General features: G+C 32.5%; 4 protein-coding genes and 1 long non-coding RNA gene across 5 annotated transcripts; 2 read left to right on the forward strand and 3 right to left on the reverse strand.

The window, feature by feature from the left end:
- Positions 1–1,005: 1,005 nt before the first annotated feature.
- Positions 1,006–1,907, reverse strand: LOC148603430 (uncharacterized). The gene is made up of 2 exons (XR_015916804.1): positions 1,611–1,907; positions 1,006–1,219 (listed from the first exon to the last, which is right to left on the reverse strand). It is a non-coding gene; the product is annotated as an uncharacterized LOC148603430 (long non-coding RNA).
- A 721-nt stretch (positions 1,908–2,628) lies between these two features.
- Positions 2,629–22,848, forward strand: LOC148603431 (late secretory pathway protein AVL9 homolog). Its single transcript, XM_088552096.1, has 15 exons — positions 2,629–2,829; positions 4,525–4,645; positions 5,611–5,696; positions 8,240–8,311; positions 8,584–8,740; positions 10,450–10,529; positions 11,639–11,708; positions 12,773–14,043; positions 14,975–15,109; positions 15,611–15,749; positions 16,159–16,239; positions 16,556–16,670; positions 18,331–18,384; positions 18,787–18,875; positions 19,766–22,848. Exons 1-15 carry the CDS (start codon positions 2,749–2,751, stop codon positions 19,861–19,863), a joined length of 2,649 nt encoding a protein of 882 aa, XP_088408222.1. The 5' UTR covers positions 2,629–2,748; the 3' UTR covers positions 19,864–22,848.
- Positions 22,849–23,693: 845 nt separating this feature from the next.
- LOC148603432 (uncharacterized) lies at positions 23,694–29,983 on the forward strand. Its single transcript, XM_088552098.1, has 6 exons — positions 23,694–23,847; positions 25,230–25,311; positions 26,077–26,618; positions 26,849–27,068; positions 28,339–28,670; positions 29,256–29,983. Exons 1-6 carry the CDS (start codon positions 23,728–23,730, stop codon positions 29,280–29,282), a joined length of 1,323 nt encoding a protein of 440 aa, XP_088408224.1. The 5' UTR covers positions 23,694–23,727; the 3' UTR covers positions 29,283–29,983.
- Positions 29,984–31,516: 1,533 nt separating this feature from the next.
- Positions 31,517–41,326, reverse strand: LOC148603433 (sorcin-like). The gene is made up of 10 exons (XM_088552099.1): positions 40,945–41,326; positions 40,417–40,491; positions 39,669–39,744; positions 39,257–39,281; positions 38,950–38,971; positions 37,261–37,411; positions 35,901–36,029; positions 35,234–35,304; positions 33,962–34,004; positions 31,517–32,930 (listed from the first exon to the last, which is right to left on the reverse strand). Exons 1-9 carry the CDS (start codon positions 41,095–41,097, stop codon positions 33,978–33,980), a joined length of 729 nt encoding a protein of 242 aa, XP_088408225.1. The 5' UTR covers positions 41,098–41,326; the 3' UTR covers positions 31,517–32,930; positions 33,962–33,977.
- A 21,912-nt stretch (positions 41,327–63,238) lies between these two features.
- On the reverse strand, positions 63,239–64,607 carry LOC148603434 (uncharacterized). The gene is made up of 3 exons (XM_088553370.1): positions 64,490–64,607; positions 63,745–63,923; positions 63,239–63,477 (listed from the first exon to the last, which is right to left on the reverse strand). The coding sequence occupies exons 2-3, from the start codon at positions 63,919–63,921 to the stop codon at positions 63,256–63,258; spliced, it is 399 nt and encodes a 132-aa protein (XP_088409496.1). The 5' UTR covers positions 63,922–63,923; positions 64,490–64,607; the 3' UTR covers positions 63,239–63,255.
- Positions 64,608–72,089: the final 7,482 nt, after the last annotated feature.

Genomic DNA, 72,089 nt, shown 5'->3' on the forward strand with positions numbered 1-72,089 from the left:
AGTCAAATGTAAAACTGCACAACCAATTACTATCTACCAAATAATGCAAGACTAGAAATGTAAGCATGTCCTGCTCTGGGGGTGGAATGGGGTACATCTGGTGTGTTACATGCTAGGGTTGTCAGGCTATAATACGGAAAACCTGACCGCAAACCATAGTGGTGCACCGTGTTGGGAAGGATGCCACGTTCCTCGCACGTTAAAGAACCCTACTGTGGTATTCTCCCGGAGTAGGAACCATAGGGCTCCGCCACAGGAGGCTAAATTGCCCGACCCTACCCATCTCTCCCTATTTCCAGTGGCAATCAAAATTTGTCGACCCCATTGTCCTTGTGTCCTTCCATCATCATTTCATGTTCATTTTATCAGCAATTTCATGTTCATTGTCTAAATATAGCTGAAATATTGCTGCTCGGACGTTAAACCCCAACAAACAAACAAACAAACAATATAAACTGTTGCTGAAGTCTTTCCTAGTTTTCTTCGAATGTATAGCAGCATTATATATATATACTTGCTGTCTTCAGTTGGACTAGTACTTGGTAATTAATTGCATACAAATGACAAAACAAAAGCTTTGATTTATTTATTTATTAAGTATATTTATCAATATGTATTATACAACATAAATCAGGCAAATGCATCAGATAAGCATGATAAAACAGATTATAATCAAAATAAAGTTTTAATGAATAAAAACATAAGAAAAAAATAACAACAATAACAATTGCCTTGTCACGTTAGCCAACATAAAATTCATAAAAAATGAAAACGGATATGCTGTTTACCAGCTGACACCACGTGGAGGTGTGACTAGGACCTTGGGAATAGAACCGTTTGTCAACCATTGTTTTTCTTGTTTTTTTAATGCAGCTATTTACATACATATATATATGAACATAGTCAACACTTAGCACTAGAACAACAAAACACTGCAGTTAAATGTCACATTTATAAGCACTACATAATCATAATATTAATGTTAGTCTTTCAGAGAATCATTGATCAGCTGGTGCAGCAGGGGGAGCATTGTCGGATGGTCCATATAATCTGACGACACACTTCAGGAAGTGGGTGGTCGTAATCTGGCGGTCCATATACTGGTCCCAGCAGGTTCTTCTCCTCCAACTTGGTGTACTTGGGGTTGTTGTCCCTCTCTAGGTCGTCGGCAGCAACGGCGATGTATACCAGCTGGGCTGTTTAAGCCTGTTGTGTCACCCTGAAATATGGTAGAAATGATTATATTACGTGCATAAGAATGAACATTTTAATTTATACTTTTTTATATATATATATATACACACAAATGCTTTAGTTTTGTCAACAATCATGAACAATTATACCACATTAACTTTATTTTTACAATGTATCATGAAGCATCAAATATATATTTTATATGCACTGTCAACTGTTGCTGTTCTTGGATCAACAAAACGTTTTGTGATTATTTTTGTATTATGATGACTCAACTTCAAGAACTTTTTCTCTAACCAAGTTTTAGTTAGGGACAAAATAAGATGAAATTATATGTTGGGCCATACAATAGCTCTGCTTTATATACTCATGTTTTAATTATTACTGTAATTGAAGAATACTACAATAAGACATACCTTCCACATCATTATTCGTTCTAACTGAACGTCTGTAGATGGACCAGTCTTCTGGGTGAAAGTTGGCATGCTGGAACCACTGTCTGTCGATGTAGTTCACCAAGGCTTGGAGCTCTGGAGTGTTGGCACGGTTTTTCAACGCTGTGAATGTCTCTCTGATGTGGGCGGCGGGGAGAAACGGTAACGCCATCAGCTGTCTCATGTAGTTGTATATGGCCTGTCTACGTCTGAAAGTTGTTACCAAACCCTGCTCATGGATGTTGCGCCAAACAGCTTGCGTCCAATGGAACACACACCCCTTGATGATGGCACCAGGAAATACACGGCGTATACCCAACCAAGCAGCTGAATATTAATAAGATATGCAATTAAGAAAACAAACTAAAAATTGGCTTAAAAGACAAGAACTGCAATAAAAAACAAATGAGATAACAAATCCACGTTCTTTTGTATACTCTTGAACCAACTGATTTTTACATAAATATATGTAGTATATATGACTAACAGAATTTGTTGCATTGGAATTAGATTATAGTTGTATACATGTATCCAAGTCTTTTCTTTGCAAGTCTTGAAGATCCGGTTCTGCATTAAGGGATCTGCAAGAAAATTAAAACAAAGTAAAATCTAAAATGAATAAAGATTTCACAAGAAAAAAGAGATACATGGACAATTTAAAAATTTTAACTAATACTAAAACATGAAACATGATGAAATATTTACAAATTTTTATATAAACGCACGTGTCCTATGGTTCTTCTGTCTCATCTGCTACTCTGTGGCATACTCCCAGACCCCACATGGGTCCGAGAGCGTTTCCCCATTCTAACGTCCATAATATCTGATATTATACTGTGTGTATTATAAATGGGTTGATTTGTTTTGTTTTTATTTACGCGTCCCTATAAAACTGATAAAAAATTATGACCGTTATTGTTTATGCCAAGGTAGAATATAATTTGTGGTCTCTAGTGAAAATTTATTAACGAGAATTTTATCGAATCAAAATTTGTTTAACAAAATTGGGTCGGCTAAAAATGTAGCCGGAAGTGACAAGAAATTTCGTCCCATTTCTAGACCGTTTCAGACTCAAAATGATTTGTGTTGCTGATCTCTGACGTAAATCGATATCTTGAGAATGAATGAGTCAAAGCACAGTCACGACTCACCTGTTTTGCATGTTCTTGTAATCGGGTTTCATCACAAAAAGGGTTGTCAGGTGAAATTTTTATGTAGCTCGTATACAATTTTGCAAATTACATTTGACGATTTGTTTGAAAGCAACACTGAGGCTGTCTGAAATGCTCAGAAGAAACAAGAGCATTGGGCCATGGTCTCGTTCACTTACATGTAATACCACATCTTGATTAAATAATGTCACTCTATTGCTACATCATTCTGACCCCAACCAATATATCAGTATCCTAATAAAAAAGATTAATGTTGCAGGGTTAGAGGAAATTTGGACAGGATGTGGAAAAAAATCACAATGCATGAGCATTACTCATTACATAGTCTGAGATTGCTCTTATGTCCAGCAGCTGATTTGCCAGACAAGCTGGGGCTGTTGAACTTAGAGCGTGCCTTATATAAAAAGCACAGGAATTTGAGCACCAATATTGATGTGAGCTTTAAGACCGAAATTCACTACTACTGGCTCTTGAAAAGTTTAAACTGTGTTTTTCTGCAGTAATTGATGGTATGAAAAAGAAAATTAAAAATAAAACAAATATCTTGAACTGCATAAAGTTTAAGATCATGGAGTCAGATAGTCTGAATTTCCTCTGACCCAGGAACCTTGTTCATTTTCATTTGGATATTGATATGTCAGGTTAGGTCAGAATGATGTCCTGTTCAAGAAGTTGGAGATTCAGCTGTACTGCAGATTACTGCCCTTCAACCACTTCTAACGAGTTTCAAGTTGAAATTTTGCATGTCATACCTACCTATAGTATAGTTTGATTATGGAATCATTTTCCTTTTGAAAGTCAGAGCAATCTCAGATTACTCATAACATATCCACTGAGCTATTTCTGATTTTCTTTACTAGTTTGCATAATGGGGTAGGGTTAAGCACTGAATATGACAGAGATGTAAAGTTTGTGATAGCGAATATATTCTCTGTGCAGAAGATTGCTCGTTAAACAAGTCCCTGTGACATACCATGATTGAGATTTAAATTCTGAGAATGATTCATTTTTAATGATCTTCATAATCTTGGGGCCATTTTTTAATATTCATTGTTAAAATTATGATTCAAATGAGATATTTTCATCAGGAATATGGTAAAAAGTACATGGGGAGTAGTAATTTCTGTTTTTCATCAAAAATCTGGTAAAGACCAGAGCAATTTTTACCCTACCATCTCCGATAGCTCATGGTCTGTTCAAAAACATGTCTTTTGAACCCATGTAACACAAAATCTGTCTGTCGTACAAATGTAACACAATACATGTCTGTTGAACACATGTAACACAAATTCTGTCCAATCCCAGGACTTAAGTTCATCAGGGTGTTGACCATTTTCATGCAGAATTTTTTTTACTAATGAATGGTATGTGCATGTAGTGTATACATTGTATTAGATCCATTATTTCCATGTTACATTTTCCTATTGTTGGACTTGTCGATTTGGAGCATGTTAATAATGAAAGTATCTGTATTGTGTCAGATTTCACGAATTCTTCTTCAGGGTTGTCTGGTTTGTCATTTATGACAATTCATAGAGCAAGAATCAAGATTCAACATGAGCATACACATTGTATCATGAAAGATTCCTGTTTAGTATTGAATACAAGATTGGTTGCGGTGTAACAATGCCATTAACTGATGATCTGGTTCCAATGTTCTTTCCAGGGCAACATGGCAGCCCTTCAAGGCTTGCAGTACAAAATGTATTGTTTTTTTTTTCCAGGTGGAGTATTCCTACCCACCTTTGATTGATGGGAACCCAGTAGACAGTAACCAAATTCCTGAGGAATGGAAACATTTGCCTTCACTTGGTATACCTGATGGCGCCCATAACTTTACTAAAGGTCAAGTTCAGACACTGTATTCTTAATTGTATAGTTTTTCCTGTAATAATATATTCTAAAATTAGTAATTGGTACTGAGATTGTCTTGATTGATTGTTCCTTTTTTGAAACAATGAAACTGCAGTCTTTATGAAGGTTTGTCGGACCATCGGATATCACCGGTAAAAATGTGACAGGGCCGGTAAAAAAATCCGGAATGCCAGACTTTAATCTGGAAACTTTCCGATATTAGTCATTCTTAATTCAGGTCAAAATGGATGGTAAAACTTGGTTCGGTCCTGAAAATGGTATGTTATCACAGGACCGAAGGTCTTGAAAAAAAATGAACCTTTGGAAAGGCTGTGAAAGTTGTACACATATTTGCTTAAACCATTAATTTACTCAAAGAATGTTTCAATGTTACATTTAAATAATTGTCCTTTTCAACCTTTTGTTGGCATTGTGCTTTGTTACCGTTAAACATATATGTTGTATAATTAAACATCATTTATATAATTGTAAGAGACGTTGTTTGCAGTATTAACTAAAGAGGCGTGGCCATAAATGAACAACTCTGTAAACAAACTGAGGAAACACCAACTTACATAGATGGATAAAATGAACTGAAAAATGAAACTGAAGAAGGCCTGTGGCTGAAATATTTGTTTCAAAAAGTTAAAATAAGACAACTAGATAAATTCAAATGCTTATTTGAAAGATGTCCAAAGAAAAGGTAATTTTTTCCATGTGGCATCAGCTGTTATGTATTATTAATGTCCATTATAGTAATCATCTGTCTATCATTTACTCATTGTGAGTGTGCACTAGAATCTTAATCTTTGCTGCATATGTTGGTCAAAGCTCACCAGGTCAAATACATGCACATACAAGGTAAAGGGATGCAACTCTTTGCATTGTCCTTGTATTTTAAGTTGCATTAGCTATGCCTACTGTTGATTGAATTCTGTTCTTATTTATAATTGTAGACACAATATTTTTCCATTTACCATCAAGAGTAGAAAAGAATGAAACAGTGTATGGAGTAGCCTGTTACAGACAGATAGATGCTAAGGTATAAATTGAGTGTTCTGACAGTGAACTCATATAAGATATCCTTTTCTATTAGTACAAGTCTGTCATGGAAAATACTGTTGACATTTCAATTTTACTTAGAATTCTGTCAAGTGTACCAAGTATTTGTGGTTTAGAAAAATGATTGGCCTTTTCATAGTGTTATAAATCCATTTCACATTTACTTTTTAACTTATTTGTCCACAGCAAAATTTAGTATACCACATTAATTGATGTACGTACTTCTGTTCTTCTGTCACTGAACAACAAACAGTTTATTTTGGTTTTATCTTTCAGGACCAAATACATTATGTCACTGGTCCATGTCTGGAAATTCCCTACTATTTCTAAACTCTACATGAAAATATAGTTCAAATGTAATTCATTTCGTATCCTTCAGTACCTCTTTTATAACCAGTAAATTATGCCATATTTGTTACAAAAATTACAAAATTATGCCATATTTTGTACAAAAATTAGAAAATTATGCCATATTTTGTACAAAAATGACAAAATTATGCCATATTTTGTATAAAAATAACAAAATTATGCCATATTTGTTACAAAAATTACAAAATTATGCCATATTTTGTACAAAAATTACCAAATTATGCCATATTTTTACCAAAAGTGAAAAATTATGCCATATTCAGCTCAGTAATGGTCTAGTCTATTATTAGAGACATAAATAGATGTGTATTATATATCTCCGCTATTATTTATGCAAAATAAAATTAAGATATAGTCATCAAATCAACAGAAAATTTGTGAGACTTTTTTTTGGTCTTGTAGATGTTTAGTATTAAAATTAATTAAGGGAATTTAGTTCTTGCAGTAATGTATTAAAAAAAAACATTAAATGTGTTAAGCATTTTACCTGTGACACAGTTATCGGTCAATATCTTCATCCTCTAATTAATGTTAAATTGTTTCATGATCATAAAAATGAGAAGTGATTTTAATCAAGTAAACTTGGCAGTGAAATTCAAATTGATAAAAGTGTCTAATTTTGGAAAATCTTATGTTCATCAAAGAAATTTTTTTTATTAAGCTGAAATCAGTTTTATTTAAATTTAATTACAGTGTAGGGTAAATGCTCAGTTAAAATAGTTGTAAAATGTAAATGATAATAAACTTTTGGACAGATTTAAAAATTTGGGAAAAAGGTGAAATGGAAAAATTAAATTTTGTAAATGTGTGTGAAGTTGGATAATGTTTAGCTAATGATTACAGTTTATACTTCAAAAATCTGTAGTAAAGATGGACATTCAATTACTACATATTAGGAGAAAATAGTTCTAAGTAATATGAAAAATGCTATGTATGATCACAGTTTTAATTTACGTCATGTATTCTTTGATATTTTGTTCATGCTAAAATTTTCACAAGAATCAAAAACCTCCAGTGCTTAACAGCACTTTGAGTATAAGTGACAGTGTAAATACTCTATTGTCATAGAATGCTTCATGTCCAAATTCATCATATACTATAGGGTAACATTCAAATTAGCTGTTTTACAATGTATTAAGTGAATCATACTACAGTTATATACACATATTTATTTATGGCTCTGTAGTATTAAACATTCTACTAACTTTTTTTTGTTTTTTTTTTTGAAAACCTCGCATACTACTGGACTGATATGAATTTTTGGGAAATATAACTGTAAACCGAAATAAAACTTAAAATAATTGTGAAATGGATTACAATGGTGGTAAAAAACAATATTCTAATTATTGTGATTAATCGATTATCAAATTAATAATTGATTTGTAGCAACACAGGCCTTAAGGAAGTAGGCATTGGGTAAGGGACATAACTCTTTAAATCCATGATATGTTTGTATCATATTCATTTTCACCAAAACCTGTCAAGCTTTCCTTTGAAACAGAATGAAATCAGTCCAAGTTACTTTGATGCTTACATAAGATTGATGTAAAAAGGTGAATACAAACGTTTGAATGATTTGTAAGTGTTGTTTCCCTTACCGTAGGTCTACCACCTTAACATCACTATTTTTTTGTTATTTTTCCTTCCTGAAAATAGCTTTATTAGTACACCATGAGAATTTGTGTGCAGCATCTTTATTAGTACACCATGAGAATGTGTGTGTAGTATCTTTATTAGTACACCATGGGAATGTGTGTGTAGCATCTTTATTAGTACACCATGGGAATGTGTGCATAGCATCTTTATTAGTACACCATGGGAATATGTGCTTAGCATCTTTATAAGTACACCATGGGAATGTGTGTGTAGCATCTTTATTAGTACACCATGAGAGTGTGTGTGTAGCATCTTTATTAGTACACCATGAGAATGTGTCTGTAGCGTCTTTATTAGTACACCATGAGAATGTGTGTGTAGTATCTTTATTAACAGTTTGATCTTATTCAGTTAAATGTTCTCAGATATATAATTTTTGTTATAATATTTTTTTTTCAATTTATATAAAGTTTGCTATGTTATGAGTTACGTATGGTATTCTATATAATTATGATTTTGGTCAACATTGTTTTGAGGCGTGTTATTTTATTTTATAAGGATTTGGTCAACAAGTCATCAGATGTCACCAGAAGCACAGTGCAGAAAAGTGTCTGTGTTCTGAGTAGATTGGTATGTATACAGGCTACATGCAATAAAACTACACCAACTTTTCATTAAGTTCAGAAGCAGTCTTTATAATTATCAGACAGGTGGTGATTTATGCATGCCAGACACCCACCATATTGGATTGTTTACCCCATTGAAAACTAATTCATGTAAGATTCACAAAAAATATGATGTGAAGACAATCAATGAACACTTGATTGATTTTGTTAAAGCATCTACTTGTAACTGTATACATTAGATTTGTCAGATCAATGGTTTTACATTCTACATTACAGCCTCTGTTTGGACTGATACAAACCAAGCTGGAACTGATCACTCATGCTTACTTTGATGAGAAAGATTTCAGTCAAGTTAAACTATTAGAGGACACATACAAAAACTTGACAATCTCCTTAACAGATGGTATGAAGGAAGCATCCAGTATGCTGTTAGGTAATAACTCATTTTATAACCTAATTTGTTTGTAAAATTCTTCTTTTTTTATGCTGTGACCACTATATATCTTCTGCTTTACAGGGGTTTTGGGTATATAATGATCTGTCCTTCTCTTGGTCCTTTCTCATTTCTAATCTGCTGTTTTTCTCAAATTGCAGAATGGAATTTAATGATACGTTCACACACTGCCATTGTGCACCTCCCATTGTGTTTTTCCATTTGAATGATTTTTGGGGTTTTCTGTTGCAAAACATGGACTTTGTCATTGGTTGACCAGTGGGGGACCATCTTCTAATTGCTGAATGGAATTCAATGAAACTTTTACACTTTCTTTATCACATAATGCCATTGTGCACCTTTTCCATGTGAATGAGCTTTTGGGGTCTAGGGAGGGGAGTAGGAGTATTGTAATTCTACTTTTTTTGTTGACCGCCACAACTTTGAATGAGACACAGAAATACTGCTGTCCAGTTGTCCATTACACCTACAGACATCTCGAAAACTGCCGGTTCGATGGTCCTGACTAGTACTATTTGGGAAGGTCAAATAAAAATTCTACGATTGTGTCAAGCCAAATGTCTGGTTAATTACTTATTCCTAAGGTCCAACAATATACTGTTTAATTCCGCTTTTTAACAATAATGGTTTTAGAAGTTTTTAAAGTCAGAAATTACTCATTCAGTACAACAGAGGTGACAAGAACCACTTCTAAGGTATCTTCTGCTTCTTTCCAATGACTATACGTAACAACCATCATGATTTGTCACAGATATTTTCTTTAATCAATCATCAACTTCGATAGTTTAAACAGGTGTGACCTTCTTTAAGGTTAGTAAATATGTTGTTTCTCCAGTATGGCATGCGATCCAAGTTAACACAAACAAATTTGACCAGCTGATTTTTTTTTGTCTGACAATAATTTCCCATTTTTGGGTCAAATGTCTGGTATTGTGACAACTACTTTCAAGATATCTGACACAAGAATACTGCTCAACTGATTTGTTCAAATTTTATAGGATTGTTAGTCGCCATATGAAGTTTTGTGATGCAGTTTTAATTGGACAAATTTTACAGGAGTTGTAGGACTTTTGTGCTTCAATTTTTTGGGGGCGGAGGGGGACATATGGCTATGAGTTGCTTGTTGTAATTATGACATGTATATTATGTTGTGGAGGTTTTGTTAATACATTAACATGTATTACTTGTTTTCTTTTATAGTGGGGCTATACTGAATTTACCTTTTCCTTGAATTTGTCTGTTCACACTTTTGTAACAGAATTTCTGTCTTCTTCTCTTTTTGATGCATAGCTTCAGCATGGTGACTTTTATCTTGTTACCCCTTCAAACCTTGCTCATCAGTGGAATTCTATGTGTATTATGTACAATAAATGTACAAACTTTAGTGAAATCAAGGGCAAGCATGATTCATTCAATATTTAAGTCTTGGAAGACACTTAGTGAAAAAACAAACAGCATATTGTATCATTACACAAATACGCATTATAATTCTATAAAATTTTGCAAGATAACCCATGTGTGTTGTAGGGTTGTCTTAGTCTTCTTTTCTATAAAAGAACACACAGTTGTCATTTGTCAGTGTTCCAAAAGAGTGTTTAGTAAACATATTTTAAGCTTCAACAAAACAATTTAGACATGTGTCTCATTTTAAATGTTTAATGCTTCAATTCTTTGTTCTTTACATTTAGGAATGTCTGTTAGAGATGTAGTCCAGGAGTTTAAACATAAAATTGTGCTGCTATTTAAACTGATCTTATTAGAAAGAAGGGTAGGTGTTATAACTAATTTTGATGATTGAAATTGTCATCCGATTTTTGAGATTATAATATTGTTAGCAAATTCTTGCTCTCATAATTTCAGTAATTTACATTTTGTAAATGATTTGCAATGCCAGCTTCATACGAGATCAAAATATATCTCTTAAATATCATACATACTTGTTCTACGTGTGTTTTTTTATTCAGACACAGGGACTCTGAGACGTTGTATAATATTGATTTGTTGTGACATGCATCATTAATTTGATCCTCTATCCTACATAATAACACCTAGATGAACTGTCCCGTACTACCGTACTATCGTGTACTAAGTTAAAGCTCTAGATTAATCCTATGAGGAGGAATGACCCGGCCAGCGAAAGCTATATTTTTATATAGCCTAGCTGGCCGAGTGGTCTTGGGTGTTTGACTTAGTGCAGGCGGTGTTGCCATAGATGTCACAGCGGTTCGAGTTCGAGTCCCACAGAGGGAAATGACCAAAAATTTGCTTTGCAAATTTGATAATTCTAACATTGTTGGGAATATGTATGGGTACCCTGATAATGTTTATGACCTATATTATCATTGCCAGTTGTTTAATCTGGTTCCTAATCTGGTCCCCTGGTCAGTATCATGAGCGACCCAAAGATCGCTAAAAACTTGAGAGAAACTTGTGGAACGAAAACAGTATCTGCACTTCCTGGTAACCAATTGTTTTGATTGAGAAGCATATGGGTCATCACGGTTACATAAGAGTAATCATATCAAGGGAACCAAGATTCTACAAGAAGTCACCGGATTTTAGAGCATATAGCATTTGTGTTTTTTTTATATTGAAAGCAAGCCTAAACCAGTGGCATAGAATGTTTGACAATTTGCTACTTTGAAGACTTCAGTCTTAGATTTATCTGTATATGTCAACCTTTTAATCAGATTTACCAATAATTTTGATCTAATTGTCATACTGAAAATTGCATGTAAAAAATGCAATATCCAGTGAATGGGGTTTTCTGTTATGAGGACCGGTAGTTCTACTGTAACTGAGCCAAATATTGATTAAAAGTTGTAAAAACCTCAGTAGTAACTGTATTTGATTGTAAGACTTGTTAATATTTTTCAGGTGCTATTTTGTGGTACACCAGTGGCAGACCTGTGTAATGCCCTCCTGTCTGTGCTGTCACTTTTTCCAGGTAATTCTTATTCCTTGCCCAAAAAACTGCCATGGGGATATTTAACATTACCATTTGTATGTTATTTCATTACATTCCTTTGGACTCTTTAAGTTGCATTCTTTAAATTAATTGGATTACATACCAAATAGTGGGTAATTTTCTGAAGGTGCTAATTAAGCCTACTTTAGCAGTCTCTCAGAGAATGCCAAAATGAATTGTGTGAAATACTATGTCAGAGCTAAGATACTTTCAGTAGTATTATGCATCTGCCAAATTTATTGAAGCCAAAATATATGTATACCTTTTTGCCTCTTAATAGTCAATTTTTACACCTGCCTGTTCATACAGTACTTAGTCCTTACAAAAAACTGACACCCTATTGATATTAAGGAGGTTATATGATGGTGCATTTGTTGCATTGCACCATATCAGTTCCTTTTAGTAGAAATAGGTTATACATGTAGTCTGGCTTCATTTTGTTCTAATATTGTATAAGCAGATTATATTAATAGTTATCAATGTAAAATTTGAACAAGATTCAAAGGTCTCCAAAAGGTCTTCAACAAATGTAAACATGCCTTTTAGGATATTTGCTGCTCTGTTTAAAAATAACGAAGATGTCATAGGGTTGCAGAAACCTTTTAATATCTTTCATGCTAGAACAATATCAATGGAAAAAATATGGGCCAGTGTGCTTGTTTTTTTTTTAATATAAGCATCTGAAACTTTTGGGGAAAAGAATTTCTCTGGATTTTCTAAAGATTTTATCTTGGTGGGTTTTATCTATTTAAAACCCCAAAGAAATAACAAGTATTTCATTGAAACCTATCAAATAACATTTTAAGGTATTTATAATGAAATTATGCAAAGAAAGGTTGGGGTCACTGGGCAAAAAAATATTGATGCTATGAAATGGATAAAACCAGAGGACTCTGAAAATCTGACAAAAATGACTGATCATGAGCAGCAAACATACTTTATAAGTAAGCTCTGAAAGGCACAGGCAACAAAAGTAATCAAATCCATCATAGGAAGGATTTCATATTTTCTAATGGGAGGTATAGTTAACATTTTTATTGTAGGTATGATTGAATTTGGCTTACAAGAAGCAGCGACATGTAATGGACAAAGACTTTTGTCACCAACATTACATGCTGCCAGATACAATAGTAATGACAGTGACGAATACTTAGAAATCCATTACCATGATGACAAACCTGTCTTATCTACAAACATAACTGAGGGTCAACCTCGAAATAAACCTCCTGTAAATAGAAACCTTAGTACAGAACCAGAGTCTCCATCTATGGACAGAGATTGTGAGGCAGATAAGGACTCAGAAACTTCAACCTTGGGTAGTGATTTTGTCAAGGTCGAAAATGAGTTCAAGGAAAACTGTGATACTAAAGCTGAGCAGTCAGCTAGGCAATTTTGTGATAAAATGAATTCTGATAATTGTGATAAACAAAAATCTGAGGATCTTGATATAGGCATTAAAGAAATTAGTGGAACAAGTCCTTTAAATTTTTGTCATGGGATTTCTATTGGTAATCATAATTTTGGTGAAACAAAACTAACTAGTCATAAAACGGGTTCTCAAGAGAAATCCAGTCCGGAAACACAACCTAAAACCCCAACTTCTGCTGATTCAACGCTTTCAGATCCATTTTCAGACATGAAATCTTTTACCCAAATTGAGGCTGTACAAACTGGGGAGACAATTCCAAATAACAGTTCTGTGATAAACATTGAAGATCTTGCAGAAAAATGTGAAGATTTTGATGAAAATGAAAAGTCATCAACATTAGAACTGTCTTTAAATTTAGAGGATTTGAAAAGGAGTGTAAGTATAGAGGACATTGATTCACCTGAGAGCATTCAAAATATTGACAAGGAGGATTGTTTTTCTTGGGAGCAAGACTCACTTTTACTAACTATTGACCCACAACTTGACTCAAGTGGGGACCACACAGACAGCATGAGGGTAATCAGGTCTACTAAACCTACCAATGACAATGTTCAAGTTGAAAAAGAGGATAGTGTTCAAAATGAGGCTCAAGCTCTATCAGATGAAAAAACAGGTGAAATCCAAGATCATGGCTCGTCACAAACTAGTGGAGAGAGCAGTCCTACAAAAAATGACGAAAAAGATAGCCCAGGGAAAAGGACTGCAGCTTTGAAAAATAGACTGAGTTCTGCTTTTGGGGGTCTTAATGTGAAAGAAATAATCAGGAATAGACGAAATAACTATAACAACAATAAGATGATACCAATGCAGGATTTAAAAGATGTTCCCGTGGAACCCAAATTATACCAGGATAACTGTGGATTCCCATTAATGACATTTACCAAGGTTTGTATTACTTAGTTGTATATTGGTGATAACATCTATTGAATATTTTTTTTATGTTTATTTAACTGGTTTAACCCCACTGCAAATTTCATTGTTCTGTCCACAGTGGGGCAATGTTGGTCATTAATGTGTCTTTGTGTGGTTTTGTAACTTTTCAGTTTAATTTTGAGGAATTTTCATTACATTTACTATTGTCTGTTATATTGGATTTTTTTACTTTTGTTCTTGATGCCTTTCAGAGCTTGCTTAAAGATGTGTTTTACACTTGATGAAGCCTTTTTGTAATCTTTGTAAGGTACTATTTACTATTTTGGGAATAGGTTATACAACATTGCATGTGTTTCATTTCATGAGATCCATTCTTTTTTTTCATTGCATTCATTTGATGTAACCCACCCAAAACCTGTAAAAATGAATTTAATTAATTCAAGAAGATGTACATGTAAAACCCAGAATTACTTGTATATGAAAAGACAAATATCAGTTGATTGATTGATCGTTGAATAACGTCTTTTTGCTGATATTGCTGTATTTTGGGATGAGAATATTTGATCAACTGAACATACTCTGCTTTGTACTAGTCTGAGAAGCTGAGCCTTATCATTATTGTGTTAGCTCACAGATACAACAACCAATAGGTAGGCATGTCACCTCAGTCAGACATATTTATCTAACTTTGAGCAAGCCAGTTGTCATTCTTTCTCCTATGTGCCAGGTGCTTGATGGAGAAGTAGTGACTACCAGTTATAAAGTCATGTGTGTGTTCAGTAAGGGATTGAAGTCCCCCATAAAAAGGCTTAAAACAATTAATAAATACAAACATTTAGAGGCCAAAAATCATTTAAAAATGAGATCTTACCATTGTATTTTGTTTTTATTTTTCTAACTGGTTGATGTCTTTTAATATCATTTATTTTGTTTTTCTTTGCAGGGATATATATGTCATCCATACCTGTCACTACAATACTATGATCTACTGAATGATGTGAATGTAAGGGGCTTTGTGATTGGTGCTACTAACATCCTCTTTAGACAGAAGCGCCACCTTACAGATGTTGTGATAGAGGTTTAAAAAATAATAACATGAAATATCATGATTTTTAGAAATTTATTCTTATGTTGCTTGTTTTAAAAGATAATTCATGTAGTTTTCTAAATGAAATTAAGATGCCTATGTTTTCAAATCTTTATAAATGCTAAATGTATAGTATTGTATAAACAGGTAAAAGAACCAATATTTAGTTTAAGGTATGAATAGATTAAAATAATACTGATACACATACAATGTACATACCATTGTTACTTTTATGAGGTACTGTACTTTGGTTTCTATAAGTACAAATATTCCTATTGTGAAGATGGTGAAACTTTTTTACCATCTGGACTTTTTATTTACAATATATTTTGCAATCCATCAAAAAAGGCTATTAAGGTTTTAGAATGCACCATTGCACAAAATTTTACACCAACTTAAAAAATGAAGACTTTGCCAATCATGCCATTTTTATGGAGTCTGATTTCATATGAATGTAAAGTAAGTCATCTCTTTTTTGTGTATTTGCACTAGGTGCCTGACGGTAAGATAGAATTCCATGACCGAGAGTTACAAAAGTTACTGAATCTAACAACAGCTGATCTTAGATTTGCAGATATACTGGTAAAAGCTGTTGTTGGGGATGAGGAGGAGTCACCATTTGAAACTACAGGTACACACATATATGTGTGGATAGAAAACCTGGAAAAGTCAGGTCAAAATTATTACTGGTACTAAAGTAAGCAAGATTGCACATGATAATGTTAATGATATCTTGTGTTTTATTGATATTTTCATTTTTATGGCCAATGCCAAACTTTTTGTCGGCATTTTCTATCTTTATTAATAACATTGCAGTAGCCGTCAGTGATTGCAATTAACATTTTGAGAATGGGTCATGTCCTTTTTGATTTCCATCTGAATCCTGGCCCTTGACTTCACTTTCTAATTCAATCTGAGTTTTAATTGTCCATTCTGAAACATTCTTTGTGATTTTTTTTATTGTAATGTGATTTATACTCCTGGAATATGATAAACTGGGCCTCTTCAATCTCAATCACTAAGTCAGTAATTTGTTGTAGGTTGGGAAGGAGGAGATGAGTGGTTAAGAGCCCAATTTAGACTATATCTACAGTCTTTACTGGTTACCTGTAAAGGAGAAGGTAAAATAGTTCACTAACAAATGGGAGGAATTTTAAGAAAACAGCTATATGAAATCATTATTCCTTGGCACTCTTTAACACTCATATTTTGGTTTTTCATTCTTTCGAATTCATATCTTATAATTATAACAGTCTTAATCATTAAGATAATAATGAAAACATTTTTTGGCATCATTTACAGGTAAGTCATGTCAGAATTTCTTAATTGCTATTTATTTTATCACAATTACATGTATAACCCTGCTAAATTTTTTTCAAAAGTGGAACATTACTGTAATTACTGAATTAAAAAGATTTTTTTGGTGATTAATTTTAGATGTGAAATTACATGAAGATTTTGGACTGCCATTTATCCAGGCCTTTAAGACTACACATTGTTACAGAGTGTGGTCTGGAGATCTACATGATGGTATGGCTGAAATTCCTGTTGGGTAAGTGTTTGAACTAGAAAGACCATAGTGTTCAAAGGAAATAAATGTAGAAATCAGAAACTATACCAAATTACACAGATTAGACTAACAACCTGTAAAACTTTAGTGACAGTTTCTGTAAGAGTCAGGCAGCAGGTAAAATATGGTATGTAAAACCCTCTATTTTTAAAGTGTAATTTAACTATTTGCACCATCAGAATCAAGGAAAAGGTCAAGATTTTTAAAATCAGTTGAAAATTGACTTATAATTTCATTGAAATGCACTGATAATGAACACTTTAAGGGCAGATAGCTCTGTAAAAAAAACTTATTTTATTAACATTCTATTGAAAAATTTCTGAACAAATCCAGTGGTACAGATATCAGATAGTGTTTTTTTTTTCAAATAAATAAATCATCCTTGAGTAAAATTATATTGTCAGATCAATGAGGTTTTGACGTGCATGTTTCTGATTTTTCCCACTTTGCCTGATTCTTACAAATACTTACACTTCATAATAAATTTAATTGATAAGTTAAGTCACACTCAGATGTAGTCAAGATATTCCCATGATAACTTCAGTATTAGAATATCAAAATAAACTATAATTCTGTTTTTCAGTCAGCAAATTATTGCAGTTTTAGGCATTTTAATTAATATTTCGTTTTTAGACTACTTGATTGTTGATGTGTGATATCATTTTCATTTAAAAAATCTGAGGATCTAATGACATCATAATCACTCCCAATGTTTTGACAGATATTTTTATAGTAATTTGTCATGTACAAGAAGTAGAAAAATGATGTGTTAACAAGATCAAAGGAAGAAAGTACAGATTACCAATTAAAAACAATATCAATTAACTGATAGCTCACAGTAGTGCTCTAATAAATAGTGAACAAAACTTATACAGTGAAAAGTAATTGTAATGACCAGGCATACAATTAATTTATGCTTATAGCAACTTTTTTTAAAAAATCAAAGCAAAAGTAATTAAAAACTCATTTCTCTGAGCATCACATGCATTGCTAACAACATACGTCCAGCCAACCAGAATAGTTATCAGATGGGTCTACAGAAATGGGTCATGGTAGTGAACTTTAAGTGAAAGTAGCCTTTAAATTAATTAAAAATTAAAATTTGCAGTTCATAAACAAAGACAAAATTAAAAAAAAATATAAACAGTGTCTTGATCCATTACGCTTATTTTTTTTTTTTAAATGGACAACAGGTTTACCTATCTTATCTCACCCCTATTAGCTGTGCCTAACTCATATTAATTTTAGCTAATTTTCGAATACTTTCCTGATGATCAATAAAAATATGTATTGATTGTGGATCAAAACGTCTCATTAAAGGGTGATATTTTTTGTAACAATTACACTTCTTGTGAGTTAAATATTGTTCATTGTCAGAATGTAAATCATGATAGATTAAGGAGGTAGATCTAGGGTAAGGGACATAACTCTTGAAATCACTGATATGTTTGTATCATATTCAATTTCACCAAAGACTTTCAAGCTTTCCTTTGAAACAGAATGAAATTAGTCCAAGTTACTTTGATGCTTACATTAGTTGTGTCCATAGATCTACCTCCTTAAGGTAAAAACTAGATAAAGCTAATTTTCTATCATCTACTCAGAACAATATCTGTAATTGTTATTTTGTTACATGTTTTAGACACCCCTGTCATGGTAACTTGGGAGTAAATGATATTAGAGTCAGACTTGCACAGTAAGTTAAAGTATCAATCTCATTTATGTTTAAGTAGAGAAACATTTCAGAAATCAGCAGATAACATAAATTGTTTGATCTAAATTTTGGGTCTATGTATTCTTGTATTCATTCATCCATCTGTTCATCTGTTGTGGTGTTTATAACATGGTTCACACCAGTACAGGCCACACTATCGGTCTTGACAGGGCAACATTGAAGGGATGACTAATTTGTCATTTGTGCTTCCAACAAAACTTAATATGTGAAAAAATATATTGAAACTCTTTAATTTTTTTCTATTCTTATCCAATTGTTTTTAAATCAAATTATTAACCACATTTTAACATCCAGGATTTGTGTGTTAAAATACCACCATCTTGTGGGCCTTTGCCGAACATTATTCTATGAATCTATTCTTAGTTCCATGCAGAGTACGGAGAGAGGGAAAAAGATCAATGCAGCAGTTACCCAAACTGGAAAATATGTGGTACAGACTGGAAAAGTTGTGGGTTTGTATTTAATGATTGGATAAAAATTTGATCACCATAAAGGGAGATAATTCAGAGGCTAAAGAACTACTATCTTTATTAATTACCCTGTACGATGAAATGAAGTAAGTTATTTCACAGAATAAGTCTGGTAGAGTAAGATTGGTAAAGATAACAGGTTTTTCTGTCATTCATAATTTGGAGTTAACCAGTGTCCAGACAATAGCTAGAGTGAAAGTGAAAGGATTTCTTTGAAATTATATCAGATGGTGCTGTATCACACAGGAAATCTGTGATCGACTTTAGGGATTGTTATTTAAGCCAGGTAAGAAAAAGGGGCCACAAAGGGAACAGAAACAAGTATTTTTTTCTTATTTCTGGATAATAACTTCAGTGAAAGGGAACAGATCATTTTGAAATTGTACTAAAATGTGCCACATCTCCAAAAGAAAGTTTGGATTAATTTTGAAAGTTTCAACTTGAATCAATTAGGAATAAGTAAATGTTAGTAAATTTTGTTTAGAAAATAACAATATTGACATTTTTATTTATGTAATCTATTACAAAAACTTCTTCCTGTCATAGACAATTGAGAGAAGTGAGCACAAACAAAAAGTTTTTGTCTGTTTCTCCCACTGGATTAGGCCCTGCTTATTCACCTTGTACTTTGCCTAGTTTTATTTGATAAATGAAAAGTATGTGTATAACCTCATGTTCCTGTCAATGGGGAAATTAGGACTGGTAAATTTACTACTGTTGAGGAGATTGTTACAGTAATGAAAAAATGTAAATTTTCATAAAAAAATTACATATCATGCTTTGATAATGTGGGTTGTCTTCACTGCATCAAGTATTTTAAACATTTTCTTTTTATTAGATTTGTTTACGACTTATTTTTTTTTAAATTTCAGGTGGTGCAATAACTCAGGCTAGATCAGCAGTCAGTTCATGGTTCAGCAATTTCACACACGATTGGAAGAAAGAGGAAAAAGAAAAACCAGAATCATAACTTTCTTGAGTTATCTCCCTTTACATTCTGTTGTTAGTGAGCTTATTACTGCTGTGTTGTGATCATGCTTTTTATCAGTTCGTCTTTTGTTAAGAAATTGTTTATATGTATCAATTAGTATTGAGATTTGTTTTTCAGACTAACAGTGAGTTCAAGTTCCAGTTTTAAAAAAAAAGATTTCAGTTGCAAACGTTTATGGTCAAAATCTTTATTTTTCATTCAAAAAAGATTAGGGTCAACTGAAATCTGTAATTCTAAGATCCATGTGTCAACAAAAATTCACAACCTGCAATATGTGTGTCCAATATTTTAAGTTCTATCACAGTATGTTAATCTGTAACTAAGTTTCTTCTACATTTATATGTTGACATTATTGGAGTTAAACCTTATACTACCATTCTCTTTAATCTTCAAATTTAAATTTGTGTAGATTGCTAAGATATTGGAAACATTTTTGTGTATCAGTCTTTTGAAAATGTTATACCCCTTCTCAATGAATGGGTGTACACTGGTATGTTGGAATGTCCTTGTTCATATGTCCATCATTCAGTTTTTCCAAATTTTCTTGTAATTATCTTGACTCCCAGTGAATGAGTTGACTTCAAATTTGGTATGAAGTTTTAATTTTTAAACTTTGCAGAATAAACAATATGCACAAGGAAAATTTATGTTATATTTCAATGAACACAATTTTTATTATTGCCAATTCTTAAAGAAAAGTTATGTCATCACAATAGAAAATAGCATTTTGATGTTATAACTTACAAATCAATTTTACACTCATGACTTTGTGAAATATACTAAGTCAATATGACCTTATCATCCATATTGTGACATTTTTTTTGGTGGAAAGGAATTTGGAAGACCATTGTTGTAAATGATTTTCAATTAGATACAAGTAGTTTTTTTTTTTTTTAGAAATGCATGTTAAGTTTATATTTAATTAATTGTATTTTTGTGTTGTGAATTTAACTCTATTCATATACAAATTTACTTCATTTACTGGTTTCAGTAAATGTGGAAAACCAGAATATTTATTCAAGATTCATTGGAATGCCTTTCTCTTCACACTGAAGAAAAACTACTATTTTTATAGTGAAACAGAAATGGCTGAGTTGGTTGAATTGATTCAAGATTTTGTGGGTTTGGTATACATGTACTTGTACTTGTCTTTGTATCTGCATGACCATATATAAAATGACATGTATTTTGTGGGTCAGAATATATCTATTTATAATGCTTTAAGTAATTATGTAGAAATATTTCTATATTTTGTTCTCTGGCAATCACACTTTAAGGCCACTTTAAATTGATTTCTAGATTTTTGTAATCTTCGTAGTAAAAAAATGGGTTAAAGTAACTTAGCAAGCAGGCAATATTTTCCATCTCTTTTTCTTAAAATTGGAAAAAAAAATGAATGAAATTGCAAGATCAGAAGAGCAAATACAGTAATACCTTCCCTAAGCTGAACCACGTGGATTTTAAAAAAGTGTCTGGTTTAGACAGGTTTTATTTAAGACAGGTTACACTGTTAATTTGAACAGAACTTGGGTGGTATACAGACATACTGTAGTTCAGACAATTTATGCTACATTTACATGACTTGACTATGGGAGCATATGGCGACTTCCATCTTTTCCTATCCATTGATGTTCATTTTGTTCCTTTCCAGGTCTTATTAATTTATTTCTATAAAAATGACTTTTTTTAAAAATTTTATCACTATCAAGTTAATAATTGTATTGCAGATTCACGTTTAGAATGGTTTTTATTGGTAATCTCTACCTTTTGACTTTAATTTTGTTGATAGGTATTTTTTTTTATTCTCTTGTACATGACAAGATATTTAAGGAGGTAGACTTAGGGCAAGGGACATAACTCATGAAATCAGTGATATATTTGTATCACATTCAATTTCACCAAAGCCTCTCAAGCTTTCATTTGAAGCATAATAAAATGAATCCAATTTAATTAAATGCTTACATAAGATTGATGTTAAATGCTGAATACAAACATTCCAATGATTTTTAAGAGTTGTGTACCCTTACCTCCTTAAGGAATGACTGTTATATGTTTTCAGTTTATGAAGAAATAACCTCAATCACATGGTGCACACTAAACAAACTTTTTCAAGTGTGCACAATGGGTATTGAGGTTATTTTGAATAGACTGAAAAATATAACAGGCATTCCTTATAATTCAATTTTAGTATCAAAATTCAATGAGTAAACCATTGAAAAAGGTTGATGACGTAACAGTCATATACAAAATTTTGTCTGTGTGATGATGGACAAAATTTTTTATCCAATCAGAAAGCATGTTACTTCTGAAATATTGGGAGTGATTGAGATGTCATTAGAGTCTTCTTTAGAGTTTTGAATGAAAATGACATCCTGCACCAACAGTTTGTAGTCCCACTACAAGATTGTTTGCTAAAAGGGCATTAAAATCATCATATATGCAAATATAGGATTACCAATAAACAGAAAAATAATTACTTTTAATTTTGATACTGACATTATCAAAAACAAAAGGAATTATTATTCTGTTTATTGGTTTCATGAGCTCATCGAGATATTCCACATGATATTGTGAGTATCAGAATTGAAAGAAGTTATGATTTTATATTTACTGTAAATCAATTTATCGTCTTATTTCAAGATATTAATTTGATTTCATTTCTAACACTATATAATGTGAGTTTTCCATATTGAAGGGACTTATTTCCAACAATATATTTTTGTGATTTTTTCTTGCTTGTGAAAATAAATTGCTCCTTAAAAGTAGTTGGTATACTGTAGTCTCTCTACTTTGTTTTGATATTCTAATTCAGTTCTAACAATGTTGCCATATATGTCTGAAGGGAGTTCTAACACTACTGTTGAAATGTGCAATATCTGCTGTGTTTGTTTTCTTGTTTTCTTGGTTTATTATTTGTATTAATATTTTGCAATTCTACAAATAAACCAGTTGGATTATTTTTCATATGTTGTATTTTTTTCACCTAAGCAGGAAACATTTGTCATTTAGCAACAGTTGAATGTAGCTATCTGAAAGACTTTTGATAAAAGAACCAAGTTACCAGGGTATATAACAGACGATGTGATGACTTATATGGAAGGTGCATCAAAGGACCAGAATTAATTTTGTGATAAAAAGAAAACAAGTTCAGGATTTTTCAAAATATGAAATTTGGATTGACTTGAAAATGACAATCTGGCTGTTTATTATTAATTAGCTAAGAATGGAAACATTGTCAACAAAGAAGGACATTACAAAAAAATATAAACAAACAAACAAAAAAACAAAAGCAAATAAACTAAAGATTTCAAATGAGAAAAAGATCATTCCTAGGAATAAAAAAAATTGTGAAAATCAAATGAAGTATAAAAAAAAAATAAAAAACAAGAAAAACAAGAGAAAAAACACAAGTACTTCCTGCAAAATGTTGGTACTGAATTATCTGACTAAACATAATGAGGATTTATATGTGAATGATTAAAAGAAATACATGTATTAAATGAGCAAAAAAGCCACCTCGCTATGCTATCTTTTTTCTCTGTATAGTTAGCTGTTATGGGGAATGTTATAAAATGTATATACTTAATGTAGAAAGCTGGCAACACATAAACATATATGAAAATTCTTTTTGATGTGCAGTTGCAGGGGGAAAGGGGTCTGGGGAATGTAATTTATTTTCTGTTTCATACATTATTTGCGCGTTCCTTTTTTGTTTGTTGTATGTATTCGTTTTAGGAAATAAAATTGAGTACGTAGCGTTTTTATTTAGTAATGAAATATTTTTTGGTTCTTGGTCTTTATTATTGTTCGGAACGCTTCGGATTTCTTTAATATCTCCATGGAATGTTTACAAATGGCGGCCGAGTAACAACTCAACTGCACCCATGCAATTCATTTAGAACTGATGAAGAAATGTCATATAAATCCGGAAAGCCTAATAAGAAACAAGAGTTGGCAGAGAAGGTATATTCCAGTATGCTAGATTTGTACTGCAGACTACAATGACAGAGGTCTGAAAGCTCCTTCTACTGTTCCTTTTTATTCCCTGGCCCACACGACACACATGCTAATTATACAGAAAAGATTTATAATTGATACTTTTCAGAAAGAAAATGTATTTAGCCTCTCACAAAAATATTCTAGAAAAAGTAAAAAGTCCTTAGTAAAAGCTGTTCATCAGTGTTTTTTTTTTTTTTTTGCTTCTTAAATTTGTACATCTGGAACAAGTTTCTTTTCTTTTTTGGATTTGGCACTGGTCAATGATAAAAATTCTCCGGCGCTAAATCCTAAAGAGGGATATGATAAAACTTTGGGATTTTAAGATGAAAATAAACCTTTAAACAAGTTGAATTACAATTTTTCATTTTGTCAGAAAGATATTTTTTTCTTTAAATTTGTTAACTTATTCCTGAGTCAAGGCTTTGGTGACAACTTTTGAAGGGATCAATAACCTATGATTTATTTAGTAATCATGAAATGCCCATCTTTTCCTGATTATCAGGCAGGATGGTGCTAATCTAATCAGATGATTATATAATTTTTTTTTATCTTTGAAAATAAAACACATAATTTTGGGCAGCAAGCTGGTAAAATTTCCTTTCACAAAAATTACCTGATATAGGGTATCCAAAACAAGTTATTCTCTAAAATTTATCATTAAATCAACAGTCAAGTGTTATTAAAGTGAAGCCATCACTAGTTTTTGTGATTGGTTTTATGGATCACTGACTCAATGGAACTTGATCTATGATCCATGACAGATGGCAATTGTTGTTGCACGAATCTGTTCAGGTATTGTACCTTTTAAGAACATTCCCAAAACTGCTGTGTTGGGGAATGACTCTGGATAAAATATAATACATTTTAACATTAATTATTCTTCTCTGCCTCGCTGTTTAATAAATGCATTGTAAACTTTCATATAAAATAAAGCAAAGTTCACCAGCTTTTAGCATGATGAAGTCAAATACAATTATACCTCTGTTTCTTGTTACCTGACCAACTCATGCTTGAACCCCCCCCCCTACTGGAAATATTCCTGACATTAAATAAAACAAACAAATCTACCGACCCCAACTTTTTTCCAATTGAAGTAACTATCCAGTTTACACAACTTTTCCACAAAGGCTGGGTGGTTAATGGAATGTTTTTGAAGTTATTTTCTATGAAATTTAAAAAAAAATAAATAATTGAAATAAAATAACATCCAGACCTACTAGCCCATTTTTTGACATGTGACAGGAAACAGAGGTCTAAACTTATTTTACATAAAACACCTCAAATTGATGCAAAATATGTACCTTGGAGTTCGCTACTAATTATTGTGTCATCTTATTCGTTGATAGGTTCAAGAGATACAGAAAAGACAGCAAAACTGGTTCAAAGAGAGAGAACAGCATAAAAAGAAAGAAACATTTGTGGATTCAGGTCTGTTATTAGCAATTCATTTACAATGAACCAAAACCTGAAAGTCTTAAATGAACACATATGGTAATTTGAATTATACTTTCTCTATAGGAAACCAATAACATTCTTTGACACCCATTAAACACACTTAAAGGTACTATGAGTTATCTGCATAACCTTTTAAGGAAAAGAAAAGTTATCTTCTCGCAGTATAAAAGGAATAGATGTTTAATTATACATGTAGCTTTGAATTACAATATCCTTACCAGTAATGGGATTCTTGTATAAGTAAATTGTGCCATACCTTTTAACCCTCTCACTTTAGGGATAAGACTCCCACAAAATCAATGAAAAATTTAGAATCTTCCACATAAACGTATAAGATTTGTTGGATTTTTTTGTTAAATTTACTACATTTTCTGTGAAAAATACTTAATAATGGAAATTTTACATTAAAAAATTGTTCTTCGGTAAAAATCTCCCACATGAGACAGTGTCTGTTGGTAAATGTCAATGTGACTAGCCCAAATGTTAACAGGTATGTTTTACATGCATTTTTCACTTGTCTATATTATTTATTGAGCCCATTAGTGTATGGGTAACACAGCAAAATACTGGTAACTATATCAGAATTAACAGTTTCATAATATATGGAATTTTTTTGTTATAAAAGTAGATTTTGCATTTGTAATTGTTATATGAAAAGGAATTGTTTAAAAAAATTATAGAAATATTTGCACATAAATATCATTAATAATGCTTTTATTGATTGGAATTTTTTTTCAGTCAAGGAAACAAGTAAGTCAACAGCTGGTAGACACAGAAAAGATCCACAACCAAGCTTTAGTTCAAAGTCAGTTGCAAAACCTGTTGCAGGACAATCTAAAGATAAGTTTCATACATGGCTTGAAGCTAGAGAAAAGACAGAAAGACTAAAATTGGAAGAAGATAGAGATGAACTGTGTGAAGCTGATGTTTTACAAGTTTCAAGTTCAAGAACTCCAGGTTATGCAACTCCAGATCCTGATTGGTATCCATCAGCAGACTATCCTCTCCATAGTAACCAACATGCAAGGATTGATGGGAATGATGCAGCCAAAAGTCTCATGTCACACCAAGATTTTGATGAAATGGCAAACAAGATTGTTGCTCGTGTGAAAAATGAACTTGATATTCCAGGCAAATCTTACAACAATTCATCAGAGAGCTACTCAAAATATAGACATAGTGGTGACGGTAGAGGGAGTAATGGTACTCAGTCCAGAAAAACTCAAGATGATGATGTACAGATTTCAAGTCATTATTGTCCTGAATGTGGAACACTTATGGTAAATGTAATGTACCTGTAAGGGTTAAAGATCAAGGAAAACCTTTAAAAATTATCTTATGTAAATCAAATGTTAGATGCGAAAAAAAAGTTACAAAACCGTTTTATTACGTTTTTGTAAGAAGCATATTATGTTCAACATTATTACAGCTTTACCAAGCTGTAAAACTTAGTAATAGATGGCTTTTAACTATATGCATTTTTTTTTATAAATGTGTTATTTATTTTCAGTTATCCCCAGAATATGTGCCAATGATTCTGACACCATGTGCTCACAGTATGTGTCAGTCCTGTTGTAAGGGGAGATCACTCTGTCCTCAATGTGCTTGTACAATCCTCTCAAAGACTTGTAATATTATGTTACTTCAGATAATACAAAACCATCACAAAACTAGGGAGAGAACTTCACACCAACGTCAGCAATATTCATCGGATAATTATAAAGAGAAGGGTAATGCTTTGATAATTACCATATAAATATTTAAAAACAAAATACATATGAAAAAAAATTAACAACAATATTTTGATGTGCTACTTTTTTTCAAGTAGTGAATATGATTTTATCTAGACTTTCTAAGTATGTAGATTACAACATGCATGTATTCAAGTTTTAAAATTCTTTGAAGAAACATATTTTTATACTCCTCTGTCTATCCGAATGTTCGTCTGCCAGTCCAAACTATTTGCAGCATTTGTATGAAACTTTGTCGGATGTAATATTATCACTTGGAGATCTGCATACTGTCAGGAATTTATGTTTAAAGAAAAAAATAGAAATAACGACTGTTGGAATTAGGGCATTAATCAGCGAAACTTGGTGACATGTGTTGTCCAAAACTTCTCCCAAACAACTTGCAGGATTGTTATGAAAATATATACTATATTGGGATGTGCATATTGTCAGGAATTTATTTTGGAAAAAAAACTGTAGTTTGAACATTTTTCAGCAAAGCTTGGTCTGATGCATTGTCTGCATGTCCTTCCTAAAGACTTGCAGGATGGTAATGAAACTAATTGGTGTGTTAGATTACCATATTGGGATGTGCATATTGTCGGGAAATTATATTTGGACAAAAATTGTAGAAACGACTGTTGTTATACTAAGGCTATTTTCAGCAAAACTTGGTCTTATAAGTAGTCTGCAACTCCTCCTCAACAAATTGCAGGATTTTTATGAAACTTAATAGGGTTTTACATTAATATGTATACTTATAAGACCAAGTTTTGCTGAAAATAGCCTTAGTATAACAACAGTCAACAAAAATGGTCGGGTATGTGTCTGTAAGTGAAGATATACGATTTTTATATTACATTTAATTTTCAATACTACTTAAATGAAGGATTTTATTTGAATGAATAATAAATTAGTGAACAATAACAACATTTAAAAGGTAAAGGGGAACTACATGTAAATACAAATAAAATACAACTAAAACATATAAAAATAAACTATAGAGAGAAGTTCACACGAAAAACTTAGGCATCCTTTTCTGTGTTTTTTTATGTTTTGTTTGAATGTAGTTTCCTTAAAATCACCTTTTAAATGTGGCTATTGCCAACTTTAATATTTATTATTTGTGATATGCTTAATCAAACCACTTCACCACCTGTATTATTCCTTTTTTATTGGATGGCACAAAAGCAAATTTACATTCTCCTGCATAAAATTACTCTGAAGTTTTGTACATGTTATTCATTTTAATCCTTCTTTCTTACAATAGCCAAAACAAAGCAGCAGTATTATGAAGAATATGAGAATCTTCAAACCAGACAAGAGGTGCTAAAAATTGAATCGAAGGAGATACATGGTCACATGTCTAAACTAGCCAATAAGGTTGATCAACAGAAACAGCAAATCTATGGCATTGAAAGAGAGGAGAAAAAGGTTAGGGATAAAATACAAAGTTTGAAAGAAAAGCTAGTTGAATTAGAGACACACAAGAAAAGTTATGACAGAGAAATTGATGAGATTGAAATTGAGAGAACAAGAGAGAAAAACAAGCTCAATATGGTGCAGGATACATTGTCTTCTATAGAAATACAAATGGAAAAGGTAATAATGTTGTTTTAATCTGTAACTGTATTTACTGCTTATAATCATTAGCATTTAAAACCATTTGAATCAATGCCAAAGTACATTGAATTTGTACATCACAAAAATATGCTGTAAATGTAGAAATTTTTGGCTGGGGCTAATTTTTGTTATGCTTGCTATCATGAAATATCTGCCAAAATAAATATAATCCCAGTGCAAAAATTTCCTTATCTAACTTCTTAAAGGCATCTGGACTTTTGACTTTGAAATTTACACCCATATCATGGCCACATGAAATACTTCACACAGTCATTCATGCAAAAAACTTCCCACCATAATTTCCACATTTACAATTAATAGTTCGTACATTACAAAAATATTTATAAATATATAATAACCACCATTTCGGTTGAAATGCCAGCACCAAGTCAGGACTAGTGCGGTACCAGCTGCTCTGGAGGTGTAATATCTATTTGACTTGATTATGAATCAGATTAGTGTTCAGTAATTTTGTTGTTACCCTTATTGTATATTTGCATGCATGTTTTATTAATTTAATGTAGACTATCTCTTTGAAATAATATGATAATGGTTTTTTTACAGTTACAAATACTTTTAGAAGAAAGATGATGGTAGGCTGAAAATTAAACAAGTGGAAAGACTATATATGTATTAAAGGCAGCTAGAAATTTGTTGTAAAAATGAAAAAGAAATATATTTTACTATTTTGTTCTAACTATACAAAGTGTGTACATGGAGTACCAAATGAACCACATACTATGAACCTTATACAGACCCAAAATGAAAAAAAATGTGCCCATAGGACCTATTCCTTGATCAAATTCAACCACTATGACAATTTTCAAATCTATGAAAGGGCTAATACAGTAACAGAAATTTTTACATGTTTTCTGTGTACTCAGTTAATAAAATTGTTATTGAATATGTTATTACTTATTGACCCTGTTAGTGGTATACATTTGACCTCAATGGCTGTATTGTCCATGGGTAAAATCCATGGTCTAATGCATTCACCTTTGCCAATATGACTACTCAAAACCTTTAATAGGACCTGTATGAAATTTCATATTTGTATAACATAGTAAAGCTGTTACAAATGTTCATTATATGGAGCATCCCAAGAGGGGGCGGGGGGTAATGATAGACATTCAGTCAAACTGGAATAGGTATCAGACAGGAAAACAGAAATGGGTCAGGGAAGTGAATTCAAAGTGAAAGTAGCCTTAAAATTAAAATGCACAATTCAAAAACAAAGTAAAAATAAAGAAGAGTTATTTATAGTGTCTAGATCCAGTTCGCTGAATTTTTTTTTTTTTAAAACGGACAACCATTTACCTACCCTTTCTCGCCCCTTTCAGCTAGCATCCCTTTTTTCAATGATTTTATAAATGTAAGATAAATGATACAAATGTGATGCTTAGTTTGTAGGCTGTGTCTAACTCATTATGTACACATGTACTAAGTTAATTTTTATGGTGCTATTTTTGTAGTTATGTTGTGGTAGAAACCTTTTGGAATTCTCTATCTTAGTTCAAGTTAGTTCATATGTTAATGTGTGTAATTATTATTGTTATTTTTATTATTTCCAGCAAAATCTGATTCAACATTTTGCAGTATCTAGAAACATTCCATGTAAGGTAATGCAATGATTTCATAAAGCAAGTTTTAGTTTTGAGGTCACAACAAAACATTCTAAGCTAATTTAGATAAGAAAACAGCATGGTTAAATTGATTGAAGATTTATCTTCTTCTCTGACACTACTGGACCAATAAGATACAAACAGGGTATGAATGCTCCTTAGGGTATTTTTTTTGCAATTACCTTCTAAACGTTAAGCTAAGCTGAATTAAAGTGTTCAGCATGATGAGATCTCTGTGGTCAAATTTTCATGTAAATCTATTTAGCCATGTTGGAGTTATTGCCCTTTTTAACGTAATTGAAAATGTTATTACTTTTAAAAATCTACTTGGAAACAACTGGACAGACTGCAATGAAAGTTGATTTGATTGTTCTTTACATATGAGTGTTAGGAACTTTTATCAAAGAAAAAACATTGCTGCTTTTACAAAAAAATAGAATGTAGCTTGTCTTGATAGGCGAGTGATTCAGGCTCTTTATAGCCTCTAAATTTATATGCCTTTTAGAGTGTTATGTCTGTGTGAATGATTGTGTATTGTTTGAAGTTTCATCTTGTAGAGTAAGTTATTAATCAATGCAAGTGAAATTTAAGATGAAAGAACATCTGTTATACAACAATATTTACTCTTACCTTGTATATGTTTTGTCATGAAATAATGATTAATAAATATGCTAGTTGAAAATTTGTAATCTGTTTTATTTTGCCATTTGTAACTCCACAAAATTAATTTCTAGCTTTTTTAACTCTGTTTCAGGTAGTGAAACACTGAACATACAAAATTACTGTACCATAAACCATATGTAATGGAATTAAATTTTTCATAAAATAACCTATTTTTTTTTACATAAAATGAAATTGTCCACTTAGATGTTACAACAGACTCCATCACAAACTGGGAGCATGGTTAGGTAATCACTCTTTGCTTTTAATTATGATATGACAACCTTAAAAGGCTTTAACCACTGTTAATGTTTCATTGCCATATGAGAAGCACATGCTGTGGCTTGGGGTAAAATAATAGTTAACCACCACTAAGTTAAAATGACAATTAACTAGAGTTTTTATACTTTGTTTCTGAATTGAACTGTAACATTTATATTTCAGGATTTACAAGGTTCAGCATTACTAATTAGGAAATTTGAACTTAAAAACAAATCCAAGTGTTTTAATGCAGTTAAAGCAAAGAGAAGCTAAACACAATAATTACATTTGTCTCATGTATTTTATGAATAAAATATCAACAAGATTACATTTCTAATCAGGTATTAGGTGTAGTAGAACATTATAAATAAAAAAAAACAAACAGAAAGAGACACACATTAATCATTTCAATCACAAACCTGCTATGAATATATGTATTACGTCAGTGGCAGATCCAGGTGGAGGGGCAGGGGGTTGGCACCCCTTTTTCTTGGAAAATATGTCATTCTAATGTTTAAAATTAACAAAGCACCCCTCTTTACTGCGGAATCCGGCTAGCACCCCTCCTTTTTAAAGTGTCTGGATCCACCCCTGATTACATAGTATACTGTAAATTCACAATTTTGTTAATGCAAAATCGTGCACAGTCTTAACTATTTTGACTTGCAGTTAACTTGTACCAATTAACAGATACAAATGCATATAAATTGTGCAGACAGATTTTTCTAATAAAAAAGAAATTCAAATTGCACTTATTTCTAAAGTATAAAGTTACAAATAGTAATGCTGTCCAGTCACATGTAATATATAAATTCAAATTTTACTGTCTTATTTGGCATCAGTATATGTAATGGAAGTTTATACTATTAACAATATTATGGCTGAGCTTTTCTGTCGTAACTGGTGTTTTGAGAATGAAAAGGCATTGCAAACTTTAACAATCTCGAGTGAAGGGAAGTAACTCTAGCTTGGGACAATCTCAAAGTATCTAGTTTAAACTGAAAAAAAATATGTACATTTGCAAGATGGGTTTATGCTGATATCTTTTTTTAAAGTGCCACTTGTAGAAAAGAATAATTCCATGGAATGTTACATATTAAGGGAACAAGATGAGAAAAATTTTATCAATGTCCTGCACACTGAGATTCTCTGATAGTGAAGGGAAAAAGAGATGAACATGAAAAAAAGAATAAATAACACAAAGTGAACTGATTTTGGAATTTACAAAAAAATGTTGAGTATTCAAATGTCATAAAAATGTAATAACCACTTATGAACATTAAGTAAATTACATAAAATTTCTAATTTAAATTTTAAGAAAAAGTTTTGGACTTAACAATCCATGCATCTAATACCAAGTATTTGATTTATTTCATATCTTATTAATCCTGCTACCAAGGGTGTGAAAAATTTCACAAGGCAATGACCATAACTCCTTAAAACCTCTGAAGTTTTTTCAGTATACTTTACTTATTTACATACTGAGGCAGTCTACTTTGAAATAGCTACTTTATCAAGCCGCACAAGAGATTGGCTAATGGAATGGTAAAGATTGTGTGGAAGTAAGAACATAATATGAACAGAATAATAAAAACAATTAGTGCAGATATACATATCATTCATGTATAAACAATGTCACATCAGAATGGAAATTTCACTGGTCGAAAGGTACTCAACTTCTTGTAGAACTTTTCATCTGAAAGAAGAAAGAACATAATGTGAATTAGGCACAGCCTACAACCGAGCATCGTAATTCATATATTTTTTATGTTTTTTAAGGGAAAAAAAGGGACGTTAGCTGAAAGGGGAGAGATAGGATAGGTAAAACGGTTGTCCATTTAATAAAAAAATTATTAAGCATACATGTACTGGATTAAGATGAATATTTCATTTTTTCTTTATTTGTGAACTGCACATTTCAATTTCAAATCCATTTAAAGGCTACTATCACTTTGAATTCACCTCCCTGACCCATTTCTGCAGACCTATCTGACACCTTTTCCAATTGACTGGACATATATCATTAGCAATGCTCAGAAATATGTATTTGATGAAATGATGTCTTAAACAAGTAACAAAATGTGTAAGTACAAGTCCATATAAAATTCAGACATTGGCTATGGTAAAGTGATTCATGGTGTAGAAAAACCCACAGAACAAATGGTGCTTTTTTACTCTACTTATGCTATATTTTTATGTGACTATAGTCACTTCTGTATTTATATCTGTACTTTTGAGAAAACTACACTTCAATCTCCAACAAAAATCAACCAAATCAAGAACGATAACTCTTGCAAAGTGCTAATTCCATGTACAAACCATATAAATTTTATCTCAAAAGTGCAACACCCAAATAAAAAACTGAGACTGCTTATGTGGTCTATAGCTGTTTCTGAACATGAAATAAAAGTTAATTTGGTGGGTTTTTGACATGCATGAATCACCTCCTGTCCAATTTTTAGAAGGACTGATACTTAAAAAGCTGAATATGGTAGTTGTAAGAATCAGGTAATTTTAATTGATACAATGTCAAAAGGTCATATATATATTAGTTTTCAATATTAGTACGATAATTGACATATTATTGATGGAAAAGACAAAGATTTTTCCCATTATCCTAACATCTAAAAATGAAAAGGAAATTTAAAACTGTTAGGAAATTGATACAGCTGACCAGAAAACTGATTGTATTAATCATTGTTCATGGATCATGTATATTAAGTTTACCTTTGTTGTTTTCTTCTTATAAACACATAACAGTAGTGAGAAACTGAGAAAAAAAATTAAAAAAACACACACATTAAATACTATTGTATAAAGGTACTGTTCATAAACATGATAAATATAAGAAAATGTCTATTTTAAATATTCTTTACAATTACCTTTTTCCCCAATGTAAAACAACACAAATAAACTAAGCAACAGTAAAAAATTAAAACTGAAGTACATATTTGAATCTTTAAAAACTTTCTAAATGGTCAGCTCTGGAAAATCAAGAACAGGTAGAAAAATCCACCAATATGATAGAGGCATAGTTTTAAACCATTTAAGCGGATCATCTGCCTTTTCATACACATCTACATAGGATGGATAGCCTTCCTGTAAAAGTTCATCAAAATCCAATGAGCATTTTAAAAGTTGTGTCAACCAGGACCTTTTAGTTTTTGCAGTTATAAAGAGGACAATAATCATATTCTTCCATGTACATCTTCATAAGACGCCAAAGCTTCTTATCATTTTTTTCTAAATTTGTTCTGATGTTAATGGAGAGTTAAGCTTACAAAATAAGTGGACAGACAGGGACAAAACCTATAAAAGAATTGTTTCCCTTTGAATTCTCCCAACAATAATAATATTCCTTCATGCACATCTACATACAGTACCTGATCCGATCTGTGCAACAAAAATTGCGATCGGTCATCGATCACCAATCAGTCTGCGGTCAGTCATTGATCCATTAAACCGATCCATTTAACTGGTGATTGCATCACGTGACCACAGAGCAGTTAATGTATTTTACGCTTTTCGTTGTTTTCTTTGTCAAGTTTACACATAATAAAATAGATCAATGCATACTTTTATTTTACATTTCTTTTATCTAAAACAGACCTTACGTCATTTTGCATAATAAAACTGCGATCAGATCGGTCCCCTGTCAGTGGTCATCGATCGGTCAGCGACCAATCAGTCAACTGTTGTCGATTCGTCAAATCGTTGCGCGGATCAGTTCAAGGACTGTATAATGCCTAACCTTTGCAAGAAATTTCTTTAAAATCCCTTAAGAGGTTTAGGAGGAGTTGTGCTGCAAGAAAATAGAACAGACAGACAGACATGTTAATTCTCATATAACCCCAAAACTTGAGAGGTATATGAAAAAGTTGTCCCTGTATCCATCTTTATTTTCAAGGGTAAAATGCTACAATTTTATTTTTTTTCTATCATGTACACATAATATACTGTACTTGACTGCATTGAGAAGTCCATGCAGTTTTTACTTACATCATCATATTGGAATGTGCAGGTCCCAGTATCACCACCATGCTGCATTTGATCCCGTTTCCTGAAACTATCTGCAAGAGAAAAGAAGATCCTTTCTTTACACTAATTATACCCATTTAATCTGGAGGTACTGTTTTAATACACCTTTATCATATTTCTTTAGTAAGTAGTTGTTTCTTTTCATTTGAAATTAAGATAACAGCCCCAATGAATTTAGTATGAGAAGAATGACGAAATTACATATTTGAATACATATTAAAACAAAACATCCCCCTTTTATAAAGGACAAAGACTGTTGAGCTTGAAACCCTTAAGGAATGTTGTATTTTTCCAGTCTATGAAGAAATAACCTTAATCACATGGTCCACTCTCAATAACCGGTTACCAAAGTAGCAGATTATTTTCAAGTGTGCACCAGGAGCACTGAGGTTATTTCAAAAATATAAAAGTCATTCCTTATCATTTAAGTTTAGTATCGAAATGTAACATGTAAATCTTCTAAAAAGGTTGATGACGTCACAGTCAAAAAAACAAACTTTGGTCTAAGAGATAATGGACAAATTTTTTTATCAAATCAGGAAGGGTGTTACTTCTAAAATTCAATTATATGCGAACAATTTCAATGAAGAAAATAATAAAACTTCAATATATCTCTCTGATTACTGACCTGTGTATGCTCTTAGTCTGACACTAACTGAGACAAAATCATCAAAGGCTAATACACAATTCTGAGGGGGAATAACTCTGGAGTATCTCTTTAACAAAGTCTGGAGTACTTGAGGCTGGATACGATATTCTGAATTGCAATAAATTTGGTACATCAGGAAATGTGCATGCATTTGAATAATTTAGTAATAAAGTAATAATATTATAATACTACAATTTCTATGGATAAACTAATGCTATATTATTCAATTGTAGAATTAAACTATACAATTCAACACATACATATAAATCAACCAATTCAGATCTGATAAGTTTAATGTGTTAGAATGTTAGTTGTACTGCCAAAAGGAAAAGGGAGGATAAAAAGGTCTTATTGGCCTAAAATTCAACTGAAAATTAATCAAAAATAATAATTCAATTTTGAATTTGGGAATGAAGATTTGAATCCATAATAAATGAGAAAACATAAAGACTGATAATTCTTGCATTGAAAGGACAGAAAAATGGCTTGAAGTTTACCAATATTCAGATATTCTGAAAAATTTAATACTCTTTGGTCAATTTCTGATCATATTTTTGGCAAGGAAATGGTGTCCACACCAAAGAAACAACTTCATATTTAGTGAATACATTCATTATTACAAATTATCATATTTGAAAATATGAAGTTGTTTTTTGGTTGTGGACATAGTTTTCTGAAAAAAAAGAAAAATCAAGCTTTACAATTCTCAGCAATTTTTACTTAATGATGTATAATTAGGGCACCATTATAATGTCATTACAATGAAAAAATGTCACTGTGTCAAATTATCATTTTTCCTTATATTTATATACATGTACTTTACTATGTTATGAACAACTTTTATGTTGTAAAACAAGGATATTTTTTGGCAATATTCATACCTTTATGCCCCTACACCTAGACAGTTAGTAATGCTATTCATAAAATTATTAAACAGTGACATTTTTTGGTATCACACTTAAAATAATTTACAAGACAAAAACATTCCTTTTGTAATATTATAATACAAAACATCTAAATATTTTTTTTCTTGCAGAAATCTAATACATCAATGCTCATATAAAAATACTTTTTTGTACTGTAAATTTACTCGTTCTTGTAAGGGATTTATTTCTAGCTATTTTCGTGGAAAAGATGAAACTGTGAAAATAAATCACAGCAAATAAGTCTACTCCAAATAATATACATCTTGAAAAAGTGTTATACAATGTATGTGAAATTTAACAGTAGCTATTGAATTGAATCGTGAAACGTAATTGGTTTTGCAGTAGAGATCAGATTGCAGGGTCAGAGGAAATTCAGAGAAATTGATGAATAGAAATTGAAACACAATACTTACGAAACAGATTGGTGACAATATTGATAAGTTCATTGGCATCAATAAAGCCTGTACCATTTGTATCATACTGCCTAAAGACATTGAACCATTGTACTAAGCATTGCTGAAGTTCCTGAAACTCATCACGCTGCATAAACCCATCATTTGATCTCTAGCATATGGTTAAGGGTTTCAATATGAATGTTTGCTTTCACTGCAGACTTTGTGAAAACTTTTTGGTCTGTTGCTCATATCTGATAAATTTCAGATCAACATATATCTTGACAAAAGGGTTAATTTTAAAAAAATTCCTGAAATGGTTTATATATCTGTAATACTTGTTAGTACAAATGAATGTTTCTCAATCCTGTACATGACTGATAACTGACAAGTTGTCAAGTTTCAAAAACTCTAATTGTTTGTTTTTTTTTATTAGAAATTACCTGCTTCATGAGAAAACCTAAAAATTACATAAAAGCAGATCCAAGATTACCAAACAAAGGGGGGAGGGCTGCAAAGATTTCCATTTTTTTCTATATAATCAACCAAACTATTTTAACAAAAGCTTCCTCCTTGGATCAGCTTATGAAAATCACTCTATCACTTTATCATTCATGAAAATACTGAGTGAACACAGACTAATTATCATTCAAAAGTATCATAACAAAAACAAAATCTAAGTAAAGACACAACATTTTTAACATAACAAATGCATGCCCATTCACACCATTATCAACATCTCAGAAGAAACAGTAAACTCTGTTTTTCTTAGTCAGTGTTTTAGTAATTCTCAGTTTCCCCTTGATATTGCCTCTTGTTATATAGACTTGTCTTTTTTTACTATTCCTTTTGACTATTGTCTGGAATTTTTTGCCTATTAGCTAGGAATTTTTTTTATTATCTGTACCCTTTACTTACAGAGATTTTCATGTAAGGGTAATATAAGGACTCTTTTCTGAAGTAATAAATTGTGCCAAAAATATAAAAATAATCAAGAGACCCAACAATATAAAGAAAAAATTAAAAACCAAATAAAGTTTGCAATATATACAAAAGAATATTAATTGTGCTATGCACAGTATTTTGTTCATACCAAAAAAGACCTTAAAAAGTTTCTGGTAACCCAACCAAAGTCTTTATCCCTGCAGAACCTTATTTTAGCCAATTTAGGTTCTGCTATAAAAAAAACAACAAATTTGTCTATGTACACAACTCCAAAAAACTCCAAAAAACAAAGCTTCCAAAATCTTTAAAAAAAACAAAAAAACAGAAAAACTCTCAAATCAAAAATACACCTATTAGCTATGCCTCAGTCGAATATGACCTTCTTAACCTCAATAAATTATGGAACACAAAGTTCCACACTTTTTCGTGCTAGGTATACCCACACTCATACAGGATGTTGATATTAGACAGCAAACAAAAATCACTTTAAATATATGCCCAAAGTATATAAATCCATCCAATGGAAGCTGTTTTTTTTTGTGATGAGAATTTTCTCTATCACATCATAAAGTGAAAACTGGCAGTCCCACAAAAGCCACACACCAAATTTCAAATTAATCCATCGACTGAGCAGAGAGATAATTGTGATGTAAAAATTTGGACAGATTAATGAACGGATGGACAGAGTGATTTCAATGAACCACCTATTTTTTGAGTGAGGGAATAATATACTTCAAGTATCATATATCCTGTAACAAAGGATACATCTAACATAGCTATCATGATGCTGAAAAACATAATATTATTAATTTACAATGAATTTTCTTACTGGAATGTTAAATCAAATAAAATAACTTGAAAAAGTTAATAGAAAAATTACTAAATTTGCAGGATACAAAAAAGAGGAAATTCTGACTTCAAATTTGCAAAACCTCCAGCAATTTTGAAGTACTGTAAATATTTTTGTTATGATGAAATTAACAAAAGTAGAAAATGACATATCAATGGGAGTTAACTCTATTGCATAAAACAAGAAATGAATTATGTACATCAAAAGGGAATAAACACTTACCTGCATAACTCTCTACTCCAGTTTACTGAAGAAAAAGAGAAGAAATGTTCAATATTTCACTTGACAGCATCAAAGAAAAAAAACCACTCAGTTCAGAACTTTGCTTTAGCATAGAAACTAATACTCTTAAGAATAATTTGAGACTGCAACATGAATAATCCACACACTTTTGTAAATGAGACTAAATGTAATATTGAACAATAAACAATGTGGAAACTTAATAATAAAATCAATTGTAAATTAATAAATGTTCGTGGCCATTTGAGTTCATTTGACGCATTTAAAGTTTGACCAATGTTTATTCATGTATGTAATATTGTTACACACAAAAAAAAAAGAGATTCACCAAAGATTTGAACCCTTTCGATTTTAAGAAATATCAAAATATTGGATACAGTGCTTTAATACTTACTTCGAAAATAGTTCCTGATAGTATGACAGTTATTCATAATATTACACAAATCTTCTGATTGAATGGCTTGTCTTTGCTGTAATAAAGGAAATATAACAAATTTCAAAGATTGTAAAATTTTAATTTATGGGTAAGTGAAAAAGTGTCATGCATGATTTAAATTTACAAGACAAAAAACAAGCTCTGAGCCATGCATAAACATTTGGGGTTCAAATTAGTGGTGGTGTGAGGTCTGAGGCCCTCAAGTTCAGACCACTGATTTGAAACTTAGAAAAGTCCACGACTTTCCACTCTTGAAAGTAAATTTAGATCCCTGAAAATATAATTATGAATTAAAAGAAATACAATATAATAATGCTAGGAAACTATAATATATACTTAATTAAAAAAAAATAATAAAATAAAACTGGTGCACATTATAGTGACAGTGGACCCCATCTCCTTCTGTTTCTAATTCGGGACTCTTATATTGATTTACATGAAAAGCATTTAAAATGCTAAAACATTATAATGGGATAATTTTTCTTCAATATCAAATCTAATTAAATTTCAAAATTCCCCAAAAGCATTCTTGAGTAAAAACACAAAATATTATAGGTATAAATAGAAAAACAAAATGTTTGTATGTACATATATAAACATATACATTCAAAAAATGTAGACAATACAAATGGTAAACTTGACTAAAACTTGGTACATTAATCTTATTGAAGCTATTATGTGTACCTTAACAATACAAAGTACTTACAGCATTAACTGGATTCTTCATCATTTCTTGAGTAAAAACATGAAACAGTTCATCCGGACTTCCAAACTGGAAAGCCTATTAATGAACAAAATAATTTTCAGACAGTAAGATTAAAGAAAATTATAATGGAGCAGTAACATATAAAATGATCTTTTTAGCATAAACCTAAAAAATGGAAGCATGAAGTGTAAATTTACACTAATCTAAAAGGGCAATTTATGACCCCTGGTGCAATGTTTGGCACTATTTTTCTACAATCAGGCAACTGAGATAAACACACACTGCTATTGATGCATGGAATTGAAATCTAACTAAAGCTACAATGTATTTGTTACATGCAAGTTTGAAATGGAAATTACCTGCCAAGCAAAGTAAAGGTCAATTTAAGACCCTTGGCACTCCGATTGGCAATATTATTCTACAATATGGCAACTGAGCATCAACACATGCTGCTACTGATGCATGGAATTTAAATCTAACTATTAGATGGAGCATCTGTTACAAGCAAGTTTGAAATTGGAATTATACCTGCCAAGCATTACAGCTGAAGACATTCTGTTGGAAATATCCACCATAGCCTCCGTAACACTGACTTGGTTGTTGATATTGTTGATACTGTTGTTGGTAGTACCCTCCTCCTCCACCAGGAGGTGGTGCGATTCCGGTCTGATAGTAAGCCATAGCTAATGATAATGTGTGTGCAGTCGGTTACCGGATTTTCTCTGTGATTTGCAATTACGCAAATCGATATTGGTGTCGAAATATAAAACGGTAAATAATATAATAGACGTGACGTCAGACTGAATGGAATTATTTGAACAAAGGGGTTAAATCCTGCAGTTTTGAATGTTGCCAAGGAAGCCCCGCACTTGTTTATCTAGAGTAATCTCCCACTAAAAAGGGGGAGATAATAATTTACCCGCCAATTTTCAATATTTACGATTAAAAATTAGTGTGCGATATAGTTATATATGAGCTTTTTTTATTCCTGTCACAACAATTTTCATATCAAAATTCATTTAATTAAATTGGCACTTGAATATAGTTAAATTGGGTATGTGCTTCTGTAGTAATTGGTATTTACACAGTTGAAATTAAAAAAAAAAAATGACAAAAATATTGTGATCTTGAACCTTATGAAATTCATGATAAGTATCATATAAATTGAAAACATGCAAATAGTGTCGTCTTCTGTACACGCAACAACAAATGACTTTCTGTCTTTGAATTTACAGGATTTTGAATTTCCAGCGAAATCCCGTGGTACCTAGCTCTGGACGTCAGAGCAATCTCGGACTACTTTTTCTCGTGTGCGTGAAATTAACGTAATATGAAATCAAATTAAAATAAAAATAAACGTGCAAGTAAACTCTGAGCAGGTATAATAAATCATAAACACAGTTACATGCAAAAATACATTTGTAAATGCAAAAGCAAGTGTTGACATTGAAAAAAAAGAAAACTGTAGAAAAAAGTGTATGAGATTATAAGAGACAGCTCTAACCTGAAAAAAAAAATGTTATTGTTTAAGGCATTACAAAATAAACTGATAAACTACCATCGGTCAGAAAGGAGGTCGACATAGAATTTAATTATAAATAATTACTTTGTAGATTTCATTGGAGATGCCAATAAAGTGTATGATAGCACATAATAGGTGAAACAAATTATAAACGTCAAATTAAAACCACTGTATAAATATGATGCCGAATTGTTGTAAGCTAGAGGGGTATTATAGAAAAGTTGAATGACGCCCTGGCCAGTGGCTACAAGCTAGATTATGGACCGATTTGTTCCTATATAGGCTAAAAACCACTAATTCCACTTCCCATAGGCTTCTATGCTAATTTCACAATATTCAATGGCTTCTCTGGACTTTACCTTAACTTTAACCTGCAGATGACTATATATCAGCATGATTCTACATATGTCAGCTCACAATCCTCAGAATGGCATGTGGGGTTAGCAGACTTGCAGTGCAGTACTGGTCACCGGAAGTGAAGGGTCTATAAATAGCATGGGAAATCCCAGTGTTTTCACAAGATAGGGGTATATTTAAAAATCATTATGGAGATTAGGCTTCACATCACAAGAAGCAAAATGCACCTATAAAATGTACAGAAATGTTTTTCCTTTCAGAAACTCTTTAAATTTTTAAAATAAGATGAGAACTTTTTTCACAGCACTATGAGGAACAGGGGTAATTTCTGCGTAGGACTATTTTTGCGTACGTTCCAAATGCTCATTGGTTGATTTGGTGGTCTGTAACCTAAAGAGTCACTTTTTGTCTTAGAAAAAATAAATAACTATACAGGTATCTTCCTACACACATACTGAATGCATTTGCAAAGTTTCAGTGAAATGTGACAAGCACTTTTTTAAATATTTGATTTTTAAATATAGGGTAACCAAGTTGTGCCAGCAAAAAAGTGAAAATATTCTACCATACTGAAATGCATTAAATATTTGCAAAGAACTTTTTCTGACTTTTCAAATAAAAAATATCAATCACAACTTGTTTTTTAACAATATTAATGAAGAAATAGTTTTAAAAGTAATCATTTTCTGAGAAATTGGTCTATTTTTAAAAATTTATTTCTGACATGCCTCCCCCTTTTTCTTGATCACATGTCAAAAATCCTAAATCTTTAAATTTTCACAAAAGGTGATATATTTGGCATTAAATTTGTAAATACAGTGTTTTCACATTAAAACATGACCAGTAAAGGGCACCTAAAGCAAAAAAAGTGCTCAATAATGGATTTTCCATGTTGCCATAGGGGAATGCTTATATGGCCTTAACCGCAGTAATGAAAGTGAGTTTTTCCTCATTTCTAACCTAATTTTTGCTCAAATCTACACAAAACTTGATTTCAAGTGCTTATTACTACCATATTTAGGTAAATATAGCCCTCAAAGTTTAATATTTGATATTTTTACTAAATTTTCTACACTTTTTACAAGATAGGACATAAAAATCAGCCAAAAAGACCAATTTTCCATAATTTGGACCTATAACTTAAAAAAATGCATATTTTGAAGGATTTTTGTAGTGTATTCCTCTCATGGCAAAGTTAACAAGATCTTCAAGTAGTTTAAAGCTATTTCAAGAAACTTTTCATTTTGCCATGGCTTCAACTTAAGGCTAAAAACCACTAATTCCACTTCCCATAGGCTTCTATGCTAATTTCACAATATTCAATGGCTTCTCTGGACTTTACCTTAACTTTAACCTGCAGATGACTATATATCAGCATGATTCTACATATGTCAGCTCACAATCCTCAGAATGGCATGTGGGGTTAGCAGACTTGCAGTGCAGTACTGGTCACCGGAAGTGAAGGGTCTATAAATAGCATGGGAAATCCCAGTGTTTTCACAAGATAGGGGTATATTTAAAAATCATTATGGAGATTAGGCTTCACATCACAAGAAGCAAAATGCACCTATAAAATGTACAGAAATGTTTTTCCTTTCAGAAACTCTTTAAATTTTTAAAATAAGATGAGAACTTTTTTCACAGCACTATGAGGAACAGGGGTAATTTCTGCGTAGGACTATTTTTGCGTACGTTCCAAATGCTCATTGGTTGATTTGGTGGTCTGTAACCTAAAGAGTCACTTTTTGTCTTAGAAAAAATAAATAACTATACAGGTATCTTCCTACACACATACTGAATGCATTTGCAAAGTTTCAGTGAAATGTGACAAGCACTTTTTTAAATATTTGATTTTTAAATATAGGGTAACCAAGTTGTGCCAGCAAAAAAGTGAAAATATTCTACCATACTGAAATGCATTAAATATTTGCAAAGAACTTTTTCTGACTTTTCAAATAAAAAATATCAATCACAACTTGTTTTTTAACAATATTAATGAAGAAATAGTTTTAAAAGTAATCATTTTCTGAGAAATTGGTCTATTTTTAAAAATTTATTTCTGACATGCCTCCCCCTTTTTCTTGATCACATGTCAAAAATCCTAAATCTTTAAATTTTCACAAAAGGTGATATATTTGGCATTAAATTTGTAAATACAGTGTTTTCACATTAAAACATGACCAGTAAAGGGCACCTAAAGCAAAAAAAGTGCTCAATAATGGATTTTCCATGTTGCCATAGGGGAATGCTTATATGGCCTTAACCGCAGTAATGAAAGTGAGTTTTTCCTCATTTCTAACCTAATTTTTGCTCAAATCTACACAAAACTTGATTTCAAGTGCTTATTACTACCATATTTAGGTAAATATAGCCCTCAAAGTTTAATATTTGATATTTTTACTAAATTTTCTACACTTTTTACAAGATAGGACATAAAAATCAGCCAAAAAGACCAATTTTCCATAATTTGGACCTATAACTTAAAAAAATGCATATTTTGAAGGATTTTTGTAGTGTATTCCTCTCATGGCAAAGTTAACAAGATCTTCAAGTAGTTTAAAGCTATTTCAAGAAACTTTTCATTTTGCCATGGCTTCAACTTAAGGCTAAAAACCACTAATTCCACTTCCCATAGGCTTCTATGCTAATTTCACAATATTCAATGGCTTCTCTGGACTTTACCTTAACTTTAACCTGCAGATGACTATATATCAGCATGATTCTACATATGTCAGCTCACAATCCTCAGAATGGCATGTGGGGTTAGCAGACTTGCAGTGCAGTACTGGTCACCGGAAGTGAAGGGTCTATAAATAGCATGGGAAATCCCAGTGTTTTCACAAGATAGGGGTATATTTAAAAATCATTATGGAGATTAGGCTTCACATCACAAGAAGCAAAATGCACCTATAAAATGTACAGAAATGTTTTTCCTTTCAGAAACTCTTTAAATTTTTAAAATAAGATGAGAACTTTTTTCACAGCACTATGAGGAACAGGGGTAATTTCTGCGTAGGACTATTTTTGCGTACGTTCCAAATGCTCATTGGTTGATTTGGTGGTCTGTAACCTAAAGAGTCACTTTTTGTCTTAGAAAAAATAAATAACTATACAGGTATCTTCCTACACACATACTGAATGCATTTGCAAAGTTTCAGTGAAATGTGACAAGCACTTTTTTAAATATTTGATTTTTAAATATAGGGTAACCAAGTTGTGCCAGCAAAAAAGTGAAAATATTCTACCATACTGAAATGCATTAAATATTTGCAAAGAACTTTTTCTGACTTTTCAAATAAAAAATATCAATCACAACTTGTTTTTTAACAATATTAATGAAGAAATAGTTTTAAAAGTAATCATTTTCTGAGAAATTGGTCTATTTTTAAAAATTTATTTCTGACATGCCTCCCCCTTTTTCTTGATCACATGTCAAAAATCCTAAATCTTTAAATTTTCACAAAAGGTGATATATTTGGCATTAAATTTGTAAATACAGTGTTTTCACATTAAAACATGACCAGTAAAGGGCACCTAAAGCAAAAAAAGTGCTCAATAATGGATTTTCCATGTTGCCATAGGGGAATGCTTATATGGCCTTAACCGCAGTAATGAAAGTGAGTTTTTCCTCATTTCTAACCTAATTTTTGCTCAAATCTACACAAAACTTGATTTCAAGTGCTTATTACTACCATATTTAGGTAAATATAGCCCTCAAAGTTTAATATTTGATATTTTTACTAAATTTTCTACACTTTTTACAAGATAGGACATAAAAATCAGCCAAAAAGACCAATTTTCCATAATTTGGACCTATAACTTAAAAAAATGCATATTTTGAAGGATTTTTGTAGTGTATTCCTCTCATGGCAAAGTTAACAAGATCTTCAAGTAGTTTAAAGCTATTTCAAGAAACTTTTCATTTTGCCATGGCTTCAACTTAAGGCTAAAAACCACTAATTCCACTTCCCATAGGCTTCTATGCTAATTTCACAATATTCAATGGCTTCTCTGGACTTTACCTTAACTTTAACCTGCAGATGACTATATATCAGCATGATTCTACATATGTCAGCTCACAATCCTCAGAATGGCATGTGGGGTTAGCAGACTTGCAGTGCAGTACTGGTCACCGGAAGTGAAGGGTCTATAAATAGCATGGGAAATCCCAGTGTTTTCACAAGATAGGGGTATATTTAAAAATCATTATGGAGATTAGGCTTCACATCACAAGAAGCAAAATGCACCTATAAAATGTACAGAAATGTTTTTCCTTTCAGAAACTCTTTAAATTTTTAAAATAAGATGAGAACTTTTTTCACAGCACTATGAGGAACAGGGGTAATTTCTGCGTAGGACTATTTTTGCGTACGTTCCAAATGCTCATTGGTTGATTTGGTGGTCTGTAACCTAAAGAGTCACTTTTTGTCTTAGAAAAAATAAATAACTATACAGGTATCTTCCTACACACATACTGAATGCATTTGCAAAGTTTCAGTGAAATGTGACAAGCACTTTTTTAAATATTTGATTTTTAAATATAGGGTAACCAAGTTGTGCCAGCAAAAAAGTGAAAATATTCTACCATACTGAAATGCATTAAATATTTGCAAAGAACTTTTTCTGACTTTTCAAATAAAAAATATCAATCACAACTTGTTTTTTAACAATATTAATGAAGAAATAGTTTTAAAAGTAATCATTTTCTGAGAAATTGGTCTATTTTTAAAAATTTATTTCTGACATGCCTCCCCCTTTTTCTTGATCACATGTCAAAAATCCTAAATCTTTAAATTTTCACAAAAGGTGATATATTTGGCATTAAATTTGTAAATACAGTGTTTTCACATTAAAACATGACCAGTAAAGGGCACCTAAAGCAAAAAAAGTGCTCAATAATGGATTTTCCATGTTGCCATAGGGGAATGCTTATATGGCCTTAACCGCAGTAATGAAAGTGAGTTTTTCCTCATTTCTAACCTAATTTTTGCTCAAATCTACACAAAACTTGATTTCAAGTGCTTATTACTACCATATTTAGGTAAATATAGCCCTCAAAGTTTAATATTTGATATTTTTACTAAATTTTCTACACTTTTTACAAGATAGGACATAAAAATCAGCCAAAAAGACCAATTTTCCATAATTTGGACCTATAACTTAAAAAAATGCATATTTTGAAGGATTTTTGTAGTGTATTCCTCTCATGGCAAAGTTAACAAGATCTTCAAGTAGTTTAAAGCTATTTCAAGAAACTTTTCATTTTGCCATGGCTTCAACTTAAGGCTAAAAACCACTAATTCCACTTCCCATAGGCTTCTATGCTAATTTCACAATATTCAATGGCTTCTCTGGACTTTACCTTAACTTTAACCTGCAGATGACTATATATCAGCATGATTCTACATATGTCAGCTCACAATCCTCAGAATGGCATGTGGGGTTAGCAGACTTGCAGTGCAGTACTGGTCACCGGAAGTGAAGGGTCTATAAATAGCATGGGAAATCCCAGTGTTTTCACAAGATAGGGGTATATTTAAAAATCATTATGGAGATTAGGCTTCACATCACAAGAAGCAAAATGCACCTATAAAATGTACAGAAATGTTTTTCCTTTCAGAAACTCTTTAAATTTTTAAAATAAGATGAGAACTTTTTTCACAGCACTATGAGGAACAGGGGTAATTTCTGCGTAGGACTATTTTTGCGTACGTTCCAAATGCTCATTGGTTGATTTGGTGGTCTGTAACCTAAAGAGTCACTTTTTGTCTTAGAAAAAATAAATAACTATACAGGTATCTTCCTACACACATACTGAATGCATTTGCAAAGTTTCAGTGAAATGTGACAAGCACTTTTTTAAATATTTGATTTTTAAATATAGGGTAACCAAGTTGTGCCAGCAAAAAAGTGAAAATATTCTACCATACTGAAATGCATTAAATATTTGCAAAGAACTTTTTCTGACTTTTCAAATAAAAAATATCAATCACAACTTGTTTTTTAACAATATTAATGAAGAAATAGTTTTAAAAGTAATCATTTTCTGAGAAATTGGTCTATTTTTAAAAATTTATTTCTGACATGCCTCCCCCTTTTTCTTGATCACATGTCAAAAATCCTAAATCTTTAAATTTTCACAAAAGGTGATATATTTGGCATTAAATTTGTAAATACAGTGTTTTCACATTAAAACATGACCAGTAAAGGGCACCTAAAGCAAAAAAAGTGCTCAATAATGGATTTTCCATGTTGCCATAGGGGAATGCTTATATGGCCTTAACCGCAGTAATGAAAGTGAGTTTTTCCTCATTTCTAACCTAATTTTTGCTCAAATCTACACAAAACTTGATTTCAAGTGCTTATTACTACCATATTTAGGTAAATATAGCCCTCAAAGTTTAATATTTGATATTTTTACTAAATTTTCTACACTTTTTACAAGATAGGACATAAAAATCAGCCAAAAAGACCAATTTTCCATAATTTGGACCTATAACTTAAAAAAATGCATATTTTGAAGGATTTTTGTAGTGTATTCCTCTCATGGCAAAGTTAACAAGATCTTCAAGTAGTTTAAAGCTATTTCAAGAAACTTTTCATTTTGCCATGGCTTCAACTTAAGGCTAAAAACCACTAATTCCACTTCCCATAGGCTTCTATGCTAATTTCACAATATTCAATGGCTTCTCTGGACTTTACCTTAACTTTAACCTGCAGATGACTATATATCAGCATGATTCTACATATGTCAGCTCACAATCCTCAGAATGGCATGTGGGGTTAGCAGACTTGCAGTGCAGTACTGGTCACCGGAAGTGAAGGGTCTATAAATAGCATGGGAAATCCCAGTGTTTTCACAAGATAGGGGTATATTTAAAAATCATTATGGAGATTAGGCTTCACATCACAAGAAGCAAAATGCACCTATAAAATGTACAGAAATGTTTTTCCTTTCAGAAACTCTTTAAATTTTTAAAATAAGATGAGAACTTTTTTCACAGCACTATGAGGAACAGGGGTAATTTCTGCGTAGGACTATTTTTGCGTACGTTCCAAATGCTCATTGGTTGATTTGGTGGTCTGTAACCTAAAGAGTCACTTTTTGTCTTAGAAAAAATAAATAACTATACAGGTATCTTCCTACACACATACTGAATGCATTTGCAAAGTTTCAGTGAAATGTGACAAGCACTTTTTTAAATATTTGATTTTTAAATATAGGGTAACCAAGTTGTGCCAGCAAAAAAGTGAAAATATTCTACCATACTGAAATGCATTAAATATTTGCAAAGAACTTTTTCTGACTTTTCAAATAAAAAATATCAATCACAACTTGTTTTTTAACAATATTAATGAAGAAATAGTTTTAAAAGTAATCATTTTCTGAGAAATTGGTCTATTTTTAAAAATTTATTTCTGACATGCCTCCCCCTTTTTCTTGATCACATGTCAAAAATCCTAAATCTTTAAATTTTCACAAAAGGTGATATATTTGGCATTAAATTTGTAAATACAGTGTTTTCACATTAAAACATGACCAGTAAAGGGCACCTAAAGCAAAAAAAGTGCTCAATAATGGATTTTCCATGTTGCCATAGGGGAATGCTTATATGGCCTTAACCGCAGTAATGAAAGTGAGTTTTTCCTCATTTCTAACCTAATTTTTGCTCAAATCTACACAAAACTTGATTTCAAGTGCTTATTACTACCATATTTAGGTAAATATAGCCCTCAAAGTTTAATATTTGATATTTTTACTAAATTTTCTACACTTTTTACAAGATAGGACATAAAAATCAGCCAAAAAGACCAATTTTCCATAATTTGGACCTATAACTTAAAAAAATGCATATTTTGAAGGATTTTTGTAGTGTATTCCTCTCATGGCAAAGTTAACAAGATCTTCAAGTAGTTTAAAGCTATTTCAAGAAACTTTTCATTTTGCCATGGCTTCAACTTAAGGCTAAAAACCACTAATTCCACTTCCCATAGGCTTCTATGCTAATTTCACAATATTCAATGGCTTCTCTGGACTTTACCTTAACTTTAACCTGCAGATGACTATATATCAGCATGATTCTACATATGTCAGCTCACAATCCTCAGAATGGCATGTGGGGTTAGCAGACTTGCAGTGCAGTACTGGTCACCGGAAGTGAAGGGTCTATAAATAGCATGGGAAATCCCAGTGTTTTCACAAGATAGGGGTATATTTAAAAATCATTATGGAGATTAGGCTTCACATCACAAGAAGCAAAATGCACCTATAAAATGTACAGAAATGTTTTTCCTTTCAGAAACTCTTTAAATTTTTAAAATAAGATGAGAACTTTTTTCACAGCACTATGAGGAACAGGGGTAATTTCTGCGTAGGACTATTTTTGCGTACGTTCCAAATGCTCATTGGTTGATTTGGTGGTCTGTAACCTAAAGAGTCACTTTTTGTCTTAGAAAAAATAAATAACTATACAGGTATCTTCCTACACACATACTGAATGCATTTGCAAAGTTTCAGTGAAATGTGACAAGCACTTTTTTAAATATTTGATTTTTAAATATAGGGTAACCAAGTTGTGCCAGCAAAAAAGTGAAAATATTCTACCATACTGAAATGCATTAAATATTTGCAAAGAACTTTTTCTGACTTTTCAAATAAAAAATATCAATCACAACTTGTTTTTTAACAATATTAATGAAGAAATAGTTTTAAAAGTAATCATTTTCTGAGAAATTGGTCTATTTTTAAAAATTTATTTCTGACATGCCTCCCCCTTTTTCTTGATCACATGTCAAAAATCCTAAATCTTTAAATTTTCACAAAAGGTGATATATTTGGCATTAAATTTGTAAATACAGTGTTTTCACATTAAAACATGACCAGTAAAGGGCACCTAAAGCAAAAAAAGTGCTCAATAATGGATTTTCCATGTTGCCATAGGGGAATGCTTATATGGCCTTAACCGCAGTAATGAAAGTGAGTTTTTCCTCATTTCTAACCTAATTTTTGCTCAAATCTACACAAAACTTGATTTCAAGTGCTTATTACTACCATATTTAGGTAAATATAGCCCTCAAAGTTTAATATTTGATATTTTTACTAAATTTTCTACACTTTTTACAAGATAGGACATAAAAATCAGCCAAAAAGACCAATTTTCCATAATTTGGACCTATAACTTAAAAAAATGCATATTTTGAAGGATTTTTGTAGTGTATTCCTCTCATGGCAAAGTTAACAAGATCTTCAAGTAGTTTAAAGCTATTTCAAGAAACTTTTCATTTTGCCATGGCTTCAACTTAAGGCTAAAAACCACTAATTCCACTTCCCATAGGCTTCTATGCTAATTTCACAATATTCAATGGCTTCTCTGGACTTTACCTTAACTTTAACCTGCAGATGACTATATATCAGCATGATTCTACATATGTCAGCTCACAATCCTCAGAATGGCATGTGGGGTTAGCAGACTTGCAGTGCAGTACTGGTCACCGGAAGTGAAGGGTCTATAAATAGCATGGGAAATCCCAGTGTTTTCACAAGATAGGGGTATATTTAAAAATCATTATGGAGATTAGGCTTCACATCACAAGAAGCAAAATGCACCTATAAAATGTACAGAAATGTTTTTCCTTTCAGAAACTCTTTAAATTTTTAAAATAAGATGAGAACTTTTTTCACAGCACTATGAGGAACAGGGGTAATTTCTGCGTAGGACTATTTTTGCGTACGTTCCAAATGCTCATTGGTTGATTTGGTGGTCTGTAACCTAAAGAGTCACTTTTTGTCTTAGAAAAAATAAATAACTATACAGGTATCTTCCTACACACATACTGAATGCATTTGCAAAGTTTCAGTGAAATGTGACAAGCACTTTTTTAAATATTTGATTTTTAAATATAGGGTAACCAAGTTGTGCCAGCAAAAAAGTGAAAATATTCTACCATACTGAAATGCATTAAATATTTGCAAAGAACTTTTTCTGACTTTTCAAATAAAAAATATCAATCACAACTTGTTTTTTAACAATATTAATGAAGAAATAGTTTTAAAAGTAATCATTTTCTGAGAAATTGGTCTATTTTTAAAAATTTATTTCTGACATGCCTCCCCCTTTTTCTTGATCACATGTCAAAAATCCTAAATCTTTAAATTTTCACAAAAGGTGATATATTTGGCATTAAATTTGTAAATACAGTGTTTTCACATTAAAACATGACCAGTAAAGGGCACCTAAAGCAAAAAAAGTGCTCAATAATGGATTTTCCATGTTGCCATAGGGGAATGCTTATATGGCCTTAACCGCAGTAATGAAAGTGAGTTTTTCCTCATTTCTAACCTAATTTTTGCTCAAATCTACACAAAACTTGATTTCAAGTGCTTATTACTACCATATTTAGGTAAATATAGCCCTCAAAGTTTAATATTTGATATTTTTACTAAATTTTCTACACTTTTTACAAGATAGGACATAAAAATCAGCCAAAAAGACCAATTTTCCATAATTTGGACCTATAACTTAAAAAAATGCATATTTTGAAGGATTTTTGTAGTGTATTCCTCTCATGGCAAAGTTAACAAGATCTTCAAGTAGTTTAAAGCTATTTCAAGAAACTTTTCATTTTGCCATGGCTTCAACTTAAGGCTAAAAACCACTAATTCCACTTCCCATAGGCTTCTATGCTAATTTCACAATATTCAATGGCTTCTCTGGACTTTACCTTAACTTTAACCTGCAGATGACTATATATCAGCATGATTCTACATATGTCAGCTCACAATCCTCAGAATGGCATGTGGGGTTAGCAGACTTGCAGTGCAGTACTGGTCACCGGAAGTGAAGGGTCTATAAATAGCATGGGAAATCCCAGTGTTTTCACAAGATAGGGGTATATTTAAAAATCATTATGGAGATTAGGCTTCACATCACAAGAAGCAAAATGCACCTATAAAATGTACAGAAATGTTTTTCCTTTCAGAAACTCTTTAAATTTTTAAAATAAGATGAGAACTTTTTTCACAGCACTATGAGGAACAGGGGTAATTTCTGCGTAGGACTATTTTTGCGTACGTTCCAAATGCTCATTGGTTGATTTGGTGGTCTGTAACCTAAAGAGTCACTTTTTGTCTTAGAAAAAATAAATAACTATACAGGTATCTTCCTACACACATACTGAATGCATTTGCAAAGTTTCAGTGAAATGTGACAAGCACTTTTTTAAATATTTGATTTTTAAATATAGGGTAACCAAGTTGTGCCAGCAAAAAAGTGAAAATATTCTACCATACTGAAATGCATTAAATATTTGCAAAGAACTTTTTCTGACTTTTCAAATAAAAAATATCAATCACAACTTGTTTTTTAACAATATTAATGAAGAAATAGTTTTAAAAGTAATCATTTTCTGAGAAATTGGTCTATTTTTAAAAATTTATTTCTGACATGCCTCCCCCTTTTTCTTGATCACATGTCAAAAATCCTAAATCTTTAAATTTTCACAAAAGGTGATATATTTGGCATTAAATTTGTAAATACAGTGTTTTCACATTAAAACATGACCAGTAAAGGGCACCTAAAGCAAAAAAAGTGCTCAATAATGGATTTTCCATGTTGCCATAGGGGAATGCTTATATGGCCTTAACCGCAGTAATGAAAGTGAGTTTTTCCTCATTTCTAACCTAATTTTTGCTCAAATCTACACAAAACTTGATTTCAAGTGCTTATTACTACCATATTTAGGTAAATATAGCCCTCAAAGTTTAATATTTGATATTTTTACTAAATTTTCTACACTTTTTACAAGATAGGACATAAAAATCAGCCAAAAAGACCAATTTTCCATAATTTGGACCTATAACTTAAAAAAATGCATATTTTGAAGGATTTTTGTAGTGTATTCCTCTCATGGCAAAGTTAACAAGATCTTCAAGTAGTTTAAAGCTATTTCAAGAAACTTTTCATTTTGCCATGGCTTCAACTTAAGGCTAAAAACCACTAATTCCACTTCCCATAGGCTTCTATGCTAATTTCACAATATTCAATGGCTTCTCTGGACTTTACCTTAACTTTAACCTGCAGATGACTATATATCAGCATGATTCTACATATGTCAGCTCACAATCCTCAGAATGGCATGTGGGGTTAGCAGACTTGCAGTGCAGTACTGGTCACCGGAAGTGAAGGGTCTATAAATAGCATGGGAAATCCCAGTGTTTTCACAAGATAGGGGTATATTTAAAAATCATTATGGAGATTAGGCTTCACATCACAAGAAGCAAAATGCACCTATAAAATGTACAGAAATGTTTTTCCTTTCAGAAACTCTTTAAATTTTTAAAATAAGATGAGAACTTTTTTCACAGCACTATGAGGAACAGGGGTAATTTCTGCGTAGGACTATTTTTGCGTACGTTCCAAATGCTCATTGGTTGATTTGGTGGTCTGTAACCTAAAGAGTCACTTTTTGTCTTAGAAAAAATAAATAACTATACAGGTATCTTCCTACACACATACTGAATGCATTTGCAAAGTTTCAGTGAAATGTGACAAGCACTTTTTTAAATATTTGATTTTTAAATATAGGGTAACCAAGTTGTGCCAGCAAAAAAGTGAAAATATTCTACCATACTGAAATGCATTAAATATTTGCAAAGAACTTTTTCTGACTTTTCAAATAAAAAATATCAATCACAACTTGTTTTTTAACAATATTAATGAAGAAATAGTTTTAAAAGTAATCATTTTCTGAGAAATTGGTCTATTTTTAAAAATTTATTTCTGACATGCCTCCCCCTTTTTCTTGATCACATGTCAAAAATCCTAAATCTTTAAATTTTCACAAAAGGTGATATATTTGGCATTAAATTTGTAAATACAGTGTTTTCACATTAAAACATGACCAGTAAAGGGCACCTAAAGCAAAAAAAGTGCTCAATAATGGATTTTCCATGTTGCCATAGGGGAATGCTTATATGGCCTTAACCGCAGTAATGAAAGTGAGTTTTTCCTCATTTCTAACCTAATTTTTGCTCAAATCTACACAAAACTTGATTTCAAGTGCTTATTACTACCATATTTAGGTAAATATAGCCCTCAAAGTTTAATATTTGATATTTTTACTAAATTTTCTACACTTTTTACAAGATAGGACATAAAAATCAGCCAAAAAGACCAATTTTCCATAATTTGGACCTATAACTTAAAAAAATGCATATTTTGAAGGATTTTTGTAGTGTATTCCTCTCATGGCAAAGTTAACAAGATCTTCAAGTAGTTTAAAGCTATTTCAAGAAACTTTTCATTTTGCCATGGCTTCAACTTAAGGCTAAAAACCACTAATTCCACTTCCCATAGGCTTCTATGCTAATTTCACAATATTCAATGGCTTCTCTGGACTTTACCTTAACTTTAACCTGCAGATGACTATATATCAGCATGATTCTACATATGTCAGCTCACAATCCTCAGAATGGCATGTGGGGTTAGCAGACTTGCAGTGCAGTACTGGTCACCGGAAGTGAAGGGTCTATAAATAGCATGGGAAATCCCAGTGTTTTCACAAGATAGGGGTATATTTAAAAATCATTATGGAGATTAGGCTTCACATCACAAGAAGCAAAATGCACCTATAAAATGTACAGAAATGTTTTTCCTTTCAGAAACTCTTTAAATTTTTAAAATAAGATGAGAACTTTTTTCACAGCACTATGAGGAACAGGGGTAATTTCTGCGTAGGACTATTTTTGCGTACGTTCCAAATGCTCATTGGTTGATTTGGTGGTCTGTAACCTAAAGAGTCACTTTTTGTCTTAGAAAAAATAAATAACTATACAGGTATCTTCCTACACACATACTGAATGCATTTGCAAAGTTTCAGTGAAATGTGACAAGCACTTTTTTAAATATTTGATTTTTAAATATAGGGTAACCAAGTTGTGCCAGCAAAAAAGTGAAAATATTCTACCATACTGAAATGCATTAAATATTTGCAAAGAACTTTTTCTGACTTTTCAAATAAAAAATATCAATCACAACTTGTTTTTTAACAATATTAATGAAGAAATAGTTTTAAAAGTAATCATTTTCTGAGAAATTGGTCTATTTTTAAAAATTTATTTCTGACATGCCTCCCCCTTTTTCTTGATCACATGTCAAAAATCCTAAATCTTTAAATTTTCACAAAAGGTGATATATTTGGCATTAAATTTGTAAATACAGTGTTTTCACATTAAAACATGACCAGTAAAGGGCACCTAAAGCAAAAAAAGTGCTCAATAATGGATTTTCCATGTTGCCATAGGGGAATGCTTATATGGCCTTAACCGCAGTAATGAAAGTGAGTTTTTCCTCATTTCTAACCTAATTTTTGCTCAAATCTACACAAAACTTGATTTCAAGTGCTTATTACTACCATATTTAGGTAAATATAGCCCTCAAAGTTTAATATTTGATATTTTTACTAAATTTTCTACACTTTTTACAAGATAGGACATAAAAATCAGCCAAAAAGACCAATTTTCCATAATTTGGACCTATAACTTAAAAAAATGCATATTTTGAAGGATTTTTGTAGTGTATTCCTCTCATGGCAAAGTTAACAAGATCTTCAAGTAGTTTAAAGCTATTTCAAGAAACTTTTCATTTTGCCATGGCTTCAACTTAAGGCTAAAAACCACTAATTCCACTTCCCATAGGCTTCTATGCTAATTTCACAATATTCAATGGCTTCTCTGGACTTTACCTTAACTTTAACCTGCAGATGACTATATATCAGCATGATTCTACATATGTCAGCTCACAATCCTCAGAATGGCATGTGGGGTTAGCAGACTTGCAGTGCAGTACTGGTCACCGGAAGTGAAGGGTCTATAAATAGCATGGGAAATCCCAGTGTTTTCACAAGATAGGGGTATATTTAAAAATCATTATGGAGATTAGGCTTCACATCACAAGAAGCAAAATGCACCTATAAAATGTACAGAAATGTTTTTCCTTTCAGAAACTCTTTAAATTTTTAAAATAAGATGAGAACTTTTTTCACAGCACTATGAGGAACAGGGGTAATTTCTGCGTAGGACTATTTTTGCGTACGTTCCAAATGCTCATTGGTTGATTTGGTGGTCTGTAACCTAAAGAGTCACTTTTTGTCTTAGAAAAAATAAATAACTATACAGGTATCTTCCTACACACATACTGAATGCATTTGCAAAGTTTCAGTGAAATGTGACAAGCACTTTTTTAAATATTTGATTTTTAAATATAGGGTAACCAAGTTGTGCCAGCAAAAAAGTGAAAATATTCTACCATACTGAAATGCATTAAATATTTGCAAAGAACTTTTTCTGACTTTTCAAATAAAAAATATCAATCACAACTTGTTTTTTAACAATATTAATGAAGAAATAGTTTTAAAAGTAATCATTTTCTGAGAAATTGGTCTATTTTTAAAAATTTATTTCTGACATGCCTCCCCCTTTTTCTTGATCACATGTCAAAAATCCTAAATCTTTAAATTTTCACAAAAGGTGATATATTTGGCATTAAATTTGTAAATACAGTGTTTTCACATTAAAACATGACCAGTAAAGGGCACCTAAAGCAAAAAAAGTGCTCAATAATGGATTTTCCATGTTGCCATAGGGGAATGCTTATATGGCCTTAACCGCAGTAATGAAAGTGAGTTTTTCCTCATTTCTAACCTAATTTTTGCTCAAATCTACACAAAACTTGATTTCAAGTGCTTATTACTACCATATTTAGGTAAATATAGCCCTCAAAGTTTAATATTTGATATTTTTACTAAATTTTCTACACTTTTTACAAGATAGGACATAAAAATCAGCCAAAAAGACCAATTTTCCATAATTTGGACCTATAACTTAAAAAAATGCATATTTTGAAGGATTTTTGTAGTGTATTCCTCTCATGGCAAAGTTAACAAGATCTTCAAGTAGTTTAAAGCTATTTCAAGAAACTTTTCATTTTGCCATGGCTTCAACTTAAGGCTAAAAACCACTAATTCCACTTCCCATAGGCTTCTATGCTAATTTCACAATATTCAATGGCTTCTCTGGACTTTACCTTAACTTTAACCTGCAGATGACTATATATCAGCATGATTCTACATATGTCAGCTCACAATCCTCAGAATGGCATGTGGGGTTAGCAGACTTGCAGTGCAGTACTGGTCACCGGAAGTGAAGGGTCTATAAATAGCATGGGAAATCCCAGTGTTTTCACAAGATAGGGGTATATTTAAAAATCATTATGGAGATTAGGCTTCACATCACAAGAAGCAAAATGCACCTATAAAATGTACAGAAATGTTTTTCCTTTCAGAAACTCTTTAAATTTTTAAAATAAGATGAGAACTTTTTTCACAGCACTATGAGGAACAGGGGTAATTTCTGCGTAGGACTATTTTTGCGTACGTTCCAAATGCTCATTGGTTGATTTGGTGGTCTGTAACCTAAAGAGTCACTTTTTGTCTTAGAAAAAATAAATAACTATACAGGTATCTTCCTACACACATACTGAATGCATTTGCAAAGTTTCAGTGAAATGTGACAAGCACTTTTTTAAATATTTGATTTTTAAATATAGGGTAACCAAGTTGTGCCAGCAAAAAAGTGAAAATATTCTACCATACTGAAATGCATTAAATATTTGCAAAGAACTTTTTCTGACTTTTCAAATAAAAAATATCAATCACAACTTGTTTTTTAACAATATTAATGAAGAAATAGTTTTAAAAGTAATCATTTTCTGAGAAATTGGTCTATTTTTAAAAATTTATTTCTGACATGCCTCCCCCTTTTTCTTGATCACATGTCAAAAATCCTAAATCTTTAAATTTTCACAAAAGGTGATATATTTGGCATTAAATTTGTAAATACAGTGTTTTCACATTAAAACATGACCAGTAAAGGGCACCTAAAGCAAAAAAAGTGCTCAATAATGGATTTTCCATGTTGCCATAGGGGAATGCTTATATGGCCTTAACCGCAGTAATGAAAGTGAGTTTTTCCTCATTTCTAACCTAATTTTTGCTCAAATCTACACAAAACTTGATTTCAAGTGCTTATTACTACCATATTTAGGTAAATATAGCCCTCAAAGTTTAATATTTGATATTTTTACTAAATTTTCTACACTTTTTACAAGATAGGACATAAAAATCAGCCAAAAAGACCAATTTTCCATAATTTGGACCTATAACTTAAAAAAATGCATATTTTGAAGGATTTTTGTAGTGTATTCCTCTCATGGCAAAGTTAACAAGATCTTCAAGTAGTTTAAAGCTATTTCAAGAAACTTTTCATTTTGCCATGGCTTCAACTTAAGGCTAAAAACCACTAATTCCACTTCCCATAGGCTTCTATGCTAATTTCACAATATTCAATGGCTTCTCTGGACTTTACCTTAACTTTAACCTGCAGATGACTATATATCAGCATGATTCTACATATGTCAGCTCACAATCCTCAGAATGGCATGTGGGGTTAGCAGACTTGCAGTGCAGTACTGGTCACCGGAAGTGAAGGGTCTATAAATAGCATGGGAAATCCCAGTGTTTTCACAAGATAGGGGTATATTTAAAAATCATTATGGAGATTAGGCTTCACATCACAAGAAGCAAAATGCACCTATAAAATGTACAGAAATGTTTTTCCTTTCAGAAACTCTTTAATTTTTTAAAATAAGATGAGAACTTTTTTCACAGCACTATGAGGAACAGGGGTAATTTCTGCGTAGGACTATTTTTGCGTACGTTCCAAATGCTCATTGGTTGATTTGGTGGTCTGTAACCTATATTTCATACTTCCGTATTTGTGATTTTTACAGTAGGCCATTTCCACTCAGACTGAAATCAGAGCCTCGGTGGTTCTGAGGTGGCCAGAAGTTAAAATTCGTAATGGGACGGGCGTCAGGTTCTGAAATGTGAAAAGATCAAAATCACTTTGTCGGAAATAGGTAATTTGGAAGTGATTGTTTGAACTTTTAATTTTTGATGGAGGCATGCGCACACAGTGGTATACAAGGAAGTCTCGCTCGCATATTCACGTTGGCTGATATATACAACATCATGTGTCATTTCCTTATCATATCATTTTCAGATATACCTGGTAGGACAAATGGAGCAGAAGACATTGTTCTGCAGAAAAAAGAAAATCAGGTTTGTACAAGAATCAAAATATTAGTTAACTTGTCCTAAATGAGTAACTGGGTTATAGTGACAGTCTCTTTACTATACAAGAAAATGTGTCTAATAAAATGTATTCAAAAACCGTGGATGGTTCAGAAATCAGTCTGAACCGAAATCTAAGTGAAAGATAGCTTTTAGTTACACAAAGTACCACGAGCAAGCAAGAAACGGCAAAAAAACAGAGGCAATTAAAGGTAACATTTAAGAACTTAGATGATAAAAAACACTCGTGAAAAACTTACACAAACTTCGCCTGGTAGAAGAGGATAGCTCGTAATCGAACATGTTACAAAATCAGAAAGAGAAGCATTCAAAGCAATGATAGATGACGATAAGGAAAAAAATGAGAACAAGAAATCGGGGGAATACATAGTTTTAGTGAGAGGCCCACTGTGGGCAAGAAGAATTGTGAAAGTTCCAAAACAAAAGTTAAAACACCCGAAGAGACAAACATGTTTATATCAATGTAAATAAGTTCACTTCGTTCAGTTCTTTTTAACGGCTGATGACTCCATCAGGTGTAAGAACTCAAGTATATGTACACAAATGCAGACTGTTTTATGAATAAAATAGACGGTCAACGTGACGGAGAGTGACATAATGATAGCAGGACAATCTTCTTTATTACTTACAGTCAGGATTTAGAAGTAAATATTCTACCGACACAACTGTCTTGTCTTGGATGGCCTTAGATTGAAATTTTCCTCCCGGTGGGGTTGTCGTCTCTCTGACATACACACTACACCTATTCTCTGGATTGTTAAACGATAATACGTCATCTGTATAGCGGAAAGTGAGATTAAAGGATCTAGCTAAACAATGTCCCTTTTGGATCAGATCAGCTACAAAGTCAGCCCCATGAGAGTGAAATAATAGGTCAGCAAGTAGATGAGCACAATTTGTTCCCATTGGAATATCGACCATTTATTGAAAAAAGCTTCCACCACACTGGACAAATATGTTGTCGATAAAAAATTCCAGCGTTTTGAAAACATCTTTGGTATATTTGGAAGATGATTTGGAATCTTTTTTTTTTACTAAGTATGAGGAATCTCTAAAAAGAACTGCCTATTTGTATCTAGATGTGCCGTCTTTTTTTGAGTAACAAAGTTGTATAAGGCTTTTAAGTCGGGATTTTATCTGAGTATGAGGAATAGAAGTATAAAGAGTTAAAATCATAGGTTTTAATGATATTGTATTATGATAATAATCTCGAATTGATGGTTTCCAGAAGATCTTTCGAATTTTCCAGGATCCACATTGAATACCACAACGGGAGTAACAAGCATCGTGGTAGGACTGGAAACCCTCTTTAACAGCTGTGAGTATAGAAGTTAAAAGTTTTGAAAGAGGTTTGGTGGTACATTTTGCAGATCCGGCTATGTAGCTTTGTTTGTATGGATTCTAGTGGGGTTTAAGAATCCAGTAGATAGACAGTAGATCACAATCATCGACATCGGTAGAGGATATCACAGATTTATGGTTATCCACTATATATCTCTCCTTTGGAGAGTGTTGTAGCAGTATAGGTCTTATTACTGCTATTATTTTCTACGTCTACCTCTGAAAGTAAACACTGGTTGTAATACGTTTTGCAGACAAAATCAATGTTGTTTTGGGCTTTGTCTGCTGGTACGACAACATATTTGTCATGTATAGTAGACAATGTATTTGGAACATTGGGGTCTTTTGAAAACTGATGAAGCATTGTCACTCATTGATCTACTTAAAAAATTCATACGTTTCAAATTAAAGATATCACAGCCTTTACCCACTGTGACAGTGAATCAATGTCTTCTTGTTTTCGTTTTATCCATTTTCTTGCGTAGTCCTTCACGGCATCTGTAAGAATTTTTTTAAAGTTATAATTCTAATTTATGGTGCGTGGTTCACGGCACTGAGGACATTTAGAAAATACCTTAAAAAGAGACGTTTAACTCTTCCGTGATGGCGTGACCGGAACGACCATATTTGAATGGAACGCTTTTTTGCAAGAAAAGAAAGGTGACTTAGCCTTGAAGTCCTTAATCTCGAGGTCCTGTAATAGCCTTTTATACTTGCAAGTTTTTGATGCAATAGGTGAAGTATAGGAATAAGAAATAATCGATATTGATTTGTCTCCTTAATATGGATAAACTTTATTCGCGACGATTTTGCGATACAAGACAAGAGTAACCAAGGGAACTAAGATTCTAGCGGAAATAATGAATGTGATACAGGGACAAAGATCTAGACCAGACATTGAAAACAGACACACACAATTAACAAAGAGCATGAAATAACCAATATAATACATACAAAGTAACAAAAATAAATGAACAACTCGGATTTCACTAAAAACTAGGAGCAAGGGTAAGCGTCCTCTGCATCTCTAGAAACATCCGACAATTGCATCTATACCTTTGTTGACAAACGGTAATGGAATTCATCATCATCTTCAGAAAGAAGGTTGTTTCTTTTGATTCTTGTAGAGTTTTATTTGGAGTCCAGTACATGTACGGTGGCTTTAAGCCTCCGTTACAATAGCCCACAATCGCAGTACGCACACTATAGACCTAAACCAAAATTTTCAATAAATAGGGGTTGCGGGTTTGGATCTGATATATTCATATCTACCAACATATTACTTCTTAATGGTATTATCACTGATCAGAATCACACCGTTACAATGCCGAAAGCCAGTATTCTTAATCTAGTAATAAAAACATAATCCTAAAAAAATGTTTATTTTGAAAAATCACTTGGTTTACTTGTCACATACAAGCCCGTGTCCAACTTTGAGAACACCAAGATGGCGATGATGATTCAAAGTGAAATGAACCACCCAAACGTACAGCCTCGTAGTAAGTTAAAGCTGCTGCTTTGCACTTTTGTGCATCTGTAAACAAAAATCTCTTCCTCTGACCACAAACGCTTTTCATGTGCAAATGGAACTGCGTATCACAATATGAGCGCGTTTTCCCATAATAATGTGCCTGCAATAATAAAGAAAGATTAGATTTATGAACCCTATTTCAATTTTCAGATCCAAAAATTATTCTTCAAACATAGTCTAAAAATCGCGCAAATGAACACTTTTAGAAAGATATTTCGCACAAAGAAATTTACGCAATAATTATAAATTGATAGAACCAAATTTGTCTTGTTTTTTTTACTATGCGTTTTGGTCTGGTTTTTATTATGCATTTGATACTTGTCAAACTACAAATGTCTGGTCATAACAATAATCAAGAAATACTCACACAATAATAACAAATATCATGCATATTACACGAAGGTGTAAACTCATTTTTGTAGAACAAGTCTATATCACTTGGAATACTACAACCATCCACATAGCTGTTGGATTGACACGTGGCAGCACTGACTACGGCTACGGAGGAAGCCGACAAAAGTAAAACCTTGAGGACTAAATCCATACCTAAAGTAATATTGTAAATATTTTATAATAAAAGTAAAGCCAATTGAGATTTGATATACATAGTTCATTTACTTAAAATATAAAAGCTGAAATGTCATGAACACTTTAACGTTCTAAAAGAAGGAGGTGACACGCACCGACCTCAAAAGCGTCTGAAGGATTCTGCAATCGGTATTTGTTGAAACGCTGCCTTCTGGTTAATTTACACCTCAAAATGGAGACAACTTGAGCACCGTAAAAACAAAAAAAAAATGTTCAAGTGCACAGTCAAATATTACTCACGTGACATTCGTGTGTATCAAGCTTCACATGGAATTCGCGTGAAATTAAGTGATTTTCACGTGAAATTCACCTAACATGAATTTTTTGCGTGAATATCACATGATTGATTCATCCGAATTTCACGGTAACTCTGTCACAAATTCTGGTGAAAATCGTGTTGAATTTGTGTAAAAATCATGTGAAATAGTATTGCTTGGGTAATATCATAATTTTAAAATCGGCATAATTGTGAATCACTAATATGCTTTTTGAGAACAATGCTTATAAATACTTCAAAGTCTTACCGTTTACTGTTTCCTATAACTGTGTATAATGCCTATCAACAAACGGTAAGAGTTTATCGAGGTCGCATAGTGCTTTAGTGTCACCAATCCCCAAAGCAAGCAATGCCATATTATCAAGTATAAAAGTAGGCCTCGACATTGAAGTCAATCAAAAGGGAAACTCGGTTAAACTTTAACCAACATAATACCCTCTAAAAAAGACGAGTTTACAAACTTACAAACGCAGCATAAAGGACTAATAGTCACTGAACGAAAATTTCGACTTCATTGTCAAGTGAAATATTAGTGATATGCCTACAAAAGAACATGAAATCTATAAAGTTGTCAACTAATAGAAAAAAAGTGAACAAAAATAAGGAAACGAGAACAAAATCCAACTAGTGTAAGTTAACGCTCTAATAGTATATCCAAAGTTAATAATTAATACCAGGTGATCATTCGAGTTACTCAGTTTTGTTTTTCTCTGTGTATACTTTTTTGTGCTGTTGAGTCTGTTTTTCGACATTACTCATCGTTCTATCTATATATGTCCTGAAGATGCAAATATTGCTTCTTTTGATTTCATTTTACTGGTTAACAGTGCATTAATTTGAAACTAAGAAAAGTACAAAATATATCATTGTATTAATTACATCGCGACAATCATGTTTCACCATGTATAATCAGATACATTTTTACACACCTCACGCAGGTCCGGGGGTTAAAAGAATAGGCCTGCAGCAGCGCTAAGCTTGTCGTAAAAGGCGACTAAATAGTGCTCAGAACCCTAGCTAGGGGCTAGGGCGCTCTGCCCACAGAGCAACTGGGATGTGTGCCCTAGGTGGTGGAATGGGGTACCCCTGGCGTGTTATATGCTGGGGTTGCAAGGCTATAATACGGAATACCTGACCGCAAACCATAATGGTGCACCGTGTTGGGAAAGATGCCACGTTCCTCGCACACTAAAGAACCTTACTGTGGTTTTCTCCCGGAGTTGGAACCATAGGGCTCCGCCACAGGAGGCTAAATTGCCCGACCCTACCCATCTCTCCCTATTTCCAGTGGCAATCAAAATTTGTCGACCCCATTGTCCTTATGTCCCATCCCTTTTTCATTTCATCATCATTTCATGTTCATTTTATCATCAATTTCATGTTCTTCGTCTGAATATAGCTGAAATATTGCTGCTCGGACGTTAAACCCCAACAAACAAACAAACAAACAAACAAACACACCTCACAAAATGTTACACCTCACATCATATCTCCTCACAAAATGTTATACCTCACATCATATCTCTGCACAAAATGTTACACCTCACATCAAATTTGATCACAAAATGTTGTGCTTCATGTCATATCACATCATAATATGTTATACCTCACATCATATTTCAGCACAAAATGTTACACCTCACATCATATCTCATCACAAAATGTTACACCTTACATCGTATCCCATCAGAAAATATTACATCTCACGTCATATCGTATCACAAAATGTTACACTTCACGTCATAACTCACCTCAAACTGTTTTACTTCACGTCATATCGCATCACAATATATATATTTAACGGCGGTGAATTTGCATAGTGTACTTTTTTGGAGAAGACTTCATTATAGTATTCATGTCTGATTCATTATGTTTAGTACAAAAATATGATTATCTGATTATCAGATTTACAATGTATTACAAAAATCCATCTTTGTTTTGCAGCAGATCAATAAAATGATCATATGGCAGCATAAAAGACACATACAATAATTGAATAAGAAAAAGAAAACAGTTAAGTTAAAAAGGTAAACTTAAAGTTAAAAAAAAAGGAAGAATTTTAATCAATACCAAACTAAAACGACACGTTTACCCCAAAAGAACATTTCAAAAACAACAACACCAAGATGCAAGTTTATAACAGTACAATTGATTAAAAGGTCAAGCACAAACTTCTATTTCTGTTCCTGATTGCATGATATCATCCAGAGATAACTAGGGCCGGTCTTTTCTAATAAGGTCGAGGAACTCGTCTTTGTCGTTTTTGACTACCACAATTTTGCTATGATTTATTCAATGTTTTTAACTTTGCTATTTGTCTTTATTTAGATGAAGTGGTTTGATAATAAAAATCATAATCAAAGTTTACGTTTCGCGAAACGTGGGACGTCACATGATTGCCTCAAAGCCTAAAAATGTAGATGCGGCACATTATTCTCACCCTAAAAACTAAATTAAATCGAAATCTGAGTATTATGAAGTTTTGACAGGAAAATCAGTCACCATGGCAATAGCGAATTTCACATGGTAATGAAATCTAAAAGTTTAGATTCAGCATGTCATTTGCAGCCTAGAAACCACATTTTTGGGGGAAATTGGTTGACATGGTTACAGCAACTTTCGAATCTTCTAGAGATGTCCAAATTGAAACTCAGCATGTCATTTTCACCTTAATAAGAAAAAAAAAAAAAACAAAACAAAACAAAAACAAAACAAAAAAACCAGTAAAAACAATTAATGAGTCACGGAAACAAAATCTGGAAAAGGAATACACCCTTTCGTTAATATTTGATGTTGAGTGTCCCTTTTTGAAAAAATATATGAATTGAAACTGACACATTATTGAATTTCTTTGAACAAGATGAAGTAATACCGAATTGAAATTCTCATATATAACACTTCTATGAATCAACTTTCTAAGAAGGAACAATAAGGAAAAAGTGTTCACTTACTGGTCATGACAACGATAGAAATTGACAAAAAAATCGTAAAATGAATTGCGGAAGTAGAATGAATAATCAAAGACATGTGAAAGCAGGATCAAAACAGAGACGATATTTGCATACACGATGTAGACAACAGATTAAACTTCCATGAACTGAAGATGAGTCAACAAGACAGTGCATACAATCCTAAAGCACTTGCAATATAAAATCCCACAAAAACCAATATATTGCAGCGGTCAGGGTATGGTGCACTTGTTTCTAGTATCGCTAATATCGCCAGGCAACAGTTACAAGTGTGATCACACAATGAAAATAAGATTATTTACTAAAAATAATCTAGAATGTGTAATTTATTTAGTTTTATATATATGGGTCATTACAGGCCAGTTTATCTCTTATAGAACAGTAATTCTAAATATTAACGAGAAATCAGTTCTAAATATCGGGTCTGTGGATTTCTTGGTCTGGTTGACTGGTCAACAACCAATAGAGGATGAACTCTCCATTAAAAGGTAGAATTGGACCTCAAACCAAGCCTAAGATGTAATTGGAAGGATGCCAACAGACCGTCTATTTCAACTGCACTGTCTAGCAATCTACTAGTCTCTTGTCGACTGCACAAGAGGGTCTAGAATCTCACGAGACAGCTATGGACTTGTGTAGTGTAGTGTAGTGTGATTTTAATGACTTTACAGAACTACTAATGAAGAAAAACAGACACTGGTGTGGTGAGCAAATATTGTATTATAGCAAAGTTAAACATTTACATGTACAACAAATCGTAACATTTGTATTGTCAGAAGTATCAGGTGTTGAACCACAAGCACAAGCACAATATATATATATGTATCACTTAATCACTGAATGTCATATTATATTATATTATAATATATTATATATTAAATAAAACACGGGATTTCTGGAAATCACGGAGATGCTTAAAGAAGCTTTACTTAAATATTGGTATGATGTATTTGTAAAATAAATCATAACTCCTAATCCTATAATTTATTCCTATCTAGCAAAATATTAATGTGTACAATTACTTCACAATGGCACAGAAAGACAGGCCATAAATAATGTGCGATATTCTTAGCAAAAGATTGTATAAGGTTATAAATGTCTCTGATTTCAGGAAAGACACTGAATTCAGAAATATCCATATGTCCAACTTAACCAGGGTCTGCTATGAAATAATTTGGTTAGGCAAACATAATCTTTATTTTAAAATCTCTGGGGTCCTGCACAGAAATACATAAAAGATTTGATAAATAGAAAACTACTCAACAATTCAGATAAGTAAATAAACAAAAAAGGTTTAAACTTGACAAGTAACCAGAGATACATGGTTCAAATTGTCAGACATTATGCCAAAATCCCTAGAATTTAGCTACAAGCCTTGTCTAGAAATAACTTCAAAATACGTACTTTAATTGCATTTCAAGACAAAAATTTCGAACTAGCTGTTGTTTTACATCTTTTAAAGCAGCTGTATTTTCCTTGACTGCGTCAATTAAAGTCATAAAAGCAGACTGAAGTGTGGGTTCACTTGAAGAATTTAAGGGTTCTATATTGTCATCAGACAGCAACTGGGATGTAATGTCCTCAATCACATCTGATGCAGGAGGTGCCGGTAATTTAATTTCTGGCAGAATTGGCCTAGGTACTGTATATGGCAGAGTTTTTAGTGGCTCTGGCATCTCCAGAGCAGGATCAATGTCAGTTAGATTTATTATTTCCTCCACAATGTCTGTTGATAAAACAATTCGCTCGTCATCTAGCAAAGAAGTGTGACAGGAAGTATTAGTTGTGGTTGGTAGAACAGAAGTAGTGACTGGTAGAGCTGAGCTAGTGATAGGATGTATGGCTGAAATAACTGGTGGAGTGATTGATATAGGTGCTGATACTTGAACTTGTGATGGTATTAACGGTTGAACTGATTCCAAAACATGAGGTACTACACATGTAGTTTTCCTGCGGACATCCAGGAGGCATTAGACTCTGGTGCCTCCCACTGCTTCAGATCAACCTCTGAATCTACTTTCCTAGGATTAGAATTGTATATCATATATTAATCATCTGCCTTGCTGATACCCCCTTTACTGTATTGTTGTTTTTTAACATTGTGATCTTTGTAGAAAGAAGGATGCCTTTTGAACATTTGGTGGTCATTAGACCTAAACTGACACAATGTACAGTTATACTGAAATTCTGAATCAGTGATGTGTTTGGATTCAAAATGTTTGATGGCTGATTTTCTTCCCCTTTATTGACATTGCGTACATTCATACACCCGGCCTCTATCAGACTTGATTTCCTCCATAACTGGAAAATAGTTCTTGTCAATTTTTTTATATATATTCTGTTGAACATTTTATTCAAGGACAGTTTGAACACTGACACTGGAGACAGGAAGTACCATAATTCATTTGACGGTGGGCACCAATACAGTACAGCACAGACTATAGGCTAATACCAATAGTAAAAGACATCTAAGTATAAGTAATAATTTCACAGGCATCTATATTTTGTGTCATTTGCTAAGGCAATATGAAAACGTATAATACAACAAATTTTATCTTCACTAAGAAGAGTTTTTTTTTTATTTTCTTTCTGATCCACACAGGCAATACATCTGACATATATGGTTTAAGCTTATCATGATTGACAATACGGGTGGTTCCTTGGTTGTCAGTCTGAATCTCAAAATTAATACTATTCAATTTCTTAACAATGAGGCCAGGTCCGGTATACTGCAACTGTAATTTTGGGCTGATTCCTGGTTTCCTACTTTGATCCAGATACCAAACAACATCATTCTCTTCATAGGTATAAGACGAGCCTTAACATCGTAGTGATGTTTTCTTCTTTTTTTTGCAACTGTCAAATGTTTTCTAGCAACCTCATGAGCTCTAAATAGTCTTTCTCTAAGCTTCAATGCGTATTAACCACAAGTTGTCTCATTTTCTGGCTTATTAAAGTTGATATTTCTTGTTAGCTCAATTGGGAATCTTATTTTTCTACCTAAAAGAAGAAGATTGGGAGTCAGACCTGTTGATTCATGTGGAGAAGACCTGTAAGCACCAGCAAAGCGTCCTAAATACAGATCCCAGTCTGTTTGTTCGCCTCTATGGTAGGATTTAATCATCGCCAGTAACTTGCAATTAAATCTCTCTGACTGGCCATTGCCTTTGGGATTTCTTGGGCTAGTTCTAGTCTTTCTTATCTCCAGCAATTCACAAAGTTCCTTAAACAATTCACTCTTATAGTTTCTGCCCTGATCAGAATGGATGGCTAAAGGGCAGCCATATCTACAATGACTTCAAGTAAGATCTTACTGGCACACATGGATGTTGTCTGATCAGGAATAGCGAATATTTCTACCCATTTACTGAAGTAATCTGTAAAGGTGAGAATGTATCTGTTTCCCCCGGGAGTTACAGGAAGTGGACCAAGTATGTCTGTGGCTAACCGATCCACAGGAGCACCAGTGGGCAAAGTGCCAAGAGACGGCAACTTAACAGCACCACATGTCTGGCAATTGGCAATCCACAGTCCAATGTCTTCCCTCATCTCAAACCGATAAAACCGCTGCTGGACTTTCCAGTCTTTTTCTTTTTACCTAGGTGGCCAGATACAATAGAATTATGCATGTGATTCAAAACTTCTGATTTCAACTTATGGGGAGTGATGAACTCCTTCAAATGACCAGTACCATCACGTTTTGAGAAATGTTTATAAAGGAGTCCATTTTCAAGGATCAAAGAGTCAGTCCCACAGAAGCCATAGGTGTCTTGTGGCGGGACTCAGATGTTCTACCTCTTTACTTGAAGGTCTCGTATCTGCGGCTTTCCATATCAGAAGTAGGCCAATGTGAGGATCATTGGTTTGCATTGACTGCTGTTCCTTTGTAGAGTACCCAGCATTCCAAGGTGTCCATAAATCTTGTTTTTTCTGAGATCTGGTGATAACAGCTTTGATTGAATTCTGATTATTTTTCCAAATGCTAACCATTTCTGTTGCTCGCTTCTGACACTGACCACATTTCAAATGCATGCTCATGTATAAAACGTCTATAATAGCTACCCAAACCCAATATTTGTCTTTCAGTAACAGTTGTAGGGGTTTGCCATGCTAAAATCTTAGCAATATTATTAGGGTCAACTAGGACGCCATCTTTAGAAACAACATGTCCCAAGAATGTAACCTCAGTACTTTACACTTTTCCGGTTTTAGTTTTAGACCTGCACCTTTTATTCTCTCAAGCTTGATTCACTTGACCCAGTTTCTAGACCTCTTGACTGAGGGATGCGTCTATTGCTGGTCTTAGTTTTACTATTTGTACTGCTTATTGGAATTTCATGATTACCACCATTACTGAGAGGACCAGGATTATTAGCTCTGCCGAAAGCAGTCTGGATGGAAAGAATCACCTGTAATGTCATTTCTGGGATTGCTGTCTTGATTGTATTGTACAGATCTATGTTGTCGGTTTCATTTGCCACTACTGGACTTGTCTGTTTGCTCATTCTTGCCAGTGGATTTGGGCTTCTGTTGCCTCGTTTCTTCTGTATTCTTGTACTTCTTCTCAAACATTCTGTACCTGTTGCCTTATCAAATCTACTACTAGTACTTGTATTTGGATTACCTCCCTGGAGTGCCCTTGATCTTGGGACTATAGTATCATCAGCTTGTTCTTCGTCATGTTCTGACATATCAGTTATCCATGAATCCTCAGCCTCTGTAGTTTCATTGGGGCCTGTAGCATAATCGTCCGTCTCAGTCTCATAATCATCATCACCACCTGCACCAGATACGGTCTGAGTCCTTCTCTTCACCATTCTGCTTGGTTCGTATCACTGGATCCAACTATAAAAATGTTAGATCCCGCAGAGGATGCCA

The sequence above is a fragment of the Perna viridis genome, chromosome 11, assembly GCF_037379345.1.
Source record: "Perna viridis isolate PV_CMFRI_1.1 ecotype Kerala chromosome 11, ASM3737934v1, whole genome shotgun sequence".
Taxonomy (NCBI): domain Eukaryota; kingdom Metazoa; phylum Mollusca; class Bivalvia; order Mytilida; family Mytilidae; genus Perna; species Perna viridis.

Coding starts and splice junctions, on each gene's coding strand:
- LOC148603431 (XM_088552096.1), top strand. CDS start 2,749: ATGAATGAGTCAAAGCACAGTCACGACTCACCTGTTTTGCATGTTCTT. Junction 5,697..8,239: donor ACAGACAGATAGATGCTAAG/GTATAAATTGAG, acceptor TTATTTTATAAG/GATTTGGTCAACAAGTCATC. Junction 11,709..12,772: donor TGTGCTGTCACTTTTTCCAG/GTAATTCTTATT, acceptor TTTTTATTGTAG/GTATGATTGAATTTGGCTTA.
- LOC148603433 (XM_088552099.1), bottom strand. CDS start 41,097: ATGGCTTACTATCAGACCGGAATCGCACCACCTCCTGGTGGAGGAGGA. Junction 40,492..40,944: donor TCAGCTGTAATGCTTGGCAG/GTATAATTCCAA, acceptor GTTCATTAATAG/GCTTTCCAGTTTGGAAGTCC. Junction 36,030..37,260: donor TATTGTCACCAATCTGTTTC/GTAAGTATTGTG, acceptor ATTGCAATTCAG/AATATCGTATCCAGCCTCAA.
- LOC148603432 (XM_088552098.1), top strand. CDS start 23,728: ATGTTTACAAATGGCGGCCGAGTAACAACTCAACTGCACCCATGCAAT. Junction 27,069..28,338: donor GGATAATTATAAAGAGAAGG/GTAATGCTTTGA, acceptor TTCTTACAATAG/CCAAAACAAAGCAGCAGTAT. Junction 28,671..29,255: donor TAGAAATACAAATGGAAAAG/GTAATAATGTTG, acceptor GTTTTTTTACAG/TTACAAATACTTTTAGAAGA.
- LOC148603434 (XM_088553370.1), bottom strand. CDS start 63,921: ATGGATTTAGTCCTCAAGGTTTTACTTTTGTCGGCTTCCTCCGTAGCC. Junction 63,478..63,744: donor ATGATATTTGTTATTATTGT/GTGAGTATTTCT, acceptor TTATTATTGCAG/GCACATTATTATGGGAAAAC.